Source organism: Arachis ipaensis, chromosome B3 (assembly GCF_059453495.1).
Source record: "Arachis ipaensis isolate K30076 ecotype BB chromosome B3, ASM5945349v1, whole genome shotgun sequence".
NCBI classification, from domain to species: Eukaryota; Viridiplantae; Streptophyta; class Magnoliopsida; order Fabales; family Fabaceae; genus Arachis; species Arachis ipaensis.
The window spans coordinates 10010894-10082982 of NC_142438.1; the positions used below are offsets into that span (position 1 = coordinate 10010894).

The 72089-nt window shown below is 32.2% G+C and overlaps 3 protein-coding genes, 1 long non-coding RNA gene, 1 other non-coding gene and 2 pseudogenes across 5 annotated transcripts in view; 4 read left to right on the forward strand and 3 right to left on the reverse strand.

Annotated features, from left to right (window-relative positions):
• The first annotated feature begins 2895 nt into the window (after window positions 1–2895).
• LOC110269567 (uncharacterized) lies at window positions 2896–5846 on the forward strand. The gene is made up of 5 exons (XM_088506648.1): window positions 2896–2951; window positions 3294–5011; window positions 5111–5315; window positions 5400–5566; window positions 5678–5846. The coding sequence occupies exons 1-5, from the start codon at window positions 2896–2898 to the stop codon at window positions 5824–5826; spliced, it is 2295 nt and encodes a 764-aa protein (XP_088362774.1). The 3' UTR covers window positions 5827–5846.
• A 17868-nt stretch (window positions 5847–23714) lies between these two features.
• Window positions 23715–35359, forward strand: SCPL34 (serine carboxypeptidase-like 34). Its single transcript, XM_016331273.3, has 10 exons — window positions 23715–24180; window positions 31319–31429; window positions 32124–32219; window positions 32310–32402; window positions 32537–32625; window positions 33583–33894; window positions 33990–34129; window positions 34212–34304; window positions 34412–34517; window positions 34925–35359. The coding sequence occupies exons 1-10, from the start codon at window positions 23907–23909 to the stop codon at window positions 35087–35089; spliced, it is 1479 nt and encodes a 492-aa protein (XP_016186759.1). The 5' UTR covers window positions 23715–23906; the 3' UTR covers window positions 35090–35359.
• Window positions 35360–35813: 454 nt separating this feature from the next.
• On the reverse strand, window positions 35814–35884 carry TRNAG-GCC (transfer RNA glycine (anticodon GCC)). Its single transcript has one exon. It is a non-coding gene; the product is annotated as a tRNA-Gly (tRNA).
• An 804-nt stretch (window positions 35885–36688) lies between these two features.
• LOC107632212 (aquaporin NIP6-1-like) lies at window positions 36689–43445 on the reverse strand (annotated as a pseudogene).
• Window positions 43446–46195: 2750 nt separating this feature from the next.
• On the forward strand, window positions 46196–47381 carry LOC148569806 (uncharacterized; annotated as a pseudogene).
• Window positions 47382–51377: 3996 nt separating this feature from the next.
• On the forward strand, window positions 51378–52539 carry LOC110269939 (uncharacterized). The gene is made up of 3 exons (XR_015907140.1): window positions 51378–51502; window positions 51616–52174; window positions 52311–52539. It is a non-coding gene; the product is annotated as an uncharacterized LOC110269939 (long non-coding RNA).
• Window positions 52540–69843: 17304 nt separating this feature from the next.
• Window positions 69844–72089, reverse strand: part of LOC148569807 (inositol oxygenase 4-like) — a 3164-nt gene continuing 918 nt past the window's right edge. Inside the window, exons 3-11 of the mRNA XM_088509078.1 lie at window positions 71897–71978; window positions 71587–71791; window positions 71369–71428; window positions 70954–71006; window positions 70576–70698; window positions 70411–70480; window positions 70168–70246; window positions 69984–70065; window positions 69844–69870 (exon numbers count right to left, since the gene is read on the reverse strand). Of these exons, the coding sequence (XP_088365204.1) occupies window positions 69844–69870; window positions 69984–70065; window positions 70168–70246; window positions 70411–70480; window positions 70576–70698; window positions 70954–71006; window positions 71369–71428; window positions 71587–71791; window positions 71897–71978 (781 nt within the window). The remainder of the gene's footprint in view (window positions 69871–69983; window positions 70066–70167; window positions 70247–70410; window positions 70481–70575; window positions 70699–70953; window positions 71007–71368; window positions 71429–71586; window positions 71792–71896; window positions 71979–72089) is intronic.

A 72089-nucleotide genomic window follows, 5' to 3' on the forward strand; every position in this document is an offset into this window, starting at 1 on the left:
GATGAATTATTTGCTGCAGTGATTAGACTGGAGATTATTAGATTGCTACTTGCTTATACTGCACATTACGGATTTAAATTATTTTAAATAGATATAAATATGCATTTTTAAATAGAATTATAGATAGAGATGTCTATGTTGAACAACCTCCTAGTTTTGAAAATAAAAAATTTTCTAATCATGTTTTTAAACTAGTTAAGATTCTTTGTGTATTGAGACAAATTTCTAGAGTTTAGTACGAGACTTAGTTTTTTATTTTTTTTTTTTGCTTAAAAATAATTTTCAAAAGGGTACAAATAGATACTACTCTATTTTTAAAGAATTCCAAAGATAATTTTATTTCAGTACAAGTATATTTTGATGATATTATCTTTGGATTTGTTGATAAATCTCTTTGTGTAGAATTTGGTAGCTTAATGATAAGTGAATTTGATATGAGATTCATGGATGAACTCACATTCTTTCTTGGTTTACAAATAAAATAAATGAAGGATGTAATTTTTGTACATAAAAAAAATATGACAAAGAATTGGTAATCAAGTTTGGAATGGAGCTTGCTAAGCCGACAAGCACCCTTGCATCTTTCAACGAAGATTGACAAAAAAAAAAAAAATAGAAAGGATGTTGATGAGACAAAATACCAAAAAATGATAGGCTCACTAATGTACTTAATAGCCTCAAGACCTGACATAATCTTTAGTGTAGGGCTATGTCCAATATTTCAATCCTAACTTTAAGAGTCTCACTTAAGTGCCGTAAAGAGAATCATTCGATACATCTTTGACACCACAAATTATGGTTATGGTATCCTAAATCTATTAATCTTTTAATTTAATTAGATATTCAGATGCTGATTTTGCAGGTAATAGCCTAGATAGAAGAAGTACTAAAGGTATTTGCTGCACTATTGAAAATGCCTTAAATGTGTGGACCAGTAAGAAATAAGGTGGCGCTGTTCACTACCAAAGTTGAGTTTATTGTTGCCTCTCTTTGTTGCTCTCAACTTCTGTGGTTAAAACCTCAATTGACTAACTATAAGTTGAATGCCTCTAATATTCCTTTAATGTGCGACAACATGAGTGCTATTAACATTTCTAAAAACTCAATTTTGCACTCTAGAATAAAACACATCGAAGTTAAATATCACTCTAAGACGTGTTTAATTGGTATCCTCTAGACACAAACACAAATATACAAGTAGACATAGATACAGGTATACACAAATATTTTTATCATGTCTGACAATGATATACAAGATACAGTTATCTAATTCAAATGTCTATTTTACCTTAAGTATAACCATCACCATCACCATCATTTTCACTTATTTTCACCAACAATACTAATTTTTCAACCTTAATTCAAAGCAATATCATCAACAAAATTTAATCACTAGTTCAACAATTCAAATTTAAAATTAAAACAGAATCAAGAGTTTCAACAATTATTTTTTAAAAATAAAAAATTGATCCGAAATAAAAAGACAAAAATAAAGTTTTGCAGTCAAATTCAAAGTTTTAGGATCATATTTACGGAGAAGAAATTTTGTGGTCAAATTCGAAGAAAAATAAATATGGAGAAAAAGTGATTATAGTAGACGATGAAAGTAGAGAAAAAGAAGAAGGCTGAAACAGTATGGGAGAAGAAGAGAGAAAAAGGCTAAATTTGGAATTTTGAAAAATATTAATTGTAAATTCATCCAAAAATAAAGTTTAAGTTACATCTCAGATTAAAAATTTGTGTCTCATTATTTTAAAAAGATACAAAATACACGTATTTTATGTATCTTTTGTGTATAATTGTGTCTTTTTTTTATGTCTCACAAAATAACATTGAACGTGTGTAACCGTGTCCATGTTTTTAATAGACATGGACACTTACCAAATGCGTCCTTAGAGAATATGTCTATAATAAAAATATTGACATTCAATGTGTTAAGTTTGAGGATCAACTAGCTGATACTTTTACCAAACCATTAGTTGAAGAGAAATTTTGCAAGCTTAGAACCATAGTTGTAAGAATCGGACCGGACCAACCGGTTTGACCGAAAAACCGGTGAACCGGACCCATAACCGGTTCGGTTGAGTGCTGTAACCGGATAAGGAAGAGAGCCGTTTCAAACCGGGTTGAACCGGCCGATTTTGATAAAAATCGGAAAACCGGCGGTTTCTGGTTAACCGACCGGTTCGGAAATGTTTTTTTTTTTCTTTTCCAAAACGACGTCGTTTTGGTTTATTTTTAAAAAAAAAAAAAAAAAAAAAAAGTCCTACGGCGCCTAAGCCCCCCACCCCAGTTTTCAGTTTTCATTTTCCCCTTTTCCCCCCAAGGCCCCAACCCTAACGGCGCCTAAGCCCCCCCACCTCACTCACCCAGCCCCCAGCCCCCAGCCGCCCGCCGTCATCCTCTTCGTCTCACCGCCGGTCTGAACTCTGAAGGAACCAACTCAACCAAGGGAGTAGGAACAGGACAGACAGATACAGACCCGCGACGGCGCCACCCGCAAACTCGCCGTTGCCGCCCAGTCGAAGTCGCCGTTCCATCGCCGTCGCCCTCGCCCAGTCGAACTCGCCGTTCCAGCGCCGTCGCCGTCGCCCAGTCGAACTCGCCGTTCCAGCGCCGTCGCCCTCGCCCAGTCGAACTCGCCGTTGCCTCGCCCTTCTGCTCTGTGACTCTGTGAAACAGGTAAGCTCCAGTTGACCAGTTCTGTAATCTACTTCTGCTCTGTTCTGCACTAGAAGTTTAAATTTAATGATTGTTCTGTGAAAAATGCATTACACCCGCTCTGTTCTGTGAAAAACTTACTTTGTTTCTACACTTCTTGCTGACTTGCTGTTATGAATATGAATATGCTTGTTGAAATTGTTAAGCTGAATATCCTTGTTGAAAGCTTGAAATATGAAATTGTTGAATATGCTTATTGAAATTGTTAAGCTGAATATCCTTGCTGACTTGTAAGTTGTAAATTTGTTGTTTACTAGTTTTGTTGATTTGTACTGGAAATATGAAACTGTTGAATTATATGCTTGATTTGAATCTATGAAATATGAATATGTTTGTCTTGCTGAATAGGGAATTTAACTATTTAAGCATTTAAGGTTGCTGTCTTGGTGAATAGGGAATAGGAACTAGGGAATTTACTAATTTAGGATTGTTATTGTTTTATAATTTTGCGGTTTTGCTACTCCATATTCTTTTAGAATGTCTGCTGCGAATACACCATCAGAAACACCATCTTCGCAAGAACAATGATCAACTGCTGATGCATCAATCGGAACCCAAAAAAACAATAATAGAGCAAAAAACGATCCTGCATGGGGTCATTGTAAACAAGTTGTGGAGTCTGGAAAAACAATTCTGCTATGCATATATTGTGAGAAGCTTATTAGGGGTGGAGGAATTCATCGGTTTAAGCTTCATTTGTCTGGAAAAGGAGGAGATGTTGAGTCTTGTCGAAAGGTGCCAGCTGCAGTGAGACACCAATTCCATGAAAGTATTGAAGAGCTTCGAAGCAAGAAAAGAAAAACTCAAGAACAATATGCCGAAAGTTATAATGCTTGTGATGATGTTGAAAGAGAATTTGACGAGATCGAACGTAATGAGATGCAACAACAACAAAAATCCAGGGTTCCAACACCTAACTCTAGAAAAGGAAAACAAGTCAAAGGTTTACAATCCTATTTTCCACCGACAACAACACCTGGAGCTCAACCAACTATCAAAAGCGTTCTTCAAAGCAAAAAAATTGTGGAGAAGTGTGATATTGCTATTGCGAAATGGATGGTGGATGCCTCTGTTCCATTTAATGCGGTTAATTCAGCTTACTATCAGCCAATGATTGATGCTATTGCAAGCATGGGTGCAGGGTATAAAGGGCCAAGTTATCCAAGAGTCCGTGGGTATTTGTTGAGTAAATTAGTTGAGGATGTGAGGAAAATGATTGATGGTTATCGTGAGATTTGGAAGCAAACTGGATGCACTATTATGGCCGATGGATGGACTGATCGTTGTAGGCGTACTTTGATTAATTTTTTAGTTTATTGTCCTAAAGGAACTGTTTTTCTAAAGTCGGTTGATGCTTCTAATATCTCAAAAACTGCTGAAAATTTGTTTAAGTTGTTTAGGGATGTTGTATTGTTTGTTGGTCCTGAGAATGTTGTGCATATTGTAACGGACAATGCTGCAAACTATGTTGCTGCGGGAAGGTTGTTGGAGGCTGAGTTTCCTAAATTATATTGGTCCCCTTGTGCAGCTCATTGTGTTAATCTGATGTTTCAAGATATTGGGAAGTTGCAAGAAGTGAGTCAAACTGTGTCACAAGCTTCACTGATCACTAAGTATATCTATAATCATTGCTATCCATTGTTCTTGATGAGAAAGTTTACAGGTGGGCGGGAAATACTTCGTCCAGCTCCAACTCGGTTTGCTACTAATTTCATTGCTTTGCAAAGTATTTTAGCTCAAAAGGATCCTTTGAGAGCTATGGTGACTTCTAAAGAATTTACAAGCTCGGCTTACTCCAAAGAAGCCAAAGCTAAGAAATTCGTGGATCAAGTCTTGGATTCTAAATTTTGGAGTCAATGCACTGATATTGTTAAGCTTACTGAGCCACTTGTTCGTGTTTTACGTATTGTGGATAGTGAAGACAGACCTGCCATGGGTTTTCTTTATCAAGCTATTTATAAGGCTAGAGAAGAAATGGTGAAGAGGTTTCAGAAAAGAAAGAAGGTTGTTGATCCTTATTTGAAGATTTTGGATACCCGTTGGGATGCACAACTTAAGAAAAATCTTCATGCCGCTGGTTATTGGTTAAATCCAGCTTTTCGATTTAATGCTGGAGAATTTGAAAAGCACAAAGAAACGATTTCTGGCTTGTTGGATGTCATTGAGAAATATGCTTATGATGATCCTGTATTGAATTCTAAGCTGACAAGTGAGAAGAGGATCTTTAAGAATGCTGAGAAAGATTTTGGAAGACCCTCTGCAATACGTGAACGAAACACTGTTATGCCAGGTGAAATTTCTTCATAAATTTGGTCTTTTACTATTGTGATGTATTAATTATGTGATATTATGATTGTGATAAATTATTTATCTGTTTTTTTATGTTAAGATCAATGGTGGGAATCTTATGGTTGTGGAGCCCCAAATTTGCAAAAGTTGGCTATTCGTGTTTTAAGCCAGACTTGTAGCTCTTCAGGTTGTGAGCGTAACTGGAATATTTTTGAACACATTCACTCAAAGAAGAGGAATCGGTTAGAGCATCAAAAACTTAATGATCTTGTTTATGTTCATTACAACTTAAGGTTACAACAAAGGTACTTTTTTGATTGTTTTAAGTTGAAAGCATTGTTTTAAAATCTTAATCATCACATGAGTAACGAAATATATTGATAACATAGGAACCAAATGAGAAACCAAGTTTATGATCCAATTTGTCTTGATGCATTTGAGGATCATTCGGAATGGATACTGGAAGATTCACCACCATTTTTAACTCCTGAAGAAATTGATGCTTTACGAAATGATCTTGCAAATATGTCTCTTCAATCACCTTTAGATGATTTAGGTATGCTTTTATTTATTTATGAATTTTGATCAACTATGATTTTTGTATGCCTTATAACATGTTTTATATTATTTTTTATCTTGATTTGTGAAACATTATCTATAATGCTAGATCAATTGGATTTGGAAGATGATCGGGATGAAGATGGAGCTAATAATTCTGTGGAAAATGCAAATCAAAATGAAACCAATCAGGATGTAGCTCCACATTTGTCAGATGAAGAGCAACTTGCCGACTTTGAAATCACTCCTTGGATTTAGTTTATGAATTGTTATCCATATTGTGTTTAATTAAGATACTAATGTACTAGTACTAACTACTTTCATGTTTATCTTTGTATTAGTTATATTTAGACTTTGAAACTTGGTTGTTTTTAAAATGTTGGTGAAGAACTAACGATATGTATTTTGAATTTATTAATTTTATGACTATTTTTAGTATTTTATATTTTTTATTTATGTGAAACCGGTTTTACTGGTTCAACCAGCGATTTATCGGTTGAACCAATAAACTAGTGAACCAGTGACCTGACCGGTTCGATTACCGGTCCGGTTCTTACAACTATGCTTAGAACTACTTTAAGAATCATTTGTTTCTCTAATTTAAATTAATTTTCTGGTCTAACATTATTTTTTTAATTTTGTCTTACAAATAAATAAGAGATTTTTTTTTTTTGCAAGTGATGATTCTGACTAACTATCTTTTGACGAGAGATTAGACATATGGTCTAGATCATTTTTTCTGTAACTTGTTTATTGGGTTTACAAAATTTTTTTGAGTCTAATGTCTTTTCGACCTATCTTTTTAATTTAATTATTTCCTTTTAAGTTCTCTAGTTACTGCCATGTTATCATTAATTCTTTCAATTTATTGTGATATACTTAATGTTTTTTTTTTGGAGTTTTTTTTTTCACAGGACGAGATAAATTTTGTTAGCAAGTGATGAACATTGTTATTTCAATGAACTAGTACTGAAATTATTGTTATTGATAATCTTTCACTGTTCTTGCTGTTTTTATGAAATATCAAAAAAGGAAATGAGAAATGAATTATAAGAGATTGTTTATTTGGAGGTGATGCAACTTTATAAATTAGAAAATTGGCCATCACCATTTAGTTGCAATTCGTTCAGAATTTGAAAGTTAGGAAAGCGGATAATCTAGATATATTTTATTATTCTTCTTGAAAGTTTCATCCTTTCTCACTCTTATATGATATGATTAGCTGATATTTTATTTTTTCTTCATTTGTAAATGAGTTAGTTACTAGATATTTAATTAGCAATCGGGTATTAGTCTAGTTGGCAATTAGTTAGCTAAATTGTTCAGATATAATCTTCCATATATATAGCATTGGGCACTAACTAATTTGGTTAGCTTGTCATTTACCCCACATAAACCCTCATTTGTAACTGCAAGTAGGAGTGCACATGGCCGGGTGAAGCCGGGTTTGAGGTGATCCAGACTCAGTCCGAAAAATAGACTGGATCTATTTATTAGACCCGAACCCGTCCCTAGATCCGATGAAACCAACACTCTTTCGGGTCACAGTTATACCGGGTAAAAATTGGGCCATTAACAAGAACCAACCCTTCAAAATTAAAACATGATCACAATCAATACCAAAGCATTACCACAATCAATAGTTCAATACTAATATTGTCTAATAAGTAATAACACTAAATATTTAAGTCGATACAAATAACACAATAATATGCATTAGTCTAAAGTCTTATGCATTCTAAGCATAAAATGTTAAGGTTTACAATACATAAGAATAATCATCCTCTATCAATAGCCATTAATGTTGTCAACTTGTTCCTTGTGATGTGGATGCATTAGTGAAACCTACAAAACATATAAAATTACTCATTTTTCATATAAAAGATTATTACTTGAAATAAATAAGTCAAAAATAATAAAGATATCATAAATGTACCTTCAACAATCTTCTGACTGTTATCAAATTGATCAAACTCTTGATCTCCAATGTCTTGTTTAGAAGGGCACAACCAACTTTGAGTGCATATCAAAGCTTCAGCCATTAATGGTGACAAAGAGCTACGGAAGACATTAAGCACACGTCCACTGGTGCTGAAACATGATTCAGAAGCAACAGTTAAAACCGGAATACCCAAGATGTCACGGGCTATGAGAGAAAGAATCCTGTATTTTGAAGCATTCACTTTCCACCAAGTCAATATATTAAAATTCTCATCTTCCACAGTATCCTCGGCCAAATATCTCTCCACACCTGACTTGCTATCTGCATTAGCCTTCTCTCTTTTTTGTTTTTTCCACATAGTCACTCGATTTTCAGAAACGCCCTTGGCACCAGCTGAGATTTTAATATTGTCATCCAATACAATACTAGCTGAATTTCCACCATCTAGCCTTCCTTTATCATCGACAACCTCTTTTTCATAAAACTTATGCAATGTATCTAATGTGAGTTTAACAACACCAGTCATGCTAGTAGATACTTCCTTGTTATAAATATCCTCCAAACACCAACAGAAATAATCTAGTTTGTACCGAGGATCCAATACAACAGCAACAAGTAACAATGGATTAAATTTGTCAACCGGTCCCCAATATTTATCATATTTATGTTTCATAGAGCATGCCATACTTTCTAACAAATCAGATTGATTTTGGCTCCAAGATGTTAATTGAGAAGTAACAGATGCAATTTTATGAAAACATATGTTAGATGTAACATGCAAGGAAGATGAGAAAGTCAAAGTTATCTCATAGAAGACTCTAAAAAAATCCATGAATAACCTAACATGCTGCCAATCAAGGGGTATAGGTGGACCAATTTTCTTTTTTCTCCCACTATCCTCTCCAAACCATCTAAGAAAATCAGGTTCTTGATCATAAAGTCTATCAAAAGCTTTTTCAAAATTTTCAGCATGTTCCAACATTAGATAGGTAGAATTCCACCTAGTTGGAACATCCAAGCACACAAGACTTTTATATTCAATTAATTCAGCCTCAATGCAATCTTTAAATTTTTTAGTCCTTTGAGGAGAGGACCTAACATACCTTACAACATTTCTAATGCTTTCAATTGAAGTGTGTTGCTCTTTAATTCCTTCATTCACTATCAAATTAAGAACATGAGCACAACATCTCACATGCATATACTTTCCTCCACACACCAACCCACCTCTTGCGCCTAATTTCCTTTGAAGATAAGTAATAGCTCCATCTTTCAAACTTGCATTATCTACCGTGATTGTGAAAACCTTTTCAATTCTCCACTCTCTCAAGCATTTCTCGATTTCTCTTCCAACAGTGTCACCCTTGTGGTTCTCAATTTGACAAAAATTTATAATTCTCTTTTGTAACTTCCATTCTTCATCAACGAAATGTGCAGTCAAGCTCATATAAGTATAATTTTGATTTGATGTCCAGCAATCTGTTGTCAAACAAACCCGAGCACATGAATTTGCCAACCATTCTTTTAGCCTTTTCTTTTCATCTAAATAAAGTTGAAAGCAATCTCTTGAAACTGTCATCCTAGATGGTACCGTAAATCTTGGCTCAAATCGATTTAACATCTTACGAAACCCAATCCCCTCAACAACTTTAAACGGTATTTCATCAAGTACAACAAACTTAGTTACAAACTTCTTACAATCTTCTAAGTTATAACCCTTAAAAGCCTTGCATAGATCTTCTTCTTCCTCAATTTTGGGCATGTAGCCATGAAGTGTCCCCTTCTTCTCCGCTTTAGTAAATATCCACTTATGAGCACTCTTCAAATGCTTATTTAGAGAATTTGTGCCATGTTTAGTAGGATGACAACCGTATTTTTTCTGGCAATGATTACATTTAGCTTGGTGCAGTCCCTTTGTCTCAGTTAACGGAAGTTGAGTAAAATACTGCCAAACATACGATTTTTTTCCCTACGAGCAGCTTCTGGATTCTCAATGTTTGTATCCTTGTTTTCTTCATTAACTTGTGGTTCAGCAGGAGTTGTACAACATCAATAGTAGGAACAACAACATTTTCAGCTTCAATTTCCATTGTTTTATTCTCCTCCATAATTTCTGGAGGAATGCAATTATCTCCTCCTCCCATTGTTCGTTACCTAAACAAACAAAATCAAGAACAAATTCAACAATAATCAGTAAATCAGAAAGATAGAAATCTTATAATAAAACATGAAAAAACAAATCAGTAAACATACAGTAAACACAAGTAATAATTTAGAAATCAGTAAAAAATCAGTAAACAATCAGCAAAACAGTAAACAGTGATCAAGAACAAGATAATCAGTAACTAATTATCATAACACGAAACAAGTAATCAGTAAAAAATTAGTAAACACAGAACAAATAATCAGTAAATACATCAGTAATCAAGAAAAACTCAAAACAAAAATCAGCTAAACAAATCATTTAACACGCATCAACACCCACACCTAATCAGTAAAAAATTAGTAAACCCAGAAATCAGCTAAACAGTAGACAGTGATCAAGAACAAGATAAGAACAAGATAATCAGTAACTAATTATCATAACACGAAACAAGTAATCAGTAAAAAATTAGTAAACACAGAACAAATAATCAGTAAATACATCAGTAATCAAGAATAACTCAACAAAAATCAGCTAAACAAATAATTTAACACACATCAACACCCACACCAAATCAGTAAAGAATCAGTAAACCCAGAAATTAGCTAAATAGTAAATAGTGAATCAGAACAAAAATCAGCTAAACACATATCAACACCCACACTTAATCAGAGTTCTAATAATGAAAATCAATACCTACAACCAAAATTCACAAATTCTGTTTATTAAAAACCCTAATCCTTAATCAGAATATTAATAAAATAATAAAATTAATTACTTACCTGAGAAGAAGACTGGTGAAGAGAGCGAAGCAAAGGAAGCAGGGCAGGACTAGTAGAGCAGAGCAACGGCGGGGCAGTAATAGAGAAGAGGACGACCGGGCCAAGCACAAAAATGTCACGTCACTGAGAAGCAGGGCAGCACTGTACGTCGTCACCGTCGTCCGTCGAACGAAGGGCCTCGCCAGTGACTGGGGTGAAACGCGGAGGGTTGAGAAGAGATGAGAACGGGAGGAGTCGGCGACTGCGTGGTGCGTGCTGCGAGACTGGGAGTGGGCCGTGGGGAGAGAAGATGAGGTCAGGGGTCACCGGATCGGCCTGTGCCGTGGGGAGTGGGGACAGCCAGTGCCGGAGTGGGGAGTGGGGAGTGGGGACTTGGGGTGTAGGAGTGAGCCTGAATGGCTGAGCTACTGAGGAAGGCAGTGAATGGAGAATGGAGTCAATGGACTGAATGTGTGTTGTGCCTTGCCCTAGCCCCTAATTTGCAATCTCTGTAACGTGTTTTGTGTATATGGCCGGGCCATCGGGCCGGGTCCAGGTGACCCGAGCCATGGCCCGGTCCTGGCTTCACTTCCTTGCTTGATTTCATTTTTTTCCCCGGGTCCACCCCGGGCCACTCCGGGTCCGGGTCTTCGTCATCCAAAATCCTTTGGGCCCGGGCCGGGTCTTCGGTCTGGACCGGGCCTGTGCACCCCTAACTGCAAGCACCGTTTTCTTCTCTCTCCCGCTTTTCACATGGTATCATCACCACACGATTACGATCCATGATTCCTTCCCCATTCTTCTGCCTTTTCACTTTAATTCACACAATAGAGTCTGATAAGAGCTGCTTTGTTTCACGATTCTAAGTTCAAGCAACAGTTTCTGATCAGCGAATTTTAGGGAATAAGATCTGGATCTACATCTTTTTCAGATTCATTGATTATTGTTACTTCTTGTTCGTGCTTGTTCTTGAAACTCTTCTCTGGCTCCAATTGCTTCCTACAATACATCGATTAATTTCAACAATGGATCCTGCATTCACTGATAATACCACACGTTCTTCCCCTCCCACCGATGTCAATACTCTTTCTCAATTTCTTCATAAACTGACACAGCTTCAAACTCGATTAAATCAAGGTACGGTTAATCCTTCCACTGATCAGAATAGCCCCTATTTTCTTCATCCCGCTGAAAACCCTGGAAATCCCCTAATCTCCGTGCGTCTGAACTCTCAAAACTATACTAGCTGGTCTCACTCAATTTGGTTAGTTTTGAGAACTTAAACAAAATTTCGTTCATTGATGGATCTCTTCCAAAACCTGATTTCTCTGATCCGAAGTACAATGCTTGGGACCGTTGCAATACATATGTCCTTTCTTGGCTCTATCTTTCCCTCTCACATGACATATTACAGGGTGTAATTTGGAGGAACGTTGCATCTGATCTATAGAGTGATTTACGAAAGCGCTACTATCAAGGAGATCTCTATCACATTTCTAAACTTTATGAAGAATTGTATAATGCTAGACAAGGATATCTGAGAGTCACATCTTACTTCACAAAATGCAAAGAATCTGGGAAGAAATCGATAATTTCATACCAAATCCGTTATGTGTTATTTGTTCCAGCGATTGTCATTGTGGATTAGGTGTTATGAGAGCCTTTCGAAGTGAAGATTACATTGCTAGAATTTTGCACGGCCTCAATGATCAGTTTGCAACTATAAAGACCCAAATCATGCTACTCAAACCACTCCCTGACATGGACACTATTTTTGCGATGCTAACTCAGCAAGAGAATCAACTCAATCCCTTAATTGACTCGTCAGATTCAAAGATCCTATATGATGCAAATAGTGGTGGCAATGGCAGCAGAGGCCGAGGTAGAGGGAGAAGGGGCACGCCTGGTAGGGGTAGATCCCAAGGAAGAGGATATAGCACGAAACATTATTCATATTGTGGCAAAACAGGCTACATTATAGACACATGTTACAAGAAACATGGCCTCCCCCCACACTTGCAAAAATCTGGAAGCATCAACCATGCATTCACTGATGAGATTGATGAACACAGTGATGCAAAAGCTCCTAATGTTAGAGATGGTGAGAATTCAAGTTGTAGCTTGACCAATCACCAAAGAAATACACTATTGTCTTTTCTCCAACAATCATCACAACCGCCTCACCCAATCAATCAAATAATTTTCTCTTCAGATCCTATAGACCTCAAAATCACAAAAGGTACATTGTTAGCTATTTCCTTATCCATAAACAATAAATTTCTTAGATCTAGTGCCTGGGTAGTGGACACAGGTGCTACAGATCATGTATATTTTTCTTTAACGGCTTTTCAATCTTTTACCTACATCACTCCCATAGTAGTTCACATGCTTGATGGCTTAGTTGCCTCTACAAATATTTCTGGAACAGTACATTTCTCAAAGGATTTGCAGCTTGATAATGTGTTGTACATTCCATCTTTCAAATTCAATTTAATCTCAGTCTCCAAGATGACTAAGGCATTGAATTGTTTGTTTCTATTTTCATATGACTAGTGCTAGATATGGGATCATCACATATTGAAGATGATTGGCACAGCTGAAAGTAGTGCTGGTTTATATGTCCTAAACCAACTCACTGCTATTCATACTCCTGCTAATTACATTACACGTAGTCCAGCACAAACAAAATTTTTCATACAAAATTGCATCATTGAGTCAAAATCCACATCTTCATAAAATGTTCAGATTTGGCATAATAGATTGGGACACTTGGCTGACTCAGTTCTTCATACAATGCAAAATAATTTTCCATTTAGTTTGTAATAATGATAGACAGATATGTGAACCTTGTCATCTAGCAAAACAAAACAAAAAAAAAAACTCCATTTTCTCTCAACACATCTATAGCTGATTTCATTTTTGACCTCATCCATGTGGATATTTGGGGTCCAACTTCTATTGTATCTTCTCATGGATATCGCTATTTTTTTACTATAGTAGATGATCATAGTCGCTTCACTTGGATCAAGTTTATGAAAAACAAATTTGAAGTGTCCACTTTACTGCCTAATTTCTTTCAAATGGTTGAAACTCAATTTTCAAAATGTATAAAGTGCATAAGATCGGACAATGGTCCCGAATTCAATTTACACAATTTCTATGCAGAAAAAGGTGTTTTACATAAAAAATCTTGTGTGAAAACCCCTCAGCAAAATGACATTATTGAGAGAAAATATCAACGTATTCTTGCTATCACACGGGAACTGTTGTTTTAATATAATATTCCCAAAGTATTTTGGAATTATGCCTTGCACAAGCAGTGCATTTGATAAACAAGAATCCTAGCCTTGTTTTGAAGAATATTTCTCCTTTTCGAAAATTACATGGCTTTCTACCTAATTTACACACTCTCAAGGTTTTTGGTTACCTTGCCTTTGCATCAACTTTGACACAAAACAGAAAGAAATTAGATGCAAGGGCTACCAAATGCTGTTTTTTGGGTTACAGAGAATGAGTTAAAAGGATATCTTTTGTATGTTTTAAAAACTAGACAGTTCATTCTTTCAAGAAATGTTACATTCTATGAATTTGATTTTTCTTTTTTGCACACCATTGAACCATCAAGCACCAATCCTGTCCCACTAAATTCATCTGCATTCACTCACTGGCCAGATCCTTTTACATATTGCACTCCAACATTTCAGCGTCAATCCATGCATTTAGATAGCTCAAGTGCCATTTCTGATTCCCAGTCACGACCTCCTTTAGATACCCCAGCCACAAGCATTAGTAATAGGCAATTAGCTCTCCCTGCATCAAGTCCGCAACACATCCCATCATTGCATGAACCAAGACAGACAGAGACCTTTATTACACCTCATGCACGTTCTATTAGGCAATCTAACAGAGTTAGGAAAGCACCAGTGTATTTGCAAGATTTTTGTTGTGCATATATCCTATTTTTAATTCAATGTCTTATGCATCTTTGTCCACTAACCAGTTAAATTTTTCTCTAGCTGTTTCTACAAATATTGAACTAACCACCTTTGAGAAAGTTATTGCACAAGATTGTTGGAAATAGGCTACAAACACTGAACTTTTGGCACTTGAACAAACGAAAACTTGGTCTCTCACTCCTCTACCACCTGGAAAGAAAGCCATTGATTGTCGTTGGGTTTTCAAGACAAAATTTAATCCCGATGGGTCAGTTGAAAGATACAAAGCAAGATTGGTTGCGAAGGGTTATACACAGCGATATAGCCTGGATTATCTAGATACGTTTAATCCTGTTGTTAAGATTACCACCGTGAGGTTAATTCTAGCTTTGACAGCGATTAAAGGATGGTATTGTCATCAACTTGATGTCAATGCCGCTTTCCTCCATGGAGATCTCAAGGAAACAGTTTTCATGAAACCACCACCCGGTCTTTCTCTTTCTTATCCTGACTTAGTTTGCAGACTCAATAACTCTCTTTATGGACTCAAACAAGCAAGCAGACAATGGAACATCAAACTTTGTTCGGTCCTTCTCAGTCATGGTTACAAGCAATTAAAGAATGATTACTCCCTTTTCACCAAGTTCAACTCAGAATCATATTTTACAGTGATCTTGGCCTATGTGGATGATTTAGTATTTGTAGGAAATGATCTCAACGAGATCCAATTCATTAAACTGGTTATGGACCAGCAGTTCAAAATCAAGGACTTAGGCAATTTGAAATACTTCCTTGGTTTTGAAGTTGCAAGGACAGCAAAGGGTATTGCCCTTTATCAGTGCAAATATGCCTTAGATTTACTTGAGGAATGTGGCCTCTTGGGTGCCAAACCAGCAACCACTCCAATGGAGTACAATCTCAAACTATCTAAGGAATCAGGAACTACACTTGTTGATGTTATGAGATATAGAAGATTAGTTGGCAGGTTGGTATATCTAACCAACCCGATCCGATATCAGTTTTGCTGTAGGAAATTGAGCGAATTCTTATGCAAGTCCTTTGATGTTCATCTTCAAGCAGCTTATCGGGTTCTTAAGTACATCAAATCCGCTCCGGCTTTAGGATTGTTTTTCTCCGTAGATTTTGATATCAGGATTTCTGGATTTGCCAATTCAGATTGGGATCAATGTCCAGATACCAGACGCTCCATCACTGGTTTTTGTTTCTTCTTGGGTTCCTCCCTTATTTCTTGGAAGATCAAAAAGCAATCCACTGTGTCCCGCTCCTCTTCCGAGGCAGAATATAGGTCTCTCGTCATAGCCACTTGTGAAGCTCAATGGCTCAGCTACTTGTTGCGCGATCTTCACTTTGACCAGCAGCAACCCATTTCTATTTATTGTGACAGTCAATCAGCTAGACACATCGTAGCCAATTTGGTGTTCCCTGAACGTACCAAATACATTGAGATTGATTGTAACATTATTCGGGATAAGCTGCTTAGTGGTCTTGTTCATCTTCTGCCAATCAGCTCTAGTAATCACACTGCCGACTTGTTCACCAAACCCTTATCCACTGCTCCTTTTAATTCTTGTGTATCCAAGCTTGGCATGCTTGATTTCCATCAACCAAGCACTGCCAGTTTGAGGGGGCATATTGTAAGGTCCCACATTGATTGGAGAGGGGAACGAAGCATGCCTTATAAGGGTATGGATACCTCTTCTTAGCATGACGCATTTTGATGAGTGAGTGTGGGGGATTTTGGCTATCATCCCTATCTTCAAAAGCAAAATTGTGAGGTCTTGTGTGCCAAAGCGGACAATATCGTGCTAGTGGGTGGTCTGGGCTGTTACAGATGGTATCAGAGCCGGAGCCCAGATCGATGTGCCAGCGAGGGCGCTGGGCTCGGTTAGGGAGTGGATTGTAAGGTCCCACATTGGTTGGAGAGGGGAACGAAGCATGTCATATAAGGGTGTGGATACCTCTCCCTAGCATGACGCGTTTTGACGAGTGAGTGTGGGGGGTTTCAGCTATTATCCCTATCGTCAAAGGCAAAACCGGCGGACAATATCGTGTTAGCGGGTGGTCTGGGCTGTTACACGTGTTACATGATAGGCTTAGCTGATATTTTACTTTTTCTTCATTTGTAAATGAGTTAGTTACTAGATATTTAATTAGCAATCAGGTATTAGTCTAGCTGGCAATTAGTTAGCTAAATTGTTCAGATGTAATCTTCCATATATATAGCGTTGGGCACTAACTAATTTGGTTAGCTTGCCATTTACCCCACACAAACCCTCACTTGTAACTGCAAGCACCGTTTTCGTCTCTCTCTCACTTTTCACACTCACCTCATGCTCACATAGCACACATTTATCTATATGGCTTAAAAGTCACACTACCAATTGTTTCGTTGTATCTACTATTCTTACCTCTTTAAGCAATATTCTAAGGTCTTAATATTTTTTGAGATAAGTAAGATGATGAAGAGGTCGTACGTCTTGTTGTGTGATCATATGCTGCTTTAAATTCATATTTTTTTTACTGCTATTATTTTTTTGTGGTATCTAACCTATGCTTGCAGGTAGGGGTGGCAAACGGGTCGAGATTCGCAGTGTCGACTCGTGTAACTCGCAAAAAAAAAAAAGCGAGTCGAGCTAGAAATTTAAGACTGCTATAATATGAAAGCTCGCTTAATCCGCACCGCTTAATCAATGAATTTTGGCGGGACGGGACGAGCTTGTCTGGCAGGATTTTTGGCTTTAAGATGATAATTGAATTTGGAACGTTACTTTTATGTTTGTATTTAAAATGTTTGTTCATTTTACTTTAAGTTATAATTTTGACTATATTTGATTGATTAGATATTTGGACAATATTTAATTATATATTTTGGATAATATTTTGCGTTGAACAATATTGATTTCATTATTTTATTTAAAAAATTTTGGTTAATGATTATGTTTTAGATATTTAAAATTATAAATACTTTAGTGTTTGTGAATTTAAAATTATAATTTTTTATGTCTTTAAAAATTATAAGTTTATTGAGATGTTGGTGAAATTATATATATTTTTAATATTTAATGGTTAATAATTAAAAAAAATTGACGAACTTAGCCCGTCAATCGCCAGTAGGCAGCGCGGATAAAAATTTGGGATCGCCTCAATAAGTAGGATAAGGCGGACTTTTGATGAGGTGAGGTGGAACGGGACAGACTAGCTCGCTTGCCACTCCTATTTGCAGGTATTTAATTTGCTCCCTTGGTGATAAAAAAAGGAGTAATTGGAATAAAGAAAAAATAAGGATAGAGAGACTTATAGTTTATGTTATAAACCTTTATGCTCAAAATGTTTTGAGAATTTTTTATTTGGCTTTATTTTGGATGATTTGGGATTATTGTCATGATTATTGTCTAGCTACATCTATTATGAGGGAGCTTAAATCTTTGGACTCACAGAAAATTATTTTGTAAATAAAAGGGAAGTTATCCTACTCTTATTAATTTTTTTTAAATGCTCCCTATTTTAAAATGTTTGTCATTAAGAGAGACATAATTGTCATAACCGAACCAGTGATCAAACTAGTTAGATTACTATTTTGTTGGTTCAATCGGTTAATTCAATCTTACGTAAATAAAAAAAAGAATTAATCAAAAATTTAAAATTCATATCTTTATTAACTTTCAAGAACAAACAACTTTTAAATTCTTTTTTTTTATGAGTAAAGGGGCATAAATCCCAAAAATAGAGAACTACATAGAAATCACTATGAGAAATTTAACCCAAAGGCATCCGCCATAAGCGCCGTAGAAAGGAACGCTGGAGGAGAAGAGAAACAGGTGAGCCCAATCTGACAGAGATGAACCTTCTTAGCCAACAAATCTGCACAGAAATTTTTTCCTCTGTAGACATGGGAGACGCGAACATTCCATGGATGAGCAAGAAGCAGCTTGATGGCACGCAGTAGGAGGTTCCTGCAACTCTTGAGGAAGCAAAGTTCTGGACAAAATTGGAAGCGCAGAGGGAGTCCGTCTCAACCAGGAGCTTTTCAATGGCTAGGTCACGAGCCAGCTTAATCCCTGCGTACAAGCCCTATGTCTCAGCCAAGGTCATCGAACAATTCTCCAAATTCATCATGAATCCTGCAATCGTTCTGCCTTGTCAGTTCCTAATCAGACCACCACAACTCACCTTGCTTGTCGGTAGGGGATAACTGAATCATCAACATTCAACTTAAACCAGTCCTCAGTTGGGAGTTTCCACCCAATCATATATTCTCTACTGGTACTCAGTGTTGAAACCCTAGCTTCAGAAATGGCGAGACAATCCTCGTAGTTTTTGGCCAGTTAAATAGCTTGATTAAGTAATATATCAGGGTTAGAGGGAGAGTCTTGAAATATGAGTTCATTTATACGTTTTCATGCTAGGTTGTAGGTGTTGATGAAAAATAATGGGCTAACTGGTTCTATTTTTGTTATGAGATCTCCACAAATTCTCTTTCATCCAGGCTTGAGTATCAGTCTGAAAGAAATATTGCTACCAAGCTCTTCCAAGTTCTGCTGATGAAAGGGCAATCGCGCATAACATGGAACAAAGTCTCATGGTTATTTGAATATCTTGGACAATTTGCTACTTCAGTAAATCTTCTTATAGCTCTATTCTCAATAGTTAGGAGGGCATTTTGAGATAGAAGCCAAGTGAAGGCTCTCAGACGTTGGAAAAAATTGAGTTTCCATATTTTATTAAAAGAAAACTCACTGCTTGTAACACCCTAATACTTTTAAACTGAGTTAAAGCTTTATTTGGATTATATTTAGTAGCTGATATTCAAAACCTTGCAAAATTTTTCTTTTAAAACAAAGGTGAAATATTTATGTAAAATAATTTATAAATAAAATATATTGAATAATTAGTTTTTATTAGAATAGTTACTAGTTGAAAAATATAAGTGGATTTGAAAATACTAACATGAAAAACCAGTGTGCTAAACTATGAAGGCACAACAATGACAAGCTTTACTCATACCAAATAAAAAAGAAAACATCATAGTTACAATTGCAATCAGTCAAAAAGGATAAAACAAAACACATAGGAAATCCTAATTCTCTTATTTTGTTTAACTATGGATAAAACAATCGCATATTCTTCCTTCTTAAAGTAAACGTTTAATGTTTTGTATCTACATCCTCGGTAGCTTGCTCCTACTAGTGCACCTGTCTTTTCACCTCAACTGTATTGCTTCGTACTGCATCGTTCCTGAAGATGGTACGGATAGAGGGGTGAGAAACAAAAGTTTCTCAGTAGTTTTTATCTATATGGTGTCATCGTATCCATCCCCAGCCACTCCGAGTTTTTTTAAAATAAAAACAGTGATGATGCAATGTTGTTCAATTATTATTTTCAAAAGTCTTGATTAGTCGGAGTGGTGTGACTTTTAGATGCTTCTCGTTTACTTATGTTATGACATGTGTAATGCATACAAAATGCCTATAGCGTTAAAACATATAAATGTAAACTCATAAACCTTGGTATGATATTCTCATAGGCCATAAAGCAAGGCAAAATAAATAATAAACAAGAGAAGAATAGTAACATTGCCATAGGTAAGTCAAACAAAATAGATCTGAATAAAATAAAGACCTTAAACAGTATCATACATCATACAAAAAGGAACTTTGGATAAAAGAATGATCTTTGAATGCAATAATAAACATAATCATAAATCAAAAAGATAAAAGAAGAACAATCATGATCACACTTTTCATTGTACTTTTCATTACTTTTTCTCGTAGCTTTTATGGAAGGTATTGAGCTCAAACCGGTATAAAAAGTGGGAATCCCCTTCCCTTACCGAAGGTTCTTATCCCAAACGTTTTGGCGATCACCTTCCCTTACCGAAGGATCATTCCCTCAGTTCAATTTACAATCAATATTATTTAGACATACACAAGAAAAGAGTTATATCAACAAATATATCTTATTATATAAAATTGATGGGAGTCCCCTTCCCTTACCGAAGGTTCCCAAAAGTTTGCCGATCACCTTCCCTTACCGAATGATCATCTCGATTCGATCACCTTCCCTTACCGAAGGATCATCTCGATTATCTTGTCTTTGGGGGTCACCTTCCCTTACCGAAGGATCATTCCCTCAGTTCTTTAATGCACATAAGATTGTTATTATAATACATAATGCGTATGAAGGAAAGAGACATTCTACCATGACATGCAAATAAAGCTAACATCAATGTTCGAAAACATTTAAAACATGACATATAAAAATTAGCACAAAAACCCCTTACCTCGAGTGAAGTTCCGCTAGGTATTCCGATGCAAATAGATGCGCTTTGTTAGTGAAGAGAGACTTGTTTCATGGCTAGACTTTGTGTATACTAGAATGTTTTGTATAGAAAAAGGGTATATAATGAGAAAGGAAGGATCAAATAGCTCTCGGGCATGTGCAGATTATGTTAGGAGGCATTTAGGTGAAATCTTCAATCTGGATCGTCACTTTGTGAGCCCTATAACTTTTTCTACGTTTGGAATTTGGAATTAGCTATTAGAGACAAATTTATAGAGAATTGAATGAGCTTTAAAACGAATCTTAAACAAAGTAAATCGGATAACCACAGCTTGAGATATTCCCGAAATACTGTTAGTATATCAGGCTGGCTGATAAGAGCGCGATTTTCTACTCTGAACTCGTAACCGATTTATCTATCTAATTTAATTTGAATTTGATTTTATACTGAACTTAAGGAATAGAGCTAGTATTCTTATCTTTTCATATAACTAAATATCATTCAAATCTAATAAATGTAGAATTAATTATGACTATATTTTAAAAGGTTGTTTTATTGTCGGTTAGAGATTTACTACCACTAGTGCTTTCATATGTTTAAATTTTAAATTCAAATCTTAAATCATTACCATTTTAATTAATTAATTAGTTATTAAATAATGATTTGATTCAAAAAGTTGGGATGTTACACTGCTTAGGTTAGATTGGTATATTACTAAATATGTGGATTTAATAGAAAAAATTCATATACCTGAGGGGATCCAACAAATCATATCATCTTCTAAATTCCATTGGAGTGCTTTAATTGATTTTATCATAACGATAGTTTCACTAGGTAGAATTTGGTTTAGAGTGCTAAACTTCTAGGTATCGTCACCTACCCTCCAAATTAGGTGAGGTGTGAATTCATTCCATATTTTAACGATACCTTTCCACATATTAGAGCTACTGTTTTTCAGTTTTACTTTAGGCACCAATGCTTCCCTGCAGCCATACTTAGGCTTGGTTTGGTAAAGCTTTTCGAAGAGGTGTTTGTACTTTTTAAAAGCTCAACCTTCTCATTTTGTGTTTAGTAAATCAAAAAGACCATGTGCTTGTGCTTGCAGCTTTTAAAAGATCGGGGTACTTTCGAAAGCACCTAAGATAGAGCTTTTCAAAGTTGGCTTGTGTTTTTTCAAAATTTAAAAGTCTAATATAACCTCATATGTTAACTAATTTTCAAATTTAATACTTATATTTATGTCTATTATAGTATTTTTAAATTTTAAAAGCTATTTTACCAAACGCAATTGATGTTGCTTGTGTTTATTGAAAGCTATTTTTTATTTGATTTACCAAACATAAATGTTACAACTTTTAAAAAGCCATCTTTTAAAAGTTAACTTTTATAAGGTACTTTTGAAAAGTAAATGCATTACCAAACTAAGTCTTACTACGAAGTACTTTTACCCAAAGAGATTCTTTATTGATCAACTCTCAAATTCTAAATACTAATATAAAGATAGATATAAAATTAGTCAGTACTACTATAATAATATTTTAATTTAACAAAATAAAAATAACAATTCATAAACTATATCCAAAAATTAATTTCAAAGTTTGAGTATCGTTATATAATTAAATAATTATATACAAGTTTTTTTTTTTCAGAATAAGTAATTTTTATTTTATTTTTATATTAAATTAGTTACTATTTTTTATTTTAGTAATTCATCAATTAATTTGTACTTATTACATTATTCAAGTATGTGTTGAAAAAAAATTAATATTAATAGATCATATAATTATAAATAGCAAAAGTATTTTATGATTAATAAAAGTTTTTATTTAATTTTTAATTTATAGATGTTTAATAAAATTTAAATATACAATTAAAAAATAATTATTTTAAAAAATATTGAATATAAAAAAGTATTAAATTAAATATTTTTGTGTGTATATATATATATGTGTGTGTATTAATTAGGATATTATATAAAATTAAAATATATACTTTAAAAAGTATAAAAGATAATTGAAAATAAATTGGTGCAGTGGTTGTTAATTTGGTCTTTCTATTGACCGATTTATTTTTTTAAACGGTTAAAACACTAAATTAGATCGAATTATTAGTGTAGGTACAGTTCATTAGCTTTTTTGTCAAACTAGTCGGTTTAATCTGATTTTTACAACTTTGAAGGAGAAAATTGTTGAGTTTAAAATTTTTTTTATTATTTATTACGATAAAAAATATTTAGTTAATTGATTAAAAATTGATTCCAATTTATAATGTGATATTTATGTTATAAAGTTTTAGGATTGACATTAATATATATAGTGATTTGATTTGATTTAGAAAGAATCAACTATTAAGAGTAAGATATCAAAAAGATTAATGCTGACAATTACGAGAAAAATAGACATAATATTAATGTCATGGTTGTTTTCTTTTTTATTTGGTAGCATTAATATATTTGATATCTTATTCTTAATGGTTGATTTTTTCTAAATCAAATCAAATCACCATACATATTAATGCTAATTCTAAAATTTAATAACACAAATAATTACACTATAAATTAGAATCAATTCTTAATCAATCAATTAAATATTTATCATCACAATAAATAATAAAATATTTTTTCAAACTCATACAAGTATACAATACTTGAAGAACAAAACTGTTACAAAACTTCCCTACATAATTAAGTGTTGTATGTATGTCCCGGATATTTGCCTTCACTATAGTCGAATGCCAGTTTCTAAATTAAAAAAAAAAATCTAAATAAAATTTGCTACGACTCTTTAATTAGTTATTAATTATTATAATCTAAATTTAATTAAGTGGATGAAGAAACGCAAGATGAATTGATCCGAATGCATTGGAGGAGAATATTCAAAGATTTAAAGGAAAAGCAATTGACGAGTCCGCAAATGATGGCCGTAGGATCATATCCTATCCAATCAATGAATAAACATTAAACAGGTTTGAAAAAGTCCATCTTGTTCGTATTGATTGTATTGAAAGCAATGAGCCAATGACAAAATACATACACAAATTAATTAATAAATTTCCCTGTTTCATTATATGTGGTACAGTTCATGCCATCCACACTACTTACTACTTATAACAAAGTAGTTTTCACAAGATAAATACTAAATTACACATACATGAGTTTCATTAATATATAATATATATAATTATTAATTACCTCTTTATCCAACCCTCTGATTCTTATTTATACCAAAGCACAAGCCACATTCGTGAGATATCAGATATGGCTTTGTGTTCAGATATTAGATTCAATAATAATATTCTTTTGGTTTTGTTGTTGCTATTTGGCAATGAAGCTTTGGGTGTGTTTTGTTCGGTGCTGGCAGAACAAGAGGCTGATAGAGTTTACAGGCTACCGGGGCAGCCTGTGGTGAAGTTCAAGCAATACGCTGGTTACATCACTGTCAATGAGACTCATGGAAGAGCACTCTTCTACTGGTTCTTTGAGGCTACCGACAAACCTGAACACAAACCACTCCTTCTCTGGCTCAATGGAGGTATCTATCTATTTCCTCTGTTCTATTTTCTTCTTTCTGTTTAGTATATAGTTTTAATTCACGCAACTTCTTAATTGAGTATGGGAAGACTATGTCATTTGAGTTATAACTTATTGGCAAAATTTGGAAAGATAGGAGACTCGAACTCACAATCTCTTAATTGAATATAGGGAGTCTATGCCATTTGAACTATTACTTATTGGCATTGAATCACTACTTAGACAACCCTAATTTTAGACATTACATTACAAATTCACCTACACTATAGGTTTACATATCCAATATTTAAATTGCCATATTTTAAATTCAGATACAACATATTAAGAGGCACATAATTTATGCTTGAACTAAAACCTCAATTGCGTTTGATATTTCATTTCACAAAAGTCAGAAATGCTGATTCTAGATTCTAATACCTTTTGGCAAAAACTTCATTAACACGTACACTCAAATTTTATACATTTTATTAACTTTAACACATTCGCATCTACTCATGATTTTCTATCTGTATTACATAAAATTTATTAGCTTATTAATAAGAACTGACGCACCTATATAGTCAATATTTTTATAGATTAAATATGTATCTTAAGTTTTAATATTTAATACAGTAGAAATAATTTTTTTTTTGTAAATTATATATAATAAAAGATATTTCAAAAAAAAGGTTTATTGTCCAAAGTCTTCTATATTTCTTTTATATATATCTAATAAATTTATTTATAAATGGATAAAAATTATGGATACATTAATGCATGTTATTTAAGAATGTTTTAAAGTAGCATTTAAATGAGAGACTAAGACTCAGAGATAGAGATTGAAATAAGTTTTAGTATTGTGTTTGGTATAAAGTAGGAGATAAAAATTGAAATAAAAATGAAGTTATAATTTAATTTACACAAAAAATAAAGTTAAAATTAATTAATTGAAATGAAGATATTTTAAGTATAAAATGTTATTAAAATTTTAGTATCTGTTCTAAAAAATTTCAGTTTCTTATGTCCCTACTTTTTGAAAATATTAAAATACTAAAATTTTGAAAACAATAACTAAAATTTTAGTACCAATCTCTAAATCAGATACTGAGTTTTAGTTTTCTAATTTTCGTTCCAATATTTTAAAACAAACGCTATATCTAAGAGTGTTGGTTATATAATTGACCAAGAGGCTTTTAATTTGTCCAAAATAAAATAAGCATACAAGACAAATTTTCGATTGGGTAGCAGCCTTTGGAGTTTATTAACAGTTTTAATTGTATGGAATGATTGTATGCTTAAAAAAAAACGAAAAAGAATAAAATGAGTATGACAATGAATGTTATTATGTTAGCAGATAGTTGGTTGTATAGAAAATTAGAAATATAGAATATTAATAAATAATATTATGTCCAGTCAAATTAAATGATAAGAGTATAAAATTTAGAATAATGTTATTTATAATTAATTTTTTTTATGTCAAATAAATTTGGTTGAGTTTGATTAATAAAAATATTTAAATATATAGCATTATTTAATATTAAGCTTAATTTGATAATTTTTTTTAAAAAAATGCAAACACAATGAGTGTTTTTGAAAACATCTAAGGAGTAGTTTTTAAAAATTGACTTATACTTATTAAAATTAAAAAATCTAATATAATCTTATACATTAATTAATATTTAAATTTTAAAAATTATTATAGTTAGTAGTCTTAGTACGTATGTATATTCATATCAATCAGGAACATTGTTTAACAATGACTGACAGTACTATATATGTGTAATATTAATATATTAAGTTAGTTGGAAACAATAATTGCATTAAAAAAACTAGATCCGTTCAAAACGATCATGGATGAAGACACATACATGAAATTAACAAGCTGCCAAGTACACGCCACTATGTTAATAATGCCCAGATTTATGTCACAAACACTTCATCACAATATCATGATTATCCTTGATAGTAATGGACTAATCGTGTGTTTCATAAAATTAATATATTTTCAAAAGTTTTTTATTCTTTTTAGTTTCTTAAAAATGATTTTTTGAAAGTTGTAGAGGCCATATATATTTGATAAAATAACATAAAAGTTAAAAATAATTTTTAATAAATATAAACAATAATAATAGTGTTTGATAAAATTATATTAGATGTTTTAATTTTAAAATTATTTTCAGTTTTTGACAAATGATTTCAACTTAAAAGCACTCCCTAATTTTTAAAGTCAAAAGTGTATAAGCTCTTGAGTATTTTGTTTTTCCAAAGATAATTGATTCTTTTAAAAAGTTTAAGCACATCACTAATAAGACTTATCAAACTCATCCTAAGTCATATTGAAAATTTTAATTTCTTTTTTATTTGTGAAATAATTTGTGATATTTGATATTTTTATATTTTCTATTTTCTGAATTTTTTTTTGTAAAAAACAGAACTAAAACTAATTAAACAGAAAATAAAGGTATGTTAATTATTTTTTCCATAATCTAAAAAATAAAATATTAGAAAAAATATTTCATATTATGAACATATCTGTTCCTAGAAGGTATGATTCTGTTGTATCTAGTATCAATGATGCGTCCAATTTTAAATTTACACGTATATTAAGAAAATAATTAAATGTACGTTATTACTAAATTAAAAAATACTTCAAAAATTGCCATCAACATTAAGTCATTGATAGTGGTAATATTAAAACTAAAAACATTTTTAATTAGTTATACTGAATAAGAGTTGGTGAAAAAGTTTAGACTGGATTCTTTTAAAGGACAATTATTTAATTTATAGCAAAAATTAAAAAAAAATTCAAAATGGATATACTTAAAAGATAAATTAAAAATGAGAGCCGAATCTATAATTTTTAAATAAATATAAAAAAATATACTATTTGAATTATAATTCGTTAGTCCCAAAAACACTATTATATTATAAGTTAGTTTTCAAATCATATCCATTGGTTTTGAATTTACAACATTATTGTGCTACCAAAAGCAGGGCCTTGTCAAAGAGTATAAGTGTTACAAGAAAAACAACATTAGAAACATAAGTAAGCAAAATCCAACTTTGCCACATCCTAATAAAAATCAGAGTCATGTTATCATTATTAATGAATTTGAGTATAAGTTGAAAAAAGAAACAGAAAAAAAATGTATGTTTTGGGTAATTTATTCTACAATGAATTAATACAACTCAATTCAAGTTAGTAATTAAAATAATTTTTTAAAATGAGAAAATTGATTAGACAAAAAAAATAAAAATTAAATAATAACCATTAGATTCATAACTTTTATTATTTTAATATTAAAACAATTAAAATTTTACTTTTTATATTACTAATTTATTCACATGAAGTTTGGTCTAAAAAAATACACGAATTTAATAATAATTTATTAAACAAAAAGAAAAATATATAACACATAGGAGATCGGATAAAAATTTAGTTTTCACTCTCATACATATTTAAAAGCTACATAAAATACAGAGTGAAACAAAATAAAGATAAAAAGGAAAAAAAAAAGACACCTACCATAATATTTTACACACACTCTTGTATATATCTCTGTATTTTCTTTCTCTCTCTCTCTATGTGAATAAGAACCTAAAATTTTATGTAGATTCTCCAAAATATAATACAATTTACTACTTTTATCCTAATAATTGAAGATCAGATATCTAAAAAAAATTTGCAACGAACTTAACATATTCAAAGTTAGAGAGAAACAACATTATAGTTACTTTTTTTTAATACTAAGAATTATAGTTAGTTTAGTTTTAGGGTTTACATAATAACTTTTCAGCCAACGAGCATTTAACCCTATAGTTTAGTTTGGCCATGAAAATGCAAACACAAAGAAAGTTACAAAGAGAAAAGCAAAGGGAAAAGATTGAAGATGAAGCTAAGGTTTAATCTCCAATGACTGTGGCCTAATATATATATATAGTGAACAAATTAATAAAACGTAATAAAAGTATTGAGTGTGTAATAATAATTGTTAGAAACAAGAAATTGAGAGAGTAATCTGAAAAGTGTATTATTGAGTTGTATTCTAGTTGTCTGTTTAAGTTGTTTGGAATGATACAATATAAAAAAATATTTATAGGTACTAAGAGAATCGTAATAATAAAAATGTAATCTCCTATAATAAATATTCAGATATGCTAAATAATACTAATTGATACTAATTCATCCTAATTATATTTTAACAATAATAATTGAAGATGGTCAAGTGGGCATGCGGGTACTGGAAAAATTGACTAATAAGTTGAAGTCAGTGGCTTCAAGTTGCAGCAGTAGGAATAGCCATAATGATTTTTCATAAGAGTAATAAATATTGCTTTGTATCCAAGAGATCAAGCCCCACCTTTGATAGCAACGTTAAGTTAGCACCATACCTTCACACCTTTTTAAAACCATGCCAATTTTTCTTGTTTGTTTTGCTACTCCTCTATATAAAATACTAATCTATAAGGGAATCAATTTTGGTTGGTCAGCTAGTTTATTTGTTTTTTTTTAAATAAATATTAAAAATTTAAATTTAATTTTATGTATATAGTAATTTATTGACTAATGACAAATAGTTAATAATTACGTAAATTTATAATAGATTTATTCTTAATCCGTTAAATGACTAAGAAAAAATTGATAAAAAAAACTAAATTATCTTCGGTCACAATTTAAGTAGACTAATAGCAAATTGATATTTCAGAAAAAAGAATTGTTAATTAACAATGGGGGGAAATATGAGGGAGAATACCCTATCCAATCCTTAGTAGTCCTTCCATAATTTAAAGAATATTATTAGGAAAATAGATAAATTAAAAAAAAATTAAGAACTAACAAAAATTTATTGTTTTTGACATTTTTAACATTTTCAACTATCAGTTTAATATTTTTAGTCTATTGTTAATAGTCTAATAATATATTTTTAGTTTATATTTTTAGATATTGACAATTAACTAATATCTAAAAATAATAAATTCCGTTGATCTTCTAATATTACTCGTAGAAAAAATACAAACTAAACTAAACGTCATCATCAAATTATTTTGTCTTTAGTGGTTTGATAAATACATATGTTTGAACTTTGAACTTTGAACTCTAAATAATGCAACCGGGTTTGATAACAATATTTAAGCTGATGATAATCTTAATTTATTGAGAAGGTTATTAATTAACTATCTACGAATGCCCTCAGTGAAAAATATTTTTTTTAAAAGAAAATTATTTTTAGATTTTTAATAATATAAAATATATATAAAAATTATTTACTTGCATTACGAATATTTTTATTAAAAATTCTTAAAATATAAACAGACGTTGATCGATAATAATTAAATATAAAAAAATATAAAAAAAACTAATTTTTAATTAGTTAATACTAGTAAATTTTTTTAATTCTAAAATTGTTTAATTTTTTTGGAGAATTTAAATTGAGAGTTTATAATTTAGTTTTATAGTTTAAGATTTATAATTTAAAACAATTTAAAAAATGAGCTAATATTAACTTAAAAAAATTCCTAACATTATTCTAATTAAATAATGCACAGAATGTAATGTAGGTATAACTTCCATATCTTCATTGAAAATTGTCAAACAAATCCCCCACAGACAATGATTGATTTTATCAAAGCAATAATCTAGCTAGAAAATTCGCGGCAAAATGGAACTAATACATCAAATCAATTTTGGAATCTTAAAAAATGAATTAATATAATAATAATAATAATCCGAGTTGGAAATTGGAATATATACGTTGCTGATTAATATAAAACTTCATGTACAAGAGGATAGTCATGATAATCATGTATATTATCAAATGTGACTAAGATGGTTTCTATGCAAATATCGCCCTTTATGAATGTTACTTTCAAAGTTAGTTATGCATTCACATCAATGTATTGAATATAGTTTTATTGCATTTATGATTTGAGCCAAAGATGACTATGAAGAACGGGAAATATGAGAGAAGGGGAAAGGATAATCTAAATATTTTCTCATCCATTGATTTCAGTAAGGACCAATCTAATAATCCAATATAATAGTCTATAGTTGAGACCAAGTAGAAGATTTTTGTTTAATGAATTGAAAATTAAAGCATGAAATAAACTTAAATTATATAATTAAACCAATAATTTTCTTTTCTTGTCAAGGGTTTGACCAACCGAATTAATAATGATTCTACCAAATAAATTTTCTAGAAGGAAATTATTATTGTTTGCACACACGTAATTAATCAGACGTTAAATCACATGAGATGTTCATCAATAATAATATACTTGCCCCACAAAATGAATTTCATCTCCTATTTAACAGTGAAAATTAAAGTCACTTTAGAAATAATTCTAAAGTTCGTAGTTATAATTATTAACTGCCCAACCCTATCATCATTTTATTTTCTTGAATTTGTGCCTCTAGATTTACTTTCTTCAACAAACATGTGCACGTGAATATATATACTCCTTCAATTTCATACTAACAAAGGAAGGCTCTTTTTTAGTATATGAAAGTAAAAGTGGTGATATACCTTAACATTATAATTTTTAATGTTTTTTAAAAGGGTGGAAGATACATAAATCAGAGTGTCTGATTTTTATACTTCAAATTTTTTTTTTAACAGAAATCTCTCCATCCGATTTCTGTTATCTTACAAATCCCTCGGTCTGATTTCACAAATCCTTCGGTTCGATTTTTGTATCCTCACAAATCGAATGGTCCAATTTCTGTACTTCTCACAAATCGGACGGTTTAATTTTTGTTTATCTAATTAAACGATTCCACATTTGAGAATAACACCCCATCAACTCACATTTTAAAAAAATGCCGTTGCTATTCCAATATCATAAACAAAATCTGACAAAGAAACTCTAAAGTCTAAATATATTTATTCATATATGGTATTGATTAATTAATAAAACTTTTTTTAAAATTAATAAAACTTTTATTTGAAAAATTAAAAAGTCCATCTTTTTTTTTTAAATATTGAATACATAGTATATAGTGTATTTTTTTAATTAAAATTAAAGTAAATAAGAAGTACTTTGTAATTTGCTACATGAATTGATGACCCATTATATTAAGTTATTAACTATTGTGATGGTAATTGTACATTGGTGAAATGAATGTTACTGAAAAAGTTTTATCTATCATATCATTGTTTCAGGACCAGGCTGTTCCTCAATTGGTTATGGAGAAGCAGAGGAACTAGGACCCTTCTTTCCCCAAAATAGCAGCCAACCAAAGCTAAAGTTGAACCCTTATTCTTGGAACAAAGGTTCGTGGATATAATGATGAATATATATTTAATTTCCAAAATCACAAAATTTATAGAATACACTTCCCAATTGATCTTATAAAATTAATTCATATCAGATATTTTAGTTCTCAATAATCTTTTATTCTCTAAAAAATCTCGAAAATTATTTTTGTCAGATAATTATTCTCTCAGTTGTTTAAGAAAATGACAAATTTATTTTTATAGTGTATTTTTTGAATATGTAATCGTCTTATACTAAAATTTATTAAAAATTTATTTGTCTAATATATATATTAAAAATTTAATTAAAAATAATAAAAAAATTAATTAATCTTCTATAATAATTCTCAATAATTTCTAAAGAATAAATATTGATTGCATACGAAAATATCTGATCTAAAATTTTTAAAAACTATTTAGTTTAGGTGTTTACTCAAATTTTTATTTCATTTTTATTGTTGTGTTGCATATTCATACTCATACATGACTAGAACCAAACATTTTTCTTCTATTGTAGTAAAATTAAGACTTCATGGAATTGTTTTCTTAATAGATAACCTCATAATAATTTTATGTTATAAAATGGCGTCATATACATACAATAATTTAAGGAACTATGACTTGTGAGGCATATTAAAAATAGTAATAAAAACCTAATTAATTAAATAATGGAACAATCCATATTAATTTTTGACGATTTTGACTTATACAGCCGCAAATCTTTTGTTTTTGGAATCCCCTGTGGGAGTGGGATTCTCCTACACCAACACCAGCAGTGATATTAAGGCTCTTGGTGACAAAATTACTGGTAATTCTACCATCAAATAAAATAATCTTAGGATTTATATTTTAATTATACTTAGTCTAACTCTTTTTGGATTTGGTGTTACATGGCCAGCTATTGATTCTCACATTTTTATCACCAAATGGTTTAAGCGATTTCCACAATTTAGATCACACGAATTCTACATTTCAGGCGAAAGCTATGCAGGTATATATTATTATTAACATAAACATATATAAACTTCTACAACACTATACATAATCCATTTCTTTATGGAATACTTTAGATTTTGGCTTCTTCAATTTTCAAATAATTTTTGTTTATGTTGTGCCACATTTTAGGGCACTATGTTCCTCAACTTTCAGAGCTCATATTTGATAACAATCGTGATCCTTCCAAGGAAGACTACATTAAATTCAAAGGATTCATGGTGAATACAATCTTCCTCTTTTCTCAAACTATGCATTAATTAATAATTTCTTGTTTTATTTATATTTAATACGTGAAATACTGTGTTGATTTATATCTTATTTATCATTAAATAAAGCATGAACTAAATTTAAAATAAGTTTATGTTAAAAATTGGGATAATAGAGTAAGAGAAGAAAATAATCGAAAACAGAAGCAAAAGTAAAAATTTACTAAAATAAAGAAACTAATTATAAGATGGAGTCTAAGGTGGTTATTATATAGTATCATGATAGTTATACAACTTGAGTTAGTCGAGTAGTCAACTCATTCATCTGTTTAAGCAAGTGTCAAAATGTTTGAATCCTGCCTTGTTCATGCAGTAATTCATTGCCCAATGACAAATCCTTAAATGGAGCTTAGATCCGCGACGAATTAGTCCTTGATGTCGAACTAAAAAATACCGTTAAAAAAAAAGTTATACAATTTTAGTAATATTTAAAATGTATTATAATATTTTTTATACATTTTTAAATAAGTTAAAATAAGTTATACATTTTTTTATATTTTTATAATATTTTTAATTTTTATTTTTAAATAAAAAAGTGTTTCTAAAATATTAAAAAGTATTATTTTAATAACATTTTTTAATTGTTGTGGAAGTTGATTAGTTGAAGTCACCATAACACGCACCCATTAATCTATCTTAATTTATAGAAAATATAACCAACTATCTAAATCTTCTAACTAATTTCAATCATTATAATTATACAGTCCATTAATTTATTGGGCAAAATAACCAGCCCATTCGTACACATTGTACAAATACTCCATTGGTTCCCTAGCAAAATTCTTATAATTATATTCTTGAAGAATTTTATCATCGAGAATAGACAAAATAAGAAATTAACTGACATAATATAATCATAGAATTAAATAACAATGTTAATGTGACACACTTGTATATATGTATGTGCAGATTGGGAATGCACTATTGGATGATGAAACAGATCAAAAGGGAATGGTAGATTATGCATGGGACCATGCTGTGCTATCAGATGGTGTATACCATAATATCACATCAAACTGTGACTTCAGATATGCAAATCTAACAGATGAAGGTCTATCAAAGCCATGCAATGATGCACTCAAGAAGTATTTTGATGTGTATAAAATCATTGACATGTATAGCTTATACACTCCAATGTGTTTCACTAACACCAACAGCTCCACCAGAAGGAATACCCCTAAAGTTATCAAGGGCGTTGCTCCTCACACTTTCTCTAAATTTGTGAGATTTCATTTCATTTCTTTTTGTCACTAATTTAATTTAATTATGTTATTTTTTGGTACTCACCCAACCTAGTTTATTGTTGTTTTGAACAGGAAATGTGGCATCAAATACCAGCCAGTGGATATGATCCTTGTGCATCAGATTACACCGCAGCATATCTAAATAGGCCGGAAGTGCAAGAGGCACTACATGCCAATGTCTCCAAAATTCCCTACAAATGGACTCACTGCAGGTATCAGCTACATAAATTAAACGACGTCAAATTGTTCTGTTTTGAATTATGTATGTTCTCATTGTTTTTTTTTTCCCCTTAGTGATCAAATCAACACTTGGAATGGGTCACCTCAGTCCATGCTTCCTATTCTCAAGAAGCTCGTTGATGGTGGAATTCGCATATGGGTTTTCAGGTAAAAAGATATTGCATCATTCATGCATACTATTGTACTAGTCTCTCTTTAATTTCAACTGTGACATTACAATAATTATTTTCCCATTTTGTAATTCACTTATATAGTGGAGATACCGATGGAAGAATCCCTGTAACTTCCACAAGATTAACATTGAGAAAATTGGGGCTTAGCATTGTTCAAGATTGGACTCCTTGGTATACCAGCAGACAGGTAAATTGTTAGATTTTGCACAACTTATGATCAATGATTAAATTATATAGGCTGAATTTTTAATTAGGTCTCTATATTTTTTTTTTCCGATTGAATCCTTATATCATAATAAATTTTGTAATTAAGTCCCTGCTATGACAAAAACGCTAGAATTATTCCATTAAACAAAACGAATATGTCTAACACTTGACTGAATATTCTGTATAGTTTAACAGAATATTCTGTTAATTTCAACGTTTTTGTCACAGTAGGAACTTGTTACAAAATCTGATATGGTATAGAGACCTAATTGAAAAGAAAAAAAGTATAAGAATCTAATTAAAAATTCGATGAAACTATAGGAACTGATAGAGAAATTAAACCAATTATATATTATGGGATATGGTTTGAATATTGTATTTTTACAGGTGGGAGGATGGACGATTAACTATGATGGGCTCACTTTTGTTACAGTAAGAGGTGCTGGTCATCAGGTTCCAACTTTTCGTCCTAAGCAAGCTCTTCAGCTAATTAGACATTTCTTGGTGAACAAGAAATTACCGGAACACCCAATTAAACAGGGTCCCTTTTGATTTAACATTTTGATGTTTGCTCCACATCAACATTATTGGATATGTATTTTCTGTTCTTTATAGGGGTTTAGAATTAGTTTGTTCCACCTTTTGTTGTTGTGTACTCATGTCCTGAGCCTTTCTATATTGTGATTATTGTCCTGTGTTTGAAATATTCATGTAATATAGATCAAATCAATAGTCTTCTTCTGTAGTCCTTTTTACAAGTGTTGAGTCTTTTCTCAAATTATATACATAAAAAATACAAAATATGCAAAGTTCTATATCATTGTTTCTTTTCAGTTCATATGTGATCAAGGGAATTGTAATATGTACCAGCTACTAGCCTACTCTGTTAACAACACTGGAATTTGTTTACCTCACAAATCCCTTTTATTTACAAATAAATAGATATGAGTCGTGTTAAATTTCAGAAAACCTGAATTAGAGATGAGTTTAATTTGTCCATACTTAAAAGAGCACCAAATGAGTTAGCTATGATAATCCAAAACAACTTGGTCTGAGAGAGAATTGGTTGAAAACCAACGAAGATGTAGTAAAGTAATGTCAGTTGAATATAACTGAATATGAATAATAACAAAAATGATGTACAAACAACCCATTTTCACAAGTAAGAAAAATGTTTTGAGTTTGTATGTAGAGGAGCTCGGTCGAACTTCTAATCATCGAATAGATGAAATGTGAAGGACCCTCCATCACAAGTTCTTTTCGTCATGGCTCCAAATGCACCAGCCGGGAATCGAACCCGGGTCTGTACCGTGGCAGGGTACTATTCTACCACTAGACCACTGGTGCTTGATGTTTACGGTTTAATTATTAATGATCATTTAAGTGATCATTAATAATAGAATGAAAATTACAACAGGGACAAACTGTTCGGGATCAACTTCATTTGAGTCCAAGCAGCCCAATATTGAGCCTGTTTGCATAATTTGATAATTGATATTTAGATTTTATATACATTTAATAAAGAGTTATCAACTTAATTATTAGGTTTCAAAAGTTGAATTAAAAAAACTCTAATAAATAAAATTGAAATAACTATATTACTTTCTCGTTATAAATACTAAATATATTTTTTTAATTTTTTTGTCCTTTTCTAATTATCTCATCAATAACCTATGTTTAATTCTCCATAAATACTATCCTTCAAAAATTTATTGTAACAGTGATCTCAATTAAAATATTCCTAAGACAACTCATTAGAATAAATTAATTGAACAAATCTACATCAATATGATAAACTTAACCCCTTTTTTTGTATTATTCTCAACTCTTTTTATTTTTTTTTGGGTTTAAGACAACCTTAACTAATTTCTTAGGGAAAAAAAAAAGTTACACACCAATGTTAAAAAAGAACTCCATTATTTTGGCCCAATCCACACAATCTAAGCAATTAGTGCACAAGCCTTTTCCATTCTATAACGAAAAAAGCACCGGCAATAACTTCCAAGTAACTTCAGACTGAACTAGTGAAGAATATACATACAAAAGCACCTTCTACACTATTCATATAACAAAACAAAATACAATCTCCTAAAAAAACGAAAAAAAAAAAAAACAGTTCAAGTAATATAACGTAATAGGACTTGAAAGAGCTTAGAGTTCAGAGTTTTCATCATCATTAGGAAGTTTTATAGCACAATAAGCACCGGCATCACCAAGTGCACCAAGAATTGGAGCGGTCAAATAAATTCAAATTGCTTTGTAATTGTTTGCTGCAATTACTGGACCTAGTGTTTTTACTGGGTTCATTGATCCCTGATGCTGACCTGTAATTGATAATATTGTTATAATAATTAATTGATGTTTAACTATCTAAGCAATGAAATTTTTTTATATTTAATTTTGTGTGTATAGATATAGTATTTTTTTTAGAAATTAAATTTTCATCAACCTTAATTACTACGTGCATAACTTTTTTTTGTATAATAAATATTATTTTAACTTAAACATTTTCTTAACAATCAAAATGTATTATTTTTTAAGAGAATTATATATATCAAGATTTAAAAAGAATAATTAAATAATATCACCTTATTAATTAGTTTAAAAAAACAATGCATAGAACCATGACCATAAGCATTTAATATTTTTCTTAGTCTATCTTTTTATTTAATTTATTTATTTATTACATTTGTGCAATTATTTGTGATTACAAATTGGTCTAGTAGGACATATATATATACACATAATAATTAATCAATCCAACAAAAATTCTTCTAAACCAAGATCATATGATGAGAATATCCATAACGTGAAGGAATGAATAATAGAAAGAGCATGTCTTTCATTGTCAGTACTTATGAAGACATATTTTTCCTTCTTATCTCAACGTACCTTTATTATTATTATTATTATTATTATTATTATTATTATTGATAATGGGAACCATATATATTGAGACATGAAAATTATATAGCCCCTTATAAAGAATTTAGTCAAGTCCATCTTGAAGAACAAATTTACTTTGATAGAAGGACATACCCAGCTATGAGGATGTTGAACGTTACAGTGGCTCCCACCGCCATTCCCGCGAACTGTCCAACCTTTATTTATCACCATAAACAATTTCATCAATATTATTACTTAATTAAGCAAGAAATTATTGGCAATTAGCATATTAAATATTATAAACATAATATAACATATGCTTACAGTTCTAGTGTCAGTGGCGAAAACAGTGACAACAAACATGAGATTGAAGCTGATGATGAATTCTAAAGTAAAAGCTTGGCCATATCCTCCTGAAGGAACCGTCACTCCACCCCCCATGAACGGATGATACACTCCTTCAGTGCAAATGCGGCACACACTGATGCCAATATCTGTGTTCCAATATACATTGGCACCTGCATGCATGCCATATATATTTTAGTGAACATTCACATGCATTCCATATATAGATCACTGAGTTCTTACCTTCTTCCATGGAAAGTGCTTTAAGGCAGCAAAGCAAATGGTGACCGCAGGGTTCAGATGAGCACCGGATATGTGTCCGGTGGACAGGATGATCACCGTCACCGCAAGGCCGATGACGACAGCGCAGCCCATAAGAGTTACCAATCAATTGGTCTTCTCGTTCATTATTCCCGCCGCTGTTCTGGCAAAAATCAGCATATATAAAGGTGCCAATGAACTCTGCTCCTACCTAATCATACAAATTTGAAATTAGTTAAGTGAAGAAACAGTTACAAGAAAAATTAGTAATAAAAGGAGTTGGAAGATAATTAAAGATGTGGTTTAGTACGTGCATATTACCTTTTTGGCAAGAGGAGGAAATGGCAAACACTTGCAATTCTTCATTATAATTACTCGAAGCGTGAATGATTGGTGAGTGGAGGTGTGAGTTTTTGTGAAACTGAACGGAGAGAAGTGTGTGAATATATGAAAAGGAGGAAGATAATGAGTGAGCTTTTCTCAAACTGAATGAAGAGAAGTGTGTGAATATATGAAAAGGAGGGAGATGATGAATGAGCCTTTGTAAACTGAACGGAGAGAAGTATGTGAATATATGGAAAGGAGGGAGATAATGAGTGAGGCTTTCTGAAACTGAATGAAAAATAATAAATATATTAAAATGTAAAATTTAATAAATAATAATAATAAATAAATAATAATACTATATGAAAATTTTTTAAATACTTTGATTTTAATAAATAATAATAAATATATTAAAATGTAAAATTTAAATTTTTTATATAAAACAAAAAACTTTTATTTTTAATACTAGAAATAAAAAATATACGAACAAAAATAATACATATAGTTTTTTTTTAATAAATATACAGAAATAAATTTTTATTAAAATAAATTTGATGTTGATGATTTGTGCAGGTAATTAGTTGAATATTCAGACCAAAAATAATTTATTTTATAAAAAAAGTTGTGATAAATCAGTCTAACAAATCTCGTACATTTTTTTGTTAGGCCAATGATATCGTAATGTAATTTGTTTATCGTCGCTCCACCATCAATCTTCTACGTTCCAACAATAAAGTAACATCAACATGTATCTCCTCTTTCTTTAGTATCCCAATCTTTTAATATTGACAACATTTTTACAACTTTTACACTTATTATTATTATTATTATATGGTTTATAGTTTTTGTTTAAATTTAAAAGGTTAAGGATTTTAAGTTTAGAATTATGGACTAGAATTTATGAACAAGTTGAGAGCTTTAAAGTTTAATATTTAAGAGTTATTTATTTAGTATTTTTTATCTAGTATTAAGTGTTTAGGATTTATAATTTAGAATTTATAGTTTAGGTTATGACTTATGATTGAGGCATTTTGGACTTGTAGTTAAAGTTTATGATATGTTATTGATGATTTATGGTTGAAAAGTTATGCGTTAGGATTTAGGATTTTGGATTTTGGATTTATGATTTAGGATTTAGAATTTATGTTTAAGGGTTTAGGGTTTAGTGATGTGTATTTGGTTTTTTAAAAAAATTAGTTTATAAATTCTAAATTAGTGAATATTAATTTAAGGTTGACAAAATTTTAGTATAAATTAAATGATTTGAAATTTTTTGTTTTTTTTATTATTATTTTAAATTAGTAGGTATTTTTTAAAAAATTTCTCTTTTTTACTATTTGACAATGATTTTAATTTAGAAAAACAAAAATAAAAATATTATCAAAATATAAAAGATTGTGGTCTTTTTAAAATTTTGTAATATTTTAAAGTGTTAATAAATATTATATATTTACTAGAAAGAATTATAAGTGTCATCTATTTGGAGTAAGTTGTTTAAATAAATTGATTGGATTTTAAATCTATCAAATTACAACTTTTTAATACAGCTATTTACAATTTTTTTATACATACGTAAACCACTACAGGTGCAGCGGTTTTCAAATTAAACATAATCCGTTACAGGATAACATGAATTAGTTTGGAGAAACGAGCTTAGCAAAAACAGTTAGAGGTGTAGCAGTTTCAGAAGGATTTGCAGGGTTACATAAATTGCTGCAATGCTGTTAGGTATAGCAGCGGTTTATGTATAATGAAAATTATCTCTATTTCTGTAATAATTATGTATGGAATGAAATGAATATACCCTTGATCATGTGATATGTATTCATGTTGTTAGATCTAACAAAAAATATATTAAAATTTTAAATTTTATATACTTTTTAATAAATAAAAATTTAAGATTTTTACTATTATTCAATTAAACTTATCCATTTTTTTTTATAAAACTATGTACAATTGATAATAGTTGTAAACTTATTTTATATTTACAGAACATAAAAGTTAAATTCTTTCTTTAAACACTCTCAAAAGGTAATGAAAATAATTTTTAATATTCTTAAAAAATAATTTTAAATATGTTTTTCTATACATATTTATTGTTGCTTTTAGAATAACAATAAAATTTTTAAATTTTACCACAATAATTTTTTGTAAGAATAAATTATTGGGATAAATTAAATTTTAAAATTTTAAAATAACATATTTTTAAAGATAATTTTTAAAAATGAATTAAACTTTTTAAAAACAAACGGTGGAATATCGTACTCTTATTATTATTTAGAACAAAAGAATATTGTATTCTTTATTTTTTTTAAAAAATAATTATTATTGACCTATTGTACTTAAAAAATAGTATTTAATTTGTTAAAAAAATTAAAAATTAATATTTAATTTAAAAAATATAAAAATAAATAAATTTTTTAAATTTAAAATTTATTATAAAAAATAAATAAAAAAAACATTATCAAGGAACCATAAAAAAAAACTGAAAATTGGGGCTATCATAAGAGTTACCAATCCGTTGGTCTTCTCGTTTATTATTCCCACCGCTGTTCCGGCGAAAATCAGCATAAAAGTGCCAACGAATTCTGCTCCTACCTAATCATACAAATTTGAAATTAGTTAAGTGAAGAAACAGTTACAAGAAAAATTAGTAATAAAAGGAGTTGGAAGATAATTAGAGATGTGGTTTAGTACGTGCATATTACCTTTTTGGCAAGAGGAGGAGAGGAAATAGCAAACACTTGTAATTTTTCATTATAATTATTCGAATTGTGAATGATTGGTGAACGGAGGTGTGAGCCTTTGGTGACAATATAAGAGAAGTGTGATTGAAAAGGAGGTGATGAGCGGAGGTGTGAACCTTTGGTGAAGAGAAGTGTGAAACTGTGAATATATGAAAAGGAGGGAGGTGATGAGTAGAGGTGTGAGCCTTTGTGAAACTGTGAATGAAGAGAAGTGTGAAAATTGTCTCAGATGTGTTTATCTTAAGATATAGAATAAAAATTACAACAGGACAAACAGTTCGAAAATATTGAGCCTGTTTGCATAATTTGATAATTGATATTTAGATTTTATATACATTTAATAAAGAGTTATCAACTTAATTATTAGGTTTCAAAAGTTGAATTAAAAAAACTCTAATAAATAAAATTGAAATAACTATATTACTTTCTCGTTATAAATACTAAATATATTTTTTTAATTTTTTTGTTCTTTTCTAATTATCTCATCAATAACCTATGTTTAATTCTCCATAAATACTATCCTTCAAAAATTTATTGTAACAGTGATCTCAATTAAAATATTCCTAAGACAACTCATTAGAATAAATTAATTGAACAAATCTACATCAATATGATAAACTTAACCCCTTTTTTTGTATTATTCTCAACTCTTTTTATTTTTTTTTGGGTTTAAGACAACCTTAACTAATTTCTTAGGCCAAAAAAAAAGTTACCCACCAATGTTAAAAAAGAACTCCATTATTTTGGCCCAATCCACACAATCTAAGCAATGAATGCTCAAGCCTTTTCCATTCTATAACTAGCTAAAACACAAACCGTTCAAACTTAAGCTACGCTGACAACCATGCCACCAGAGGTCAGAAACAACATTTCGAACCTTCCTTGGGTTAACGGAGCAACAGGGGTACATGTTACCATCCTCACAACAAGAATTTTTATTTATATCACAGCCTTTCATATATTTAATTCATTATTTGGACATTAGATAATTATTGACATATTAATGTATCAATAAAGTACACTCACATATATAAAAATCTTTCATATTATTGTGAAATAAATAAATAAAGAAAATAAATAAAAAAATATAAATAAAATACTATAATATTAAAGTTTACCAATATAATTATCTCAATATATTAATAAAAGTGATTCATATATATATATTTATTTACTAATATATGAAGTATGTATATATATAAATAGAGAGAAGTATTTTATTTTATGGGCAGTTCTCGGCAGGGTGTAATGTAAATGTAAATACTATCTAATTGATGTACCAAGAAAACATATATTACCCAATTCAATGAATCTTAAAGTTTCTCTTGTTGGAGAAAAGAGATTGGCAGGTCTTGTTGCTGTAGGAGGAAATTTACCACTGGTTAATCCCAATAGCAAGAGAATGAGACTCCATCTATTTCAAAACGTTTAAGGGAATAATTTATATAATTGTAAAATGGTGACCTATGGTCATAAAAAGGACCAACTGAACAAGCAAAGGAATGGTGGGTCATAAAGCCAAAGACACACTTGTTCAGACCTCTTGCAGGGTTGTGAGCTCTTAGTTATACAAAAAATTATGAATATATAATAAGCCTAATTTTGGATGATATATATATATATTATAATAAGGTAAATCAAGATAGGCCTAAGTATTGGTGGTTGTGCTTGTGTGTTACCCTTTCTAATTCACTATTCAAAATTTCTTGGGAGTATAAAGCCTCAATCTTGAAGGTAACTGAAGAGTCCCTTTTTCGACCTCCAAGTGTGTGATTGTTCTCATCCTTCTCAATCAAGAAACTACTCTTGGAAGATGCAACCATTGTACAAGGCAAAACCCTGTTGGTAGGACACAACAGAAGTTACACTCAAAGAATATATGCCAAATCCAACCATCAGAAGCAAACTAAAAGTCCAATCACCTCTTATATAATAAACCTCAGATTACATGCACTGGCGTGGTTGTGATACTGATTGTTGGATCGGCTTTGACCATCGTAAAAATGCGTTGTGCAATCACCTTCGAATTCAACCTATCATGGTCTTGTTCCATCGAAGTTTGCATGCAAGAATGAGGCCCAATGTATCTCTTAACCTTCCACTTTTTTTACTTTCGGCGATATGATGAGTATACTCCAATTACAACCAGGTCCAAATTGGATACACTGTGCATTGTACCTCAACTGGTCACTCTCTGCTATTTTGTATTCCGCAGCCTTCCTGATGCTGTATTGCTTAACTGCCAACATGACTTTTTCTTTGTTCTTAAATTGTTGTCCAACCTCAAACTCGTTGCTTGGATCCTCTTCAGGGCCTCCCTGGATAAACGACCAATCCGAAATCATTGTATCGAGATTCAACCTCGTAAATGATCTGACTGGTCATATGGTCGAGAAATAGCAGACTGTGTCAGAGCAATCTGTGTGTCACAGTAGTAGTTCATCTCTTCTTCCTCATCACCATCATCAGGAATTTCAAGTGGCTCTTTGTCAGCATCGTTTTCGTCATCGAGGTTAACTTCATACTGATTCATCATTGGATCTCTGATAACAGAACCATCATGACTTTCAACACCGTCGTCCATTAAGTCAACATTACGAACTTCAACATTAGACCCCTCCTGACTACCCTCAGGTGGCATATTTAGATCCACCATAATCCTTCTGATAGTTCGTCTAATAGCTCCACTCAACAGACTATCATCGACAGTATTTGCAGATGATCCTCGGCCACCCACTTCAACGAGATATACGAATAGTTCTAACTGATGAATATTTAATCAACGGTTGTGCCACGACCTTATAAGCTATACGTCCTCGTCGTCGCGCAAACGGTACATAATTAAAGAAAATAAAAATATTTTCCACAACCATGGTCTTATAAATATTATAGCAATAGAGACAATACAATTGTAATACACCTTTTATAAAATAAACTGCCATCAATTTCGGTCGGATATCTGTAGTAAATTTTTTCACCCTTTTTGCTTCTTGTTGCCCGATGAAATACAATATCAAATTCTTCAAAGCTGTTAAACTGTTGACTTTCGGTGTCATATAGGTAATTATCGGTTGTCCCGATCTAAAAATGATTGAACCATCTTTGTCATACACTATTTCACCATCGTAATGAATGGATAATAATGGATTCCTTGACATCGTAGAGAAAATGAACAATGAAATTGTGCTGTTCTGATATGCACACCAACATGCATGCTTTTATTTTGAAAACCTATCATAGAGTTGGGGGGTGTGCGGCGAACTTTATATAATTTATATAGAGTTCGAGAGTACGGCGAACTTGCCATAATTACAAAAAGAAAAAAAAAATCGTATTCCTGAAAATAAAGCTAAAATATCTTGTTTAGGAAATTATTAAATTTTTTTTATTTTATTTAATAAAAAATCCCTTCTTTTTCTTATGTTTTTTCAAATAATTTAATTTTTGTATAAGGGTAAAATGGTAAAGTACTAAAAAAATAGTAAAATTTATGTTATTGATAAAAATATTTTTTGAAGATAAAGATAGAGAAACAAATTTTTAATTATTTTAAAATAGTAAAATATAATAAAAATAATTAATAAATATTATATTCTTATAAATAGTTAAAAAAATTGTATTTAGCAAAAGAATTTATGTATTTTATTCAAATTTTTATGGTGATGTTTGAATAACTATTTAAAAGATATACAGAAAAAAAATTAAATTCTATAATTTTTTTTAAATCACTTAGTATAAAATTACCAAACTTTAAAGATAAGAATATTTTATTTTTACTTAAAAAATTACATCAAAATATGATATCAAAATTTTTTAATATATATTATATATAGTTATTTTTTTCATTTTTTAAAATGTTTCATGAGTTTATCTATCATTTGTATCTTTTAAGATTATTTTTGTTAATGTGAATTTTCAAGTATCATTTTAGTAGTTTATTATTTATGTAACATAAAAGAATTTTATATAAGTAGTCATTAATTTATTTTCACATGAAAAATTTTAATTTTAAATTTATTATTTAAAAGTTATCAAAATTTATAAATCTAATTGAATAATTGTACAAAATTATTTATACAGTTAGTATATCAAAATAAAATAGAGAATAAATTAGAAATTGTTATACATATAAATTTTGACAGTAAAAATTAAAAAGACTCAAATTTTCGAAAAATACTTCATGTATACTCAAAATACATAGGATCATAGTTTTTACTCCATATTAAAATTCTTGTAGAACTAATCCGTATTTTATAATAGTGGACTATCCTAAGTTAATATCCTAATTTCCAGTTTCCTGAGCCCACGTATTCCAATCCCGCTCATGTTATCTACGTGAATTCTCTTTTTCAATGCCCGTATTTTATCGGTCTGATTTTATATTAATCCATCTAACCAATTTATCCTTTTGACTGTTGACAATTTTTCTATTTTTGCTGCCGACATTTATTGACGACGTCACTCCATTTCTTAATTTTTGTCCATATTCTTGCTCTCATGGTAGCCATTAGTAAGCACCGAAGAAATTATACAATTTATTTATGAGCAAACTAACAAGCACAGTTAAAATAATATACTAACGTATAATGTATATCGATTAATTAATCCATTAATCTATTAACGTAAATGTATCTGTGTGTATTTGCATAATATATATATATATATATATATATATATATATATATATATATACTATTACATGTCTATTACATATTATATTATTATCTATTACATATATCTTTATATGTTTATAACTTTTTAACTTTATAATTTTATATCTTTATTTATTATCTTTTAATGTATTAATCTGTCTACCCGATACTGTATATATATGTTTTTATGTTTTTATTTTTTTTTCTATTGTTTATTAATCTATTATTTTCTATTGTCTATTAATATATCTATTATCTTTTTATGCATTTGTTTATGTATTTAAGGAGAGCCACACTCACGGTGTAGGAATATCACACCAACTAAAGAAATCATTCTTTCGTTTACAAAGCATTTTCCAACGTTCTTTTATCTACATTGGCTGTTAACCTTTATTGATTTTTCCTCCCTCGTGGCTAGCATAGAACCTCACCACCGATTTGGAATGTCCCGAGCAACAGTCAAAGAGGTTGATCATGACTTCCGCGGTAAACATTACTGGGATGAAGTCAACTTGAACATCTCAGCCCTGCCAACAGACCTGATTTTGCAGATATTTCTTCGTTCCGATGGAAAAACCATAGGAAGAGGGAGGTGTATGTCGCGTGATTGGTACAATAGATTGAACCGGGCGGATAATATGGTGACTCATTTCAAATCGAAGGGGGGGGGAGGCGGCGGTTCTTCATCTGGACAACCCCCTGAAAGAGGCTGACTGTGGGCGACTTTGTATGTTCGTCTTTGAAACTTGTGTTGCCGTTCCGGTTGCTGCTCCTCTTGCCTGGACGTGGTTTTCCATGGTGGGTACAGACACCTGCAAGGTATGTGCAAGATACTCAATAGATGGTCGTTCGAGTTCATTGATCGCTTGGGACTCGTTTGGTTCCTGGAGGTCTGTTATTCCTGATCCGGGGTCTGACGGTTACCACTTCAACCACCGCGATGAATGGTCTGCTTATGCCTTTCTCAGCATGGTGGGTTCTGATGATTATAAGATTCTCAGTCTCACGAAGCGTCACCTGGCAACTGCTGGATACGACATGCATATGTATCTTTCGAGTGCGGGTCAGTAGAGTTTCGCTGCGCGGACCTTGCCAATGATTGATAGAATGAGCAGTGGGTATGCCGTGGCCAACAGCTGTATTTTTTGGGTCAATAGTGAAGGTAGATTTAGTAAGAAACCAGTCTCTGTGGTTCGGTACGCAACGATGGAGTCTGCGTGGGATGCGATAGAAATAGGCGCAGGCGCATGTGTGGATCATCCTACGTTGATTGGCCACCATGATTATGTGGATTTCGTTACCTATGAGCGGTCCACTTTAAGGTTCAGAGTACATGTGATGACCATCAACCTTGGACAAGTTGGCGGAATGGCGTGGGGTCGGCATCTCTTTATTGGCGATCCTAACCTGATCGATACACCATGTGTTAAGTTTGGTTGTGACCTTCTCGGGATCAGCCATGCTATCCGTGATTTCGACGGTCTTGAGTCATCGCTTGTTGCGGTCGCATCGAAGGCCCAGTTCCGCTCTGTTGGTCTGACTGACGGAGTTGTCAGATTCGTTGGACGCGTGAGATGGCCTGGAGTTGTTTCGATCAAGGGGTGCATGGGGTTTTATCTAGAAGTCTGAGGATTTCTGAATAACGTGTTGTTGTTTCTGGTTGTGTTTTGCGCTTTTCTTTGTTAAGATTTATGTACACACTATCTGAACAACTTAGTGATTTGCCATTTGTAATATTTAATTGTGGCCCCCGATTTGATTGCATCCTGTCCCCCGGGGCCGATGAGTTCGCTATGATTTTGATCTCCAACTGCATGTCTTTTGATCTATGAATGTTTAATGTTTTATTTATATTTTATAAATGCCGTTGTATATTACGTCGTTATTAGTTAATGTATTGTGTAGTGTATATTAGTGAGGCCAGATCTGGATTTCATGGTAATGCAAAATGGCTGGTTTGGCCAGGCATCTTGTGTTGCGGTTACCATTTTCCTCTCTTCGCAACTTATCATATTTTAGTCGTAGCTGGGCAATGTTGCTTTGGGCTAGCCTTTTGTTTTGGCCATTTCAATACAAAGATATTAATTGATGCATCATTTTATTTTCAAACATTGCCGGCCTTTTCTCCTGACATGGGCCCAATCTGTTCTCTTTGTAACTGTGGATTGGGTGAGCATTGGCCCACTGTTATGTTGTGACCCTATCCTCCTGCATTCCCCTTCAAACCCTTGAAGCAGTCGTCACTCACTTCACTCAAACAGGCACATCAAGGTGTGTCTGTGATCGTTCTGTCGGTCCTTCTTTTAGCCGTTCTTGTGGATCTTGCTCCTCACCATCGCTGGCACACTTTCTTTTTCATATTACCTCAGTAATTCCTTATTCATCTCTGATTTTGTTTTTTACTTTTTGGTTGTTTATCACAATGATTTCACAAATAAAACCTCCCCACATGGTTATCATGCTATGATCGCTTTGTGTTGTGCCATAATCTGCGTCCGCCAACTTCATGCATGTAAAATTGGTTTGTATCAACTTTTCCAGGACGATCCCATTCGTTGAATCAGGGTAATTTCTTTGACCTCAGGTGTCCACACCCTTGACTTTTGAGCTACCTGTGGTCCGCTGCAGCTCCAGCTTTTGTGCGGCAAGGTACATTTCAGGAATTTCAAGGATATACAGTTTGATGGCAGTGTTTTGTTTGACTTTGGACTCCTCCCTGCACAGGTAATTTGTCATTTGTTCTTTTTTGTTATAATAGTAATAGTAATAGTAATAATATCTTCAAATAATAGTCATCCTCAATCTTGCCATATATTTGTTGTTAATACTATTTATATCCAGAATACATTCTAGTGTATTCTCGAACTATTCCCTGCTAATCTGATTTTGAGTGACTAACTTTCGCTATTAAGGATTACTGATGATCTTTACATTGGTAAACAAGCTTTTAAATTTTATCAAGCCATGCCTTTTAATATCCTGCTATCCCCCCTAATCTAACCTTGGCTACCTAACTTTTGCTATTCAAGTGTAGTGATTATCTTTAATCTGGTAAACAACCGATTAGATGCAATCAAGCAACGCCTTTAATAGTGCACCCCTAATGTTTGTCTGCCAAATTAATTCTTCTGGTATCTAGTGCCATGCCTATCTGTTAGACCAGCATTTATATTGCACATACATATACGCTTTTGAAATCTTCCGCCGTGTTTATTTTTGACTGTAATGTGCCAGTTTCCTTTTTGCTTGGTACTCATGTATCCCTCCAGCTACCGTGTATCCCCCGGACTTGCCGATTCAGCTTTTCTTACCCTCCATTTCATGATTGTTGGTGGATCAATGCAATTAATTTTTTTACCTGTTTTCCATTCTTTCTCATTCGTCTTGTTCAACCCATTTGAGTCTCTGCTGACAAGACATTTTCCTACCTGGAGTAATTGAACTTCAAATTCTATCCTTGCTTCAATATTTACTGTCAATTTCATTTAATGGTACTCTATCTTGTTTCAGTTATACTTAACTTTGGAGTAATTAAACTAAGTCATTATCACTGCTATTATTAGACTTCACCATACTTGTTTGCTGACTGATCTCATCCAATGAGTTGCATTTATTGAGTACCTGTCTATTATTCATTTTCATCGGTCTTTCTTCGAGAGGCGGGAACTTTTTGTTATTCAATTTTTTTCACTTTCGTTCAGGACCACGTATAAGGTGCATCGTATAGTCTCCGTAATTAATTCTGAACCACCTAGATGAATTCTGTTTTGCTTTTCTTATAAATTTGACCTCTCTTTTTTGGGTTATATCATTTTCATTATACTATATATTATATATTATATTATATTTATATATTATATTATATATATTACATTCTCGTCATTACCATGGTTATTAATCGTTGTATTACATGATAAATATTCGAACAGGGTTATCTACTAAGCCGTCTGATCATCACATCAGCTGATATTCTGTGTATTCTGCTTTACGGGGCCCAAATTTTATTAATGACCACCGCTTGGTTCCTTGGACCCTTGAACAGCATCTGCTTAATTTTTTTGCTTGGTCACTAGGTCAAATTCTAAATAACTTTGCATTGTCATTTTATTCGGTTAATAGGTCATACTATCAATTAGTTCAGTTTTTAATTCAAGTTACACAATACACAATTGATAATAATACAAATAATCAGAGTGTTCACATTTCTATTAGTCGCGTCACTTGGGAAGTATTTTTGTTATTACATGTTCAATATTTATTCATGTCAATCCTTTAGGCTATCTAATCCAGTCTCTTCTTTGGTATCCGGGCCAGGGTGGCCCAGATAATATACCTGACCACGGCTTCGGTTTCCTGTATGCTATAACAATAACAATAACTATGACACCATCTGCTCAATTGGTTTCTTCAGTGGTTAGATAATATAATTGTCATTATTATTGTATTATTCAATTATTGTTTTAAAATATTTAATTTTATCTCTCACTTTTTGAACAATTACAAAACATTAATTATTTTTATTAATAATATAACATTGATATCTTTACAGGCACCACTTACTTTTTTATTGTAAATATGTCAATTTAGGTTATCTAAACCAGTGTCTTCTTTGGTATCCGGGCTAGGGTGGCCCAAATAATATACCTCACCACGGCCTCGGTTCCCTGTATGCTATAACAATAAAAATAACAATAATTATGAGCCCATTTCCTCAATTGGTTTCTTCAGTGGTTAGATAATATAATTGTCATTATTATTGTATTCTTCATTTATTGTTTTTTTATTTTTTATTTTATCTCTCTCTTTGATCAATTACATTTACAACAATAATTATTATCATTATTAATAATATAACATTAATATCTTTATAGACACCGCTTACTCTTTATTATAAATAAATATAAATCTAAATCTGTGAATAGGTCATTCGTACACACACACATACACACACACACACACACACACACACACACACACACACACATATAATCTCGGTCTACCCTACATCAGTAACTCAACGCACCACATTCCACACCTTCCCCCACCATTCCCCACCATTTTGCTGTTTCCCCGGACTTTGGTTTTTTATTAGCCATGCGGTCACTATCTGGAATGTTTCAAAAGTTTATTTACGGCCTGGTGGACCATGGGTGAGTGATCAAGATGTATCTTGCTTTCTATTTATGTTTAGACACACATACTTATATGTTCCTTTTGTAGCGTTTTCTGTTGACACACGAACCCAATATGGGAGGTTCTTGCCCGTATATAGCTTTTTATATTGTTGATCTTTTTGTGAAGTATGTGCCTTTGGCCATCTGCTGACTCAAGCAAAAATGGTGATCCCAAGCCTGATTTTTATAGGCTTCTCTTGCTTGCATTGGATCCCGTTTATTCATATATTCTATCTATTTCATATATTCTAATTCTAATATGAAAATAGTCATCTGAAGCCTCATCTTTTATGGCATGCACACCTCCATCCTTTTTTCCTTTTGGCTTAATGGCCGCATGTCATATTTTTCCCAGTTCTTTTAATCCATGTCATACATTTACATTCAAATTTATCTATGTATATAGCACATTATATACAGGATATATATTGTGTCCATATACACAAACTGAAAAGTTTTGGATAATAGAAATATATATTTATTTATATATTTAAATATGGAGATACTGCCAGAAACTGAAGAGGTCTTCATGCACATACGTATACTTAGCTATTTTGATTTCCTTATTATGCCAAGGTATGTATTTGACATCTACAAATACGTATATATATATATATATATATATATATATATATATATATATAAAAGTTTTTTTAAGTTTGTTTCTGCTCTCTCTATATGTTTTTCAGAGACGAGTTCCAGTCCCGGTTCATTTTATCGCGCTTTTCGTCATGAACTCGGTGATTTCATGATGTTTAAGGACAACCATGGGAATGAGTTTCGCGTCATGTTAGACAAGGTTGGTAACAATGCTTTTTTTCTCCGAGGGATTTCGTTCCATGGTTGCCGCGTACAACATAAGGCATGGGGCTTGGTTGCGCGCCTACTATGAAGGTGATGGCACTCTATGCATCTCTATAAGGAACCTTGACGGATCCCGCATTGTGTATCCAAGGCCACATTCTCGAAGCAACTTCACTGCTCCAACACTTAGTAGTGTTAATCCTCACTGTACAGGCGTCCTTTCTCGTGATGTCTTCCACACCGGCGACGTTATACCTCCATTTTCCATAGAATACACTCCTCCCACCTCTCCTGTTCTTAGCAACACCTTCGGCAGTCCACAAAACTCAACCAACAGCCTTTGTTGTCCTGTCTATTTTGCCTCGACTACTTCACAAGCGAGTCTGGTGGGCCAAGTTGACCTCGGTTTGCAGACGCGATCTCTTAGTCCGCCCGTTGCACGAGGTAACGGCCAAAGTTTTTAATATTAACAAATGGTGTTGTGGTTTTCTCTCTCCCACAAATGTTGGTTTTTTTTTTTACTAATGGGTGCAATGGGTAGGTAAGCATTAGAAGTTTCTAATGATGTTTTTAGCTGCAGATGCTGCCAGCTTCTCTGAGTGGATTCGTCGTTAGATTTTTTTTGCGATATTGCCTTGCGACCAAGGATCCTCCTACTCATGCCTAATCCAAGTTTCATGTTTAAATTCAACTCTTCGTTGTTTCTTCATTTGTGTTTTGTCATGTCGTGGATCGTGTTTTGTTTCTTTTCTTTTGTTAATTTATCCCCGGATTTGTGGTCCAGTGCATTTTAAAGCTTTGGAGTTTGAGTCAGGCTTATGGATAACTATGCTGTGTGTTTTATAATTTCTTATATATATATATCCTCCTACTCATGCCTAATCCAAGTTTCATGTTTAAATTCAACTCTTCGCTGTTTCTTCATTTGTGTTTTGTCATGTCATGGATCGTGTTTTGTTTCTTTTCTTTTGGTAATTTATCCCCGGACTTGTGGTCCAGTGCGTTTTAAAGCTTTGGAGTTCGAGTCAGGCTTATGGATAACTATGCTGTGTGTTTTATAATTTCTTATATATTATATATATATATATATATCTTATGTATCTAATATATATTATATTATTTATAATTATCATACAGTGTACTATATAAATTAGTATCGTATTAGTTTCATGCGCCCCAACTTTGCCTCGACCATCTCGATGATGATAATCATAAATTTATATGCGTGGATAAAAATATTAATATACATCATTGTAGAAATATATTTAATCATGTGAATAATGTACGTTCCTGATTTCGTCATATATTCAGCTTACGTCGCTTGAGGATACATTGATTGATATTTATTGATAATTGATATTGATATTGATAATTGATAAATGATCATTTATAATTTATAAGTTAGATTTATTTATAACTTAGATTACAACAAAGCTAATAAATAAAAAAATCAACATATCTACATTCTATACTATTCTATTATTATTATATTATAATATCATAATATATATATATATATATATATATATATATATATATTCATTATTCTTTATAATCATTATATACTTTTTTATAATATACTATTCTATATATATATATATATATATATATATATATATAGAGAGAGAGAGAGGGGGAGAGAGAATAGTATTCTTTATTTTCTATATACTACATATGCGTATACATACTATACTATATACTTTATTCCTAAATAACTATTACTATTACTTTACTATATTACTATTAGTATATATATATATATATATATTTAACACTATGCACTATACATCATTCTAATCTGTTCAACGAGATAAGTCTCAAAGTGGTCCCTAAAGTTATCGTCGAGCCTCATAGTGATCCCTGAAGTTAAAAATTACTCATATTCATCCCTGAAGTTGCACTCCGGAACTCAGACTCGTCCTTCCGGCCAATTTCGTCTAGCTGGCGCAACCGGAAAGCTGACTTGGACTCGTTCGTGACACGCTGTCAGCACAACAGCTAGCTGACATGGCAACGTAAACTGTTTTGACTCAATTTGGTCCCTAAATTGAGGTTAAAAACCCTAACCCCCAATTGACTCTCTTCTCCTTTTTTTTCCATCGTACACTCTCTTCTCCTCTCTTCTCCATCGCACCAGAGATGACTCTCCTCTACAGTGTCTTCTCCATCTTCAAAATCCACACGTTATGGCTAGCACGAGCAACGCAGTTGGGAGCTCCAACAACCCACGATCATTTGGAAGCATCATGAGGAGAATGAGTAGAAACAGAGATGTGCGTCTGCCAGAATGGTGTGGGTGCGGGTCGAGACCAGTGTTGTGATGGTCAGTGATGGATTCTAATACAGGGAGGCCATTTGTGGGTTGCCCAAACTACAATGTAAGTGTTTGATACTGTTGTTTGCTGTAATTCTGGATGTAAAGTTGGTTGATTCACTTTCCTGGGTGCAGACTACAGGTAAGAGGTGGTGTGAGTTGTTTCTGTGGGTGGATAAAATTCTGGAAGAAGATGCAGTAATATGTGATGGTAGAACAAGCTCTTCAAATGACAACAAAGAATGGAGGATGAAGATTAGATTCTGAAGTTAGAGTTCTCAAAATGGGGAGGGGGGATTTTGCTGTTTACATGTATGCTGCTGCTACTGATTACAGTTGTTGTGCTTGTCTTAAGCTTAGATAGGCAACAGAGTCAATTGAATTTTGCAAAAAAAATGTGACATGGGATATGCATATGTTGTTCTGTTTATGTACTTGTACCTGTCCTTTTGGTTGAAAGAAATGCAGATTAAACTGTTTGACATGACTGTGTAAGAATAATTTGGAATTTGAATAAACAAGAGGTTATATGTAAATAATTGTTCTTGCACTACTAATGGATTCATCTAATGGAATTAATCTTAATTGCATATCAGAGACCAAGAAAAAAAAATCTGTCACAACTAAATTCAAGGGAATCATAATCCATATTCATATATTCATAATGCAGAAAACATATTTAAAATAGGCATTACAGAGTCAGGGCAATATTCAACAAGTATATCAAAGTTCTCAACATATTAAGAACACAAGTTTTGAACACTAAAATCCCCAACACTGTGTTCAAAATTCAGAAAGCACGCTGCTTCATCAAAATAGATAAATAAAATAATCTTCTCCTAAACGTAATAATCCTAGTCTTCATCTTTTGTTTTTGGGTGGTCTGAATCCAAGGTTGGAAACAAACTTCATGAAGTTAGCAAGCCTTGTAACGGTCCCCTGTGATGCACCTTGCATAGGATGAGACAGATGATTTGTTGCGGGTTAATTGGTTGCTGATTGGGTGGTTGCTGCTTGATTGTTGCTTCCTGGAGTTGCCTTTTCTTGTTTGGAGGACTTCCTTTTGGGAGGGAGTTTTGGTGGCCTCACAGGAGAAGGCAAAACCTATTCGTGAAGACAGGTAAAATAGTTAGTAAAAGTGCATAAGAACATGCACATAATAAAATGAATGCCATCTAATTTTTTGAACCTATTGAAAGTCATCAGTTTGTGACAAGGGTAGTTGACTGAGTTCAAGCTGAATTTCGGTGGGGGTTGTGGGACAAGGGTGGCTTCACCACCATTAGCAGCAAGGGATTGGGCAGCAGCAGCCTTTGCAGCAACAGCAGCATCCTCATTAGCAGCTCTAGAGTTACATAAGTGACATCAGAATGGTCCCTTCAGTGTTATAAGTGACATCAAAATGGTCCCTATTCTTTACATACAAATCAGTTCATTATATACACAGCAGTTCATCAAGCATTAGTCCATCTACTAAGTAAAGCAGTAGTTCATTATATACACATCAGTTCATTATATAAGCAGTGATCCAACTACTCTGTAATGAATATCTTCTCACTTATTCTATTATCACAACAGCCAATACTAATTATACAACAACAAATAAATTTCTAAAACGTACCTTCTACTTATCTGATATAAAACAGAGCTTGTTTTGCTTATAATCTCCCAAGTCTTCATGAAGTAATTCCAAGAACCACCTCCAGTTTTTAGTATTTTCAACAGGGACAATTGCATATGCAATCACATACATATGATTCTCTGCATATCTAATATGAAACAGAGCTTGTTTTGCTTATAATCACATTCTTCGTTGTCATTTGAAGAGCTTGTTCTACCATCACATGTTACCGCATCTTCTTCCAGAATTTTATCCACCCCCAGAAACAACCCACACCACCTGTTACCTGCAGTATGCACCCTGGAAAGTGAATCAACCAAGTTTACATCCAGAATTACAGCAAACAATAGCATCAAACACTTACATTGTAGTTTGGGAAACCCACGAACGGTCTCCCTGGATTAGAATCCGTCGCTGACCATCACAACACTGGTCTCAACCCGCACTCACACCATTCTGGCAGACGTGCATCTCTGTTTCTATTCATTCTCCTCATGATGCGTCCAAATGATCGTGGGTTGTTAGAGATCCCAGCTGCGTTGTTTGCGCTAGCCATAACGTGTGGTTTTTGAAGATGTAGAAGACACTGTAAGAGAAGCAATAGAAGAGAGTCACCTCTGGTGTGATAGAGAAGAGAGGAGAAGAGAGTGTGCGATGGAGAAGAGAGTCAATTAGGAGTTAGGGTTTTTAACCTCAATTTAGAGACCAAATTGCGTCAAAACAGTTTACGTCGCCACGTCAGCTAGCCGTTGTGCTGACAGCGTGTCACCAACGAGTCCATGTCAGCTTTCCGGTTGTGCCAGCTGGACGAAATTGACCGGAAGGACAAGTCTGAGTTCCGGAGTGTAACTTCAGGGATGAATATGAGTAATTTTTAACTTCAGGGATCACTATGAGACTCGAGGATAACTTCAGGGACCACTTTGAGGCTTATCTCCCCAACTATTATATATGCTCTACAAATATTATCACGTTCATTGACATTATACTATCAAATCGGACGTCGCTTTCTTGGATCCCTTTCTAGTAAAGAGATATCAATATCTCTTTCTAATATTGGAACTTTGGCTTCATGTTGATGTGTATTTTGAGTATGATTAGAGAGTTCACTTACTTGAACTTCTTGTGAAATAAGATTTGAGGGTTGACTTGTTTGAACTCCAACATTATTAGTAACTTTTTCTCTTAAAAATTGCATCAATTTTACTTTGCTTTCTCATCATAAAATGTTCTAGTTTCTTTTTACCTGATAAAAAAAAGAATTCAAATAATTATATATTCACAAGAATAAACAAAGTCTAAATATTTTTTATTAATTAAACATCAATAACAATATTTTTTCACTAAGTCACTATCAATTTCACTAAAAAAAAAAAAGAAACGAAAAAAAGAGAGAGAATAAATCCTAAATATGGATAAGCCAATTTATCTATGTGAGCATAAAAAACATAAAATTGTATTATTTTATAGTCAAAAAATATGATTTGTTAATTAATAATTTTATACAATTATATAAAAGAAGTAAAAAGTAGAATGAGTAGTGAGTACCTTTGCTTTAATTGATATAATGATATGATTGAAAACTTGTGACACTTGACAGTGATGTGAGGGCGTGGCTATGCCTCCAAAAGAATACCGAGCGTCAAAAGGAACAAGGAACATGAAGAAAGAGAATGTAGTGTTTAGGGATTTAAAAAACTTTAAAAATCATTATACTACTAATATTTTTTATAAAAGTTAGGGGCCCAGGTATCCACTTGCCCCCTCCCCCATGTATCCGTCCCTGCTCATGACTCACGAGCCATTGCATGCTCATACTCTTCTTCCAATCGGTGCTCACAATCGCTGTTTCCTTTGAAATCAAGAATGAAAAACTATTCTCCAGTATAATCTCTTCATCTCTCTTTCTTTGGATCGTGATTTATTCTCCTTCAAACCTTTCTCAATCTTAATCTAATTCTAGGATTTTATTATTCTCAATTTTGGTTGTCTCTTTTTCATTTCATGCTTGTTCTGATTTCGTTTTAATTTTGTTCCAAAGTATTGTCTGCATAAGAAAGTAACATTATTCTAATTTGATCGTAGTGTGCATGAGTGATTGAATCAGAACTGCAAAGAGAAGGAGAAATTCCAAGAACAAACCCACCGATCACCACCAGTTCTCCACGCCGGAAGATCTCTGTAAGCACAAATCTCAATCCTCTTATTCTTTTGATCTGATTCCCATTATTGTTGTTATTGTCATTTATTTACAAAATCCTTTAAATTATATTCAGCTAGTTGCAAATTATAATTTTAAGCTATGTTTTTGTTCAACTGATTTATTGATTCAGAGTTCAGAAGCAAGGTATTTCTTAATACAAATGTTTATTGAAAAACTTTGTTTATGGAAGATAGCTTTAGTTATGTTAGCTATTATAATTTATTATCATTATGTTTCTTAGCTTGTTATAACTTATTACTACTCTTTTCCACCAGGTTGTGTCAATAAGCTATGGAATTTGCATCTATGATGATCTATGTGAGTTAAGCTTCACACTTTTTTTTTTTCTCGCATACATTAGAAAATAATGGCTAAAAAGGGATAGCACCTATTCGCTCAAATATATAGCAGTTATTACGAGGTCTACTACTACAGTGTAAGTTTATTTTATAAAGTGTAATATTAATTGAAACAATTTTGACTCACATATTTTCAATCTTGTAAACTAAATTTTCATTCTCTTCTTTTTTGTTCTCTTCAATTTGGGAGTTTAGGTCCTTTCGAATAAGTAAGTAAATTTCTGCTGTTATTTATTATTGAAAATTGAAATAATTTTGACTCACATTTTTCACCTACGACACTATTGTAACACCCAAACTATCAAAATGTCACGCTTTCGACTGCGCCATTCTGATAGCTCAGATATTACGACGACTCTTAAAATATTTAATACTAAAATATGAGCCTGTTTGAACTTAACACGTATTTTTCCAAACATACATCCATACTTTCAATACAAATTATAATACTTACAAAGAATACATACATACATATATACATATTATTAGTTTTACAAGAATTACATAATCAAGATCCTATCCCTCTTAAACAAACTTGTAAAGATAAAGGCAAGGGGAAAAGTAAATAATAAAATACGAAACATCTTTTAAACAGAAGAGGAATATATAAGTTCTTCCGAACCTCGTCGTCCATAACCTGGAAAAGAGAGACCTATAGGGGAGTGAGAACGTCGTCCTTGCTAGTTCTCACTATAGGGTTAGAGAATTACTATAATAGGATACGTGAAAATAAAACTCTTTTTAAAGTACAGTGATTAATATCCGCCTTATGTATCCTTTCAAAACTAAAAACATACATTCAAATATCTGAAATCCTTTTTAAAAGAGAAAATTGTCAACTCTTCAAAAATCCCAAAACCTTTTTAAAAGTTTCTCCTAGACATCATGAAGGACCAAGCTGTCCCAAGCATAGGTTCATTAAGTCTATGCTGAACCAGTTTAGTTTTTCATACTTTCCTAAACCAAAAAAATACAAACCAAACACGGCCTTCGGCCCATCTCATAATCAACCATGGCCCTAGGCCCAAACAATCCAAACAACAGCTAATCCACTGCAATCCAACCAATTTTTCAGTCACAAACACAAGTAAGAAGATTCAAACACAATCAAGCAGTTAGATCAAGTAGAACAATTAACAGTTAAATACAATTAATCACATAGGCAAACCAAGTACAATATACACACCCAAACAATGTCACATAGATACATATGATGAATGCCTATCCTAGTGGCTGATGAGTCCCATCTGTCGGTTATAAAGCCAACCTGACAAGTCCTGGTAGCTAACCATTGGACTGTCCCTCTGTCGTGCATCCCCAACTCGAGTTATTCACAATCATAATCATAATCACACAACACCCACACTGGTTTTTATCCACGGGGGCAAGCTCATCCGGAACTTTCACAGTGTCCGGCCACACTTACGACATAGGGTCAGCAGAGTATTGGGTCTTAACCCGGAGCACGTGGTGGCTAGCCACTGCTTTCACCCAAAAAAACTCGTATCTCAAATAATTGGAAGTGTAACAATCACTTTATCAAATCAATAATCATCCATATTCATATTCACTCATAATTTGATATTAATACAGCCATCCGGCTCAGCATAATCCACAACCAGCCATAATTCATTATCATGTACTGCCATCCGGCTCATAACATAATAGCACTTCTACCATCCAACATCATCAAACTCATAAAGTCATCACTCAAGTCATAAATCGCTTTTTCTCAAATCTCTTTACTTTGAAATTGATGAGCGGATAATTTATACGCTTTTTGGCATTGTTTTTAGTATGTTTTTAGTATGTTTTAGTTAATTTTTATTATGTTTTTATTAGTTTTTAATTAAAAATCACAATTCTGGACTTTACTATGAGTTTGTGTATTTTTCTGTGATTTTAGGTATTTTCTGGCAGAAATTGAGGAACCTGAGCAAAAATCTGATTCAAAGGCTGAAAAAGGACTGCAGATGCTGTTGGATTCTGACCTCCTTGCACTCGAAGTAGATTTTTTGGAGCTACAGAAGCCCAATTGGCGCACTCTCAATTGCGTTGGAAAGTAGACATCCTGGGCTTTCCAGTAATATATAATAGTTTATACTTTGCCTGAGATTTGATGGCCCAAATAGGCATTCTAAGTCAGCTCAAGAATTCTGGCGTTTAACACCGGAACTGGCACAAAAGCTGGAGTTAAACGCCCAAACTGGCACAAAAGCTGGCGTTTAACTCCAAGAAAAGTCTCTACACATAGAAGCTTCAATGCTCAGCCCAAGCACACACCAAGTGGGCCCGAAAGAAGATTTCTACATTAATTACTTATTTCTGTAACCCTAGGCTACTAGTTTTCTATAAATAGGACCTTTTGCTATTGTATTTTCATCTTGGTTCTTCTGGTTCCCCCTCTGGGGCCGAAGCCAATGAACACCATTATCACTTTTGTATTTTCAACGGTGGAGTTTCTACACACCATAGATTAAGGTGTGGAGCTCTGCTGTTCTTCATGAATTAATACAAGTACTATTGTTTTTCTATTCAATTCACGCCTACTTCTTCTCTAAGATATCACTTGTTCTTCAACTTGATGAATGTGATGATCCGTGACACTCATCATCATTCTCACCTATGAACGCGTGCCTGACAACCACCTCCGTTCTACCTTCGATTGAGTGCATATCTCTTAGCCTTCTGGTTCATGACGCATGGTTGCCTCGCCTGACAACCGAGCTTTCCATTCCATGAAATCAGAGTCTTCGTGGTATAGGCGAGAATCAATTGGCAGCATTCTTGAGATCCGAAAAGTCTAAACCTTGTCTGTGGTATTCCGAGTAGGATCTGGGATGGGATGACTGTGACGAGCTTCAAACTCGCGAGTGTGGGGCGTGTGACAGACGCAAAAGGATCAATGGATCCTATTCCGACATGATCGAGAACCAATAGCTGATTAGCCAATGTTGTGACAGAGCATCAGGAATATTTTCACTGAGAGGATGGGAGGTAGCCATTGACAACGGCGAAACCCAACATAAGCTTGCCATGGAAGGGAGTATGAATGATTGGAAGAAGGCAATGGGAAAGCAGAGGTTCAGGAGGAACAAAGCATCTTCATACGCTTATCTGAAATTCTCACCAATGAATTACACAAGTATCTCTATCTTTATTTTATGTTTTATTTATCTTTTAATTATCAATCCTCCATAACCATTTGAATCCGCCTGACTGAGATTTACAAGATGACCATAGCTTGCTTCAAGCCGACAATCTCCGTGGGATCGATCCTTACTCGCGTAAGGTTTATTACTTGGACGACCCAGTGCACTTGCTGGTTAGTTGTGCGGAATTGTGACAAAGTGTGATTCACGTTTAAGAGCTCCAAGTCCTTTGGCGCCATTGTTGATGATCACAATTTCGTGCACCAGAAATCAAAAATCAATTCCTTCCAGACTTAACTTTAAACTCCCCATTTCTCAAATCATTATAGGCTCACAAGCCACTTTTCCTCAAACGTAAATTTCTTTTTTTAAAACAAAGTCACCTTTCTCAACATCTTTCCATAACTTTTCAAAAACCACACCAAATTAAAAGTTTTTTCTGAGAGATTCAAAATCATTCATCCTAAAATAGGATTTAGTGACAAAAGTTCCTCAGCAGAGTCTCAAGTTTTTAGGGGAGAATAACATAATTTATTTCATCAAATTCGTTTAAAATCTTTAAAACCTTGGATTCCTGATTTGAGTAATAAAATAGAATCTAAGTCAAACCGAGTTGTGTAATCAATTACTCCGAACACATTTTCAAAACTATTTATTTTACTTAAACAAAACCAACTCCAATCCCATGATTAAATATAAATCGTTTCAAACTGCTCAAAGATTGTTTTAGTCTTGAAAAACTTAGAATTCAAAGAGTGCTTTAAACTTTTCCTAAAACATTGTAAAATTAGACTTGTCAATAAACTTTCACATTCTTTCAAAGTCATTGAAACTCCTCCAATTGAAACCCTCAAGTCAAATTCATAGACAAACCCTTTTTACATTTAAAACAACCTTAAAACATAAGTTTCTTCTAAATAACTTGCTCCCAAAGGAGATATAATACTTTTCTTAAAAAACAAGACTAAATCATAGTTTCCTTTTTTAATAATTCATTTCAAAAGCATAAGTCATCCCTTTCTTAAATAATCCAAGTAAAATAGTAGAAGTCTTTAACTCATAATTTTCCAAATAATATTTCAATAAAGTCTCAGATTTTATAGGAATTTTGGCAGACCTCCCCTAAAACTTGGACTCTGCCACCCTTTCTGGGTCCCAACCAAACCATTCCGCAACCCTCTTCAACGGGTTCAAAACCAAATCAGTTCAAAATCAAGTTGTTTCCAAAAGTGCATCATTTTCAGATTTCAAGAACACCAATTCAAACTCAAATCAATTTTCAACAGGATAAACTCGATTTCAAAGCTTTTACAAAATAACTTTAAAGAAGCATTTCCAGAACATTCCATTTCACAAAACTGAACAATAATTCAGCCAAACAAGCATTCATATTCATCTAAGACAACCAATAATACATAAGACTTATACAATCACTCAAAGATACATTTTCTCACATCAATATCCATATATAATAATTCCAATTCATAAAGTGTAGTTTTTTAAAAAGGCCCCTACCTCGATAAGTCAAAACCATAACCCAAATACCTCACAGAAATACTTTCGTCTCGACCCAAATCGACGACAACCAAAACCTCAACTCTGCTTGCTTTCTCAATAGCATAACAGCCTCAAACGTTAGATGCAAACTCGGTTTCTAATTCCTAAGACCATTAACATCGCAAATACTTTAATACACGTAATAGAATGCTAACGCGGGGTCTCCAAAACAAAAATACTTACTGTAATGACAAAATGAAGCAGCGGCAGTCTCTGAACCGGTTTGGCAGCAACCCCGGCAACCACCGCAAGTGGCAGTGGCGACTGGACGCCGGCGACAGCAACTGAAACTAACATGCAATGATTGTAACGCTTTCGGAAACTCAAAAGAAATGAAACCCAATACTTAAAACCTTACTGGTAGTGTTTTTCCGGCAACGGCAGCGGGTCTCGAGCGGCAAAAGTGGCGGTGGCTGGGCACGGGTCTCCCCTCTCTCTCCTCTGCTCCCTGCTCTCTCTCTCTCTCTGTGTGTGTGTGTGTGTGTGTGTGTGTGTGTGTGTGTGTGTGTGTGTGTGTGTGTGTGTGTGTGTGTGCGTGCGTGCGTGTGTGTGTGTGTGTGTGTGTGTGTGTGTGTGTGTGTGTGTGTGTGTGTGCGTGTGCGCGCGACCCGACGGCTTCCTTCTCGACGGCAACCCCCAACGCGATGGTGCCTTCTCACCAGCAGCTAACCCTTGGTAGCATCAAAAGCGAGGTGGCTGAGCTCGTCAACGATGGCGGCGCAGAGGCAGCTTCTTCCTCTCCCGTGTGCGCCACCCTCTTTCGTCAGTCTCTCTTTTCGTGAACTTCAAGGACAATGGCAACACCGTGAGGACGAACGTTGACGGTGAATAGTAGCGGCAGCCTCCTGGACGACGGTGGCGGCGCAAGAAGTAGGACGTAGTGGCAGCGGTGGTCCGCGATGATGGCACGAGCTCCTCCCTCCTCCATTGGCGCTCTCCTCCCTCGGATCTCCCTTCCCCGTTTCCCTCTGCCTTTTTTTTTGTTTCTTTCTTTGTTTCTTTTCTTTTCATTTTGTTTCTGCATGTGTGTGTCTAGGATAGTGGGGGCTGCGGCTGCTGCTTGAATTAGGGGAGTTAGGGTTCAATTTGGTTAGAGTAGGGTTTGTTTTGGGTAAAATTAGGTATAAGGGTGTTCTTGGTAATTTTAATAAAAATTAGGGGGTTATAGAGAATTAATTTGAAATCTAATTTAATCCTTAAAACTAGTTAAAAATATTATTTGTTGTATCAAAGTACTAATTAATCTCAATCAAATGCTCTAATTGAAAACATAATACAATATAATTAATTTTCTTTATTAACAAAAACCTAAAGTATTTATTTATACAAAGAATATCATATAAAAATCTTATTATTTTACAACTACTAATTTTGTAATTTAAATATAGAAAATAGTTCAATAATTGTAAAATTAAATAAAATTCTAATTTAAATAGCCAAATATAATTATTTTTTTTGAATTTCCAAGACTTTAAATTGTAAATAGAAAGGTTCTGAGAACCGGACCGGTCATTGAACCGGTCAAGTAATTGGTTCAGTGGTTCATTGGTCTGACCGGGGTCGAACCGTGGTTAAACCGGTTTAATTAAATATACAGTGAAATTATAAAAAAAATTCAATATACAAATCACAACCTTGAATATAGCATTAAAAAAAATCCAGAATCACAGAATCCAGAATCCAGAATCCAAAATATTCTATATAGCATTCAAAATAAATAAAAAACTCAAGCAAATTTTGAGTGAACATCGGATTGCAAAAGAGCCTTTTGTACTTTCTGTAACAAACAAACCACACAAGCAACAATCAGCATCCATTGAAAACAAGATCATTCATTCATAACAAAGTTCTGTTATAGGGTTTGGACCAACAATGGGCCTGAACACACACTTTATCAATTGACATAGAAAATTATCTACCCTAGTACAAAGTATAGCAATGCTATTGCACACTAAACAAATTGAAAATTTCTGTAAAACGCAAATAAAAAATCCAAATTTCTTGTACAGTATTATGTTATTGTTGCTGATCATTTTATGACTGTTCCATCTAAATTGAACAGAGCAGAATTGAAAACAGATCGAAATAGAAGAATAGAGCAAAGCAAAATTCTCAAATTCAACATACATCAAATTAATTCTCAAATTCAACATGCAACAAATTTATTTAACATTTCATTAATCATATAATAATTGATATATTGAAGAAGAACAGAAGCCAGGAATAAAAACAGAATATGAACACAAGAAGTCAAGAACAGAAGCCCAGAACAAAAAATGAATAGAAGAATAGAAGCCAAAAACAAAATAAAAAAATTACAGGAATATGAATAGAAGATCAAAAGCCCAGAACAAAAAATGAAAACACCAAGAAGCCAAGAACAGAAGAAAGAGCCAGAAACCAGAACTTACTGCAAGATGAAGTAGAGAACAGAAGGCCAGAAGCTCGAGCCTCGAAATAGAGAACAGAATCGTGAGCGACGACCCGCGGCGGTGAGTGACGACCCGCGGCGGTGGGCGACGACCCGCGATGGTGAGCGACGGTGACGGACTACCCGCGACAGTGACCCTCGATTCACGGTGTCGGTTCTCCTTCGCATACAGAAGCTCCAGCCTAGAAGAGCTTAGGGTTGGGACTTTGGGAGTGGGAGTGGTCTTGCCTTCTTGGAAGAGTTTAATTGATTAGTGATTAGGGATTTAACTGCAACGCATTCTTCACTCTTCGGCGTTTTTTCTTTATTTTAAAAAAAAAAACCAAACGACGCCATTTTCATTGACGGGGGAAAACCGGTACTTAAAGAAACTGGACCGGTTCGTCCGGTTTGCCGGTTAACCACCGGTTCGACCAGTTTTCTGACCGGTGTTTGGCAGCACGGTTTTGTAGGTGGACCGGACCGGCTAGGTGACCGGTTTTCGGTTAACCCGGTTGAACCGGCCGGTCCGGTCCGGTTTTCAAAACATTGGTAAATAGGAAGATAATTCAAAATTATAGTGTTTGGATAAAAACCTTAATTTGTTTCAAATCCAATTAATCAAAACTACCTTTAATTATCTTCAATAAAATAATTTTTGAACTTAAAACTATAAACAAATATATATAATTTAAAATTAGTTCATAGTAACTTTTTAAAAGTTCTGGGTCTTACATTCCACCCACCTTATAAAACTTTTCGTCCTCGAAAAATAAAAGAATACATAAGGTAATACAAAGAATCAGTACTCTGCTTTCTAAATGCTTTTAAATAAGTAAGAAAGTTTAGCATATATATATATATGTAAAATACTGAATAGCTATAAGATTTAGATATAAGGATAGAGCATGGTGTAAGGCAGAAGATACCAGAATGCTCGATGCAAAAGGTTATATGGTTTTCAAGACTTTACCAAAATTGGAAAAACACAATAGAGGGCAAGTTTCACAAGATAGACATTCAAAAAGTAAAGTGATAATTAAAGTGGTAAGTTGAGGATGAAGGATTCCCTCTCTTATTGCGAAGAAAAAGTTTAAGGTTGAGAATTCCCTCCCTTGTTGCATCGGGGATTGGATAGAAGGTTGAGGATTCTCTTCGGTTCAATTTCCAACTGTGGTTAGGATGGTGGTTTCAATTTTGATTGTGATTATGATTGAAAAGTGTGGCGGAAATTATATCCCAAGAGTGTGTAGGACACCATATCTCAAGAATGTGGCGGGCACTATATCCCAAAAGTGTGGCGGGCACTATATCCCTGATAGCACATTTCTCTCTGGTTACAAGGTGAAAACGCACATTCTTTCGTATGTGGAAAGACACACTCCTTCATAATTCCTCCAAGAGAAGGGGAAAAGATACTCTCATTCGTTTATATTCCTTCTGAAGATGCACAACCGAGAGATCATGTCCGAGTTCACTACCGGATGTGTCGAGTCAAGCAGTTTAACCGACAAGTGAGCTCACAGCCAATAGGACAAGCATATATTATGTGCATTTGTTTGCTATTGTTTGAGTGTGCATAACTATTTTGGTTTGTCCAATTGAATTTCTGTTAACTGTTAAATGTACTATTTGTTGTGATTGCTCTTTAGTTGTATTTGTTTTGTACTTCTTATTTTTTGTGTATGGTTTCACAATTGAGACTTGAGACTTGAAATTAATGGTGATTATGACTATGTGAATGAATGAGATCGTTGGTAGTTCAAAGTATGTTAAAATTAGCAATTAACTCCGTATTGATTTTTTTTTTTTGTGATTGAAATTACCGAACTGAATACTGAACCGAGTAATTGGATATTAGGAGTAAAGATGAGATTATATTGGAAATGATTGAGGTTAGAGGTAATTGATAACGCTGAGACTTTAGCAAATTGACCCAGTTGGGATTAGCTAAAATCCTGGACTTGAACTTCTGTGAAGTTGGAGAATTAGGATTGTCTAGTGGGTTCATATCTCTTTATATAGTCTTTATTTGGAACTATTACTCTACTGGGAACCTTCGAATTCTCACCCATCGTGGTTTTTCTATTTTTCAAATATAGGGTGTGACGCACCTCGTTGAGTGTGTGAGATTCTGTTTGGCGAAATGAAGGATATTCTTTTGAAGTTCACTTTTATTTATTTAGAGTTTTCTCTACTTTTGAAATCTTTTTTGTATATTCCTATTAGAAGTTTTTATTTGGAAAAACAGGAATATTCTGGTGTAATATTCTAGCCGGCTTTTTCTTCACGGGTCGAAACTAATAATTATTAAATATCTTATTTCAGAACTTACGTACCTATATATGTAAACCTGTTTTGCTTTTGTATACGATGTTCACTTGCATTAACATGATTTGAGTGTGATTAACGGCTGTCAATTGTTTAAAAAAATTTTCACAGGCTCCTAATGATATTATTATTCTTCAAATATTATATATGTATCTTTCTTTTAGGTATCATAATGCCTCGCAACCTTTAATTTATGATTTAATTGTAAAGCTGTGTGTGGTAGGGTATTACAGAAAGCTTGAAGAGTGAAAAAAACATGCTTTTCTATGGTTATTCTTATCTGAAATTTTGTAATAGGTTTTATTATCATTATAAAATAGTAAAATAAGTATATGTATAATTATGTTCAATGTAAATGCTAATACTTAGAACTCAAATATTATATGCAATTACATTCAGGGACAGATCCAAGGAGGGGCAAGCATAGGCTTTGCCCCCGTCTTTTTTTTGAACAAAAATAAATAATTTTAAGTATATAAAGTTATTATATACTATATAATTTTATTTTTTATTTAAAAATAGAAGAGTAAATAATTGTCTTATATAAATAATAAAATTATTAAACTCAAAAATAAATAATAATCCTTAAATTGAAAAAAATATTATTGTCAATTAATTTTGGATTAAATAAATTTTTAAATATTTTAAAATTTAAACTTTTTGTTTTTTAATATTTTTCTCTTAATTTTTACACCTATTATCATATAAAAATACTTTAGTATTTATAATAACTAAAACAATCTTTATATATTATTGTACATACATAAAAATAAATTATTTTAAAATTTATGTATTTTTATCATGATATAAAAATTTTAACATATTAAGTAAATTCATTTAAATGATTATATTTTTTATATTTTATACACGAATATATTTTAATTACATATAACAAAATTATTAGAACAACTTATTTATATTATTTTATAGTATTTTTTTATGATATGAAACATAAAAATATAATTTATTGTCACAATAATACTCAATAAAATAAACTAATTAAAAAATAGACCATTTTTATATTTTATCGAATCCAAAATAAAAAATAAAATTTATAAGAATTAAGATAATTTTTTTATATAACAAGCACTTATTAGTATTTTTAATTAAAAAATATTAATCATGATTATATATTACTAAATATATAATATTATATTTGATTATACAATATTTTAATTTTTGGTCCCACTTCTACCAAATTTTTGTATCCTTTCCTAATTACATTTAATTGTAGTTTTTTAATCACAAGACATATTTTATTGGATGTTACTATTTTAATTTTTTACATTTTAGAACCTACTTCCTAGATTAGATATGTAAACTTGTTATTGATATTGTGTTTAATAAAATATTTTATTTTGTAGTAATTAATTTTAGTATATTTATATTATTTACAAATAATAATAATTATCTGAAAAATAATTTGAGATTTTAGAAAAAAAGATATATTGTTAGTCTTAATAAAATGAGTATAATATAATTAAAAAATGTGTTAAAGTTTTAGCGAAAATAATAATAGCAACTAAAAGTGAATAATATTATAATCTTAGAATTACTTTTAGTAGCCATATAAAATTTTGAGAAAATGGTCACAAAAAATTATAACTTTAGGGGCCATTAAAATTTTTTTTTATTGACAATTGTATAATTGCTACAAAAAGTGATAATTTTTAGCGGCCATTAAAAAGATCTTTATTGGCAATTATATAATTATCACTAAAATCTTTTAGTGACAAAACATAAGACGGTTAATCTCTAATTGCTAGTAATTATATTAATGACTATTTTAATTATCACTAAAAACAAAATAAATAGTCACTAAAAATCATTTTTTCTAGTAGTTACTGTATTAATTGATTGATTATATTAATTGATTGTTATTTTGATATGTATGAATAAGAATTCATATATATACAGGTTCATCCATCATTCATTCATTTTAATAGTTTACATCATATTATTGAGTATATATATCACTGAAAAGTCTCATATAAAGTAATCTATTTGTGATTTACAACACATATATGTAATTATAGAAATTAATACATTACAACACATATATGCAATCGCCAATCGGTCTCTATTTTTTAACTTGCTCTCAAGGAAAATTAATCAATTCCCTCCAGGCCCTTGAGGTAGATCCATTAATTAACTTATATTGATTCTTCACCACTTCAGCTTTGCTGGAAAATACTATAAAAGCATTCAAAAAAAAAAAAAAAGTAAGAACGTCACATTAAGAAACAAGAAAAGGAATTCAAATAAAACAAAATGAGCAATAATCTATTTGAAATTTGTGCCCCCACCTTGTCAATAAGTGATTGATAGTATGGCTTTACTTTTTCAACGTCCACCAAAACTTTGCTTTTGCTATAGAGATCATATTTACTACATAATACATAAAATTACAGGTGATGTTATTGATTAGTAATAATACCAAATGCTGTGTGCAAATTATTTGATATATATATATATTAAAAAAAGACTAACTTGAAAATGTGAAGCCACTTCAAGTTCTCAAAATCTTCTTCACTCATGAAATGAGTATATGCTCCCTCCTTATGCAAAGCTGCAAAAGAGTTTTAAGCTTAATACATCGTTATTGAAAGAAAATTCTAAAAAATAATTATGATTTTTTTTTGGTTTACAAAATAAAACGAACTTTTGTTGCCCAACAAAAAATGCCTTCTTATGACATAAAAGGAAAAGCACATAGTAAATAAAAATACTTACGATAAAATGAGTGATATCTAATAATGAATAAGCCAGGTGAAGGTAAAGTGGTTCCATTTTCCTTTGCTACCTATAAATTCAAGTGAAGTATAAATTTATTATATATCTTGAACAAAATAATAAATAAATTATATATAAATTATAACTATATATTTAATTACTCACCATATACATATAGTCATCATGTCCCCATGACATGAGTACATTGTCTAATCCACACCCTTTACTATAGACTCCATCTTTAGTGTTATAAGCAGGATTTTTGCTATCTGGGTTTTCTTTGAAATACTGAAGCATAGAAAAAGTTTATATTATTGGTTGATAATAATTTTAGAATAAAAATATATTATTTATACACTAAAATTAACCATTATATATTATTTATAAATATATGTATAATTTAATTTATTTTTAATATGTATTTTATATTTTAATATGTATTTTATACTGATTGTTAATTTTAATATAAATTTAACATGATTGTTTTAGAGACATGCAAAAAAAGGGGTCATTTTTACAGTTTTGTTAGAAGAGGAAGGCTACCTTGTGGTGAACATTTTTTTCATCAAAGGCACAACCAACAGGAAAGGTATCTCCTGCAAATATGTATTTAATCATTTGGTTAAATGTTTAATTTAAAGTAACATGCCAAAACTAGCTAATTGGGAATTTAAAGATTGATAAAATAATTATACATGAAATATAGGGATGTGTCTTATTTAAAATATTGTAAATTGAATCAAAATAATTACAACACAAATATTTTTATAATTAATTATTTACACTCTCTCAACCTTAATGTAGCCATAATGACTTAATAAAAATTTGGTTTTGTATTATGGTTTTAAAATGATAATTAATTTTAAATATTGTAATTAAATTTTATTTCTAAAACATAATATTCAAAAGATTATTTCATTTAAAAAAAAAATATCATAAAGAATAAGAAAGTTCTTACCAACAACAGCCCATTGAGGAAGTTCACCGAATTGAGGAAGGTGAAGAATCTTTCCGAGATCTGAAATAAACAAATATTCATTTGTCAATTCATATTAACTATCTATCAATAATGAAAAAACTTTCTTAAAATAAAAGGACAAAAAATAACTAAAATTAAACTAATTAACCTTTATAATAGAAAATGAAAAAAAAATCTAAGATTTCAAATTTAATTACCATGGATGAGAGCAGTCAAATGTAACCAATCTTCGTTAGGATAATCTTTTCTAATGGCTTCTGCAGTTTGCAATAAATGTTGAATTTGAGGTTCATCCAAATCAGGATCACTATCATCCACTACTTCATTAAGCAGCTCACAACATTTCCATATGCTCATTTCTGCTTTGTCCAATTTCTTATAGTGCTCCCTCATTTTCTTTACCTATATTATTAGCAAATGAAATTTTCATGAATTAGCATTGAGCTTTCATGTTATTGTGTATTAGTATATATAAACATGTTTGAGGAAAATAAGAATTTGACTTACAAAGTCATATGTCTGATTAATGTGTTGTAATCTATAGAATTCTTCCACACCTTTTTGTCTTTCACTTTCAATATCATAATCCCTGCCAAATAATCTCATTAGAAGACTGATTTCACTTTGATCGATATCTGAAGCCATTTTTACAAATTTGTATGTGTATTATTGTATGGTATATGTAAGCTTTTTATGAAGG

What these genes read in the sequence shown, in the direction of transcription:
- LOC110269567 (XM_088506648.1), top strand. Translation starts at nt 2,896, where the DNA reads ATGAAATTGTTGAATATGCTTATTGAAATTGTTAAGCTGAATATCCTT. An exon ending in ACGAAACACTGTTATGCCAG is followed by an intron (nt 5,012 to 5,110) that starts GTGAAATTTCTT and finishes TTTTATGTTAAG; the next exon opens with ATCAATGGTGGGAATCTTAT. An exon ending in ATCACCTTTAGATGATTTAG is followed by an intron (nt 5,567 to 5,677) that starts GTATGCTTTTAT and finishes CTATAATGCTAG; the next exon opens with ATCAATTGGATTTGGAAGAT.
- SCPL34 (XM_016331273.3), top strand. Translation starts at nt 23,907, where the DNA reads ATGGCTTTGTGTTCAGATATTAGATTCAATAATAATATTCTTTTGGTT. An exon ending in TTCAGGCGAAAGCTATGCAG is followed by an intron (nt 32,403 to 32,536) that starts GTATATATTATT and finishes GCCACATTTTAG; the next exon opens with GGCACTATGTTCCTCAACTT. An exon ending in CTCACACTTTCTCTAAATTT is followed by an intron (nt 33,895 to 33,989) that starts GTGAGATTTCAT and finishes TGTTTTGAACAG; the next exon opens with GAAATGTGGCATCAAATACC.